General features: G+C 30.4%; 3 protein-coding genes and 1 non-coding gene across 4 annotated transcripts; 2 read left to right on the top strand and 2 right to left on the bottom strand.

Annotated features, from left to right (window-relative positions):
• Nucleotides 1-23134: 23134 nt before the first annotated feature.
• Nucleotides 23135-27221, bottom strand: LOC132948290 (uncharacterized). Its single transcript, XM_061018708.1, has 6 exons — nucleotides 26480-27221; nucleotides 25730-25829; nucleotides 24885-24984; nucleotides 24195-24320; nucleotides 23570-23728; nucleotides 23135-23200 (listed from the first exon to the last, which is right to left on the bottom strand). Exons 1-6 carry the CDS (start codon nucleotides 27219-27221, stop codon nucleotides 23135-23137), a joined length of 1293 nt encoding a protein of 430 aa, XP_060874691.1.
• A 3054-nt stretch (nucleotides 27222-30275) lies between these two features.
• LOC132948288 (uncharacterized) lies at nucleotides 30276-33527 on the top strand. Its single transcript, XM_061018706.1, has 3 exons — nucleotides 30276-31699; nucleotides 31760-33188; nucleotides 33441-33527. The coding sequence occupies exons 1-3, from the start codon at nucleotides 30276-30278 to the stop codon at nucleotides 33525-33527; spliced, it is 2940 nt and encodes a 979-aa protein (XP_060874689.1).
• Nucleotides 33524-41809, top strand: LOC132948285 (uncharacterized). Its single transcript, XM_061018700.1, has 3 exons — nucleotides 33524-34395; nucleotides 41552-41560; nucleotides 41713-41809. The coding sequence occupies exons 1-3, from the start codon at nucleotides 33524-33526 to the stop codon at nucleotides 41807-41809; spliced, it is 978 nt and encodes a 325-aa protein (XP_060874683.1).
• Nucleotides 41810-67965: 26156 nt separating this feature from the next.
• Nucleotides 67966-68039, bottom strand: Trnai-aau (transfer RNA isoleucine (anticodon AAU)). The gene has a single exon. It is a non-coding gene; the product is annotated as a tRNA-Ile (tRNA).
• Between the last annotated feature and the right edge of the window lie 2266 nt (nucleotides 68040-70305).

Genomic DNA, 70305 nt, shown 5'->3' with positions numbered 1-70305 from the left:
CCGCGTGATTTGTTCAACGTTAAACACCAATTGTTTCAAAAACTATACCTATATATATCAACGTTTTTTTATCACATCTTTTTCGACAGAGATTTCGGTTGAGTAAAACACACTGAAATCTGCACTCCGCATTATTAATTCGTCATAATTATTATATTATCTAGAATGTAAAATATATATAATTGTTAAACACACGTATTTTTAATGACCTTTGGATCGCTTAAATAACAAATCACCAGGGCATGAAAAAAAAAATTGTTGACGATTCGTTGGTACAATTCCACATACAAACGGCCTCCATTTATCGATAAAAGTATACCTGTTAGAATATATAATATGCGTAGGTATATAGTAGGTAGCCGATTGCAGGTATCACATATTATTATTTCGTGCGTATACGTCTAGTCTCAGACTCTGTTCCGATAGGTCATCGTAAATCTCACGGCTTCACAGATGATGCCGGACACGGTCTAATTCGCAGTCTGTATAGAAACGCGATCCACGACATAATAACAAATAAACGTAATTATAACAAGCTGTATAGGTATTGCTACTGTAGTGTACAGAGTACAATGTATTGTCTAAGATAGGTACCTAGTTAAATTTTATTCTACGACTTTATTTTTACAGACTAACAATGTCTGAAATATTTTCGATTTACTAAAATCTATTTAATCCACGAAGTTGATTCAGACACTTAATTCTATACATTTCTATACCTTCAAAATAAAAAAAAACTGTGGTCTACAGTGTTCAGCGGTCATGAAGAATTGAAAAAAATAATTATGAGCCATATAAGCTGCACTTTTTTCCAAAATCGTTTTGTTAACGAACCCGAAAAAAAACTATATAATATATAAATAATTTATACTGGCTGATGCATGTTCTTTAACATCTGGTAGGTATAATCTATAAACAGTGTCGAGGTAATCCGTACCTTGATTTCAAAGGCGGGGGTGAAGGGTGTCGCTTAACAACTTTACTACGCAGACGTCTTACTAAACTGTAAAGTACTTATCACTCGAAGACGGTCTGCTGCAAAGAGCATTTTTCCTGCTTGCGACTACATAGAGACTTTAACGCATTTGATACAATATTCCAATTTGGCGATGCGCCCTGCAGTATATTATTATAAATATAGAAAACTAGCTGATATCGTGCACTTCGTTTCCCGTTAAATATACCAACTCTATATGACTCAAACTTTGTTCAATTCGTTATTTAATATTCGGTGTATGGTGTTCAAAATTTATCTTATATTTTCTGTTGCCTGGAATAAAAATTCTGATTCGCGGCGGTATATTATCAGGTAGGCAATCTACCGCTGGTAGATCGCGGACCCCATGCTGTTTGTACGTAACTGTATGATTTAACTCTAAAGTATCAAAGTTATACCAAGCTTGTCGTTTTTACTTAATCCCACCTAGGTACCTAACATAATCAATTAATACAAAATCTTAACCTAACCAAACCGTACTAAAATCCGATAAATAAAAAAAACCAAATTTAACCCTTTTTAAATTAGCCTATCTTCTTCCCAGAGGTCTATTCTACACACAAACATTCCTTTATATATCCTACTAATATTATAAAATTTTTAAGTATGTTTGTTACTCTTTCACGTAAAAACTACTGAATGGATTTTAATTAAACTTTACAATAATATAGCTTAATATACATCAGAATAACACATAGGCTACAATTTAAATTAAATTTAAATTTATACTAAATAATTATAATAATTGTTTGAATTATTTATTGTTTGAATGTTATTTATTATTTGCCAGCGACTATTTCTTACTTAAAAAGGTATAGGTATACAATTTACAAATTTTTAAAAATTAAAATTAAAACTAAAAAATTCACACAATAAATCTTTATAAATTGTAGCCTATGTGTTATTTTGATGTATAAGCTATATTATTGTAAAGTTTCATTAAAACCCATTCAGTAGTATTTACGTGAAAAAGTAACAAACATACTTACAAACTTTCGCGTTTTAATATTAGTAGGACTAAGCAGCGAAAATTATAATATATGCTATATTACACGACTTGTGATCATTATTGTGTATACCCATCATATAATATTATAATGTTTATAATGCTTAAAGCTATTTTAATTAAAAATAGTTTTGGAAACTTATTTTATTTTATTTTAGTTAATTATTTTTATGTTTAATATAATTTTAAATTTTAGGTAAGCTTTTATATTATGCTTGTGTTTGCATTTTAACTTTATTATAACGAAATTATATTTGTTATTACAATAATTAATAATATATGATAGAATTACTATTTATAGAGTAACTTATTAATTACATGATTTAAATTATTATAGAATACCTTTTGTCGTGTTAATTTATTATTCGTTGTAAAGTATATTATTGTATATAAGCGGTCTAGCTAGTATTTAACAAGATATATTGATCAGATAGTACCTGGGACATATTGTGTACCTAATTTAGCGAAAATAATGTAAATTGTAAACAGTAAAAACCACATCGAGAACCGATTTCGTTCTCAGTTCTAACGCTATGTGCTAACATATAAACGTAATATATTATGTTTTTGTACCGGCCAATGAAATATAATACAACATAATATTATAGTAAATTAGTAAATATAACGCGACAATCGATTTTTAAATCCTTTATTTGTATTTATTTTTTTTTTTTAACATGCGTGACATCCACGCGGGTGGCCGCTGCACGCTGTGAATCCTATCTGTGTAATATGTTATAAGAAATTTAAAAAATAAAAATAGTAATAATTTACGATTTCTATGATTTTATATGCTTTCATACGTAATCACATCGCGCATCATAACGTTCAACACGCGCAGCGTGGTCGTGTGGATACCTCAAAACAGTTATAATGTTATACGACGAGTTCAACACTATGATTATTATTATTTACACATAATAATTCACTGATTTATCACCTAATTTTGCACACGCACCGACACACGCCCACCATTTGACTACCTGTACTATAGGTATATGATATTAAGAATCGTACCGACGTCTACAGACAGCTATTATCACACTAAACTTAAAATAATGTTAAATGCGTTTGAGAAACATAATATATGCATTGAAAAATATCCAAAAAGTATTAAAAAAATTGTATGCATTGAATTGTTTTAATAAAACTTTGTTTTGTTCTTTATTTGAACGGTAAAACATTTATTACGGGTACATACATACCGGGTCTGCAAATAACGATTAAAAATTAAAATTTCCCACTACAGCTGCAGTGAGTTGCAATTTATTTTAAGCATGTATAACCGTATATAGGGTAACGCATAGTTAGCCTAACCTAACTATATACCTACTCAGTGGTAGTGTCCGAAGTATGTAAAAATACCCTAAACCCTCGTTAAAATATTATAATAATATAATGATTAATGATCTTTAGAAAAATGTCATGAATAACACTCAAAAAACGTATAATATTCAACTAGGTTTAAGGCGACACAGATTTAATTACCAGTTATATATTAAACTTTACAAACCATTTTTATTTTAATTTGTAAATAGTAATGAGAAACAGTGAATTAATATGTGCTTGATCGTTATGAGTGTTTCGTGAGTAAGGCATGAGGATCTTCCTTTCCCGAATGGGGGTGTGACATATAGGTACTGAAGTGACGAAATAATATAACCTCGTCAGTATTGTAAGAACTAAGAAGTCAAATGTTATAAATATATAAAAAAAACACCACCTAAAAGTATAAATCGGATCAGAGTAACACAAATCGAAATACCAAAAATCCTCGTTCAAATATAATAATATATCAATAATAATAACAATAATGGTCTTTAGAAAAATAAATGAGATCGAAATTCTGATGCTGCAGGCCGAAGAACGTACTCGCTGGCTAGTAAACACATCGTCGTCTGGGTGATTTTCGAATTTATCGGCCTATGTGTTGATTCAATACTCATTAGCAATTCTCAATTCAACCACACGATACGAGTAAATCCACGTACGAAAAAAAATAGCTGTTCGCCATAACATCAACGCAACGCAATAAATGTCGTACTACTCGAAGAAATAGTTGTTGGCATTATGAACGGCAGTTATGAGAACGAAAGTGACGAAAACCTTGTACCAGTCGTTGCATCTCTTCTGTCTGCAATCGGCAGTGATACAAGTATACGACTTTGAGTGGTGACGCGCTGTCCCCAGGTCGTAGCCCGCAGAATCCACTCGGATTCCTAAGGACGCATCACTCGGAGACGCCCTATAGAAAAACAATAAAAACGCTGAAAACCTCGAGGAGTCAATTTTCTTTGCCGGTGATATATTGTCGAGCGGCGACGCTCTGTCTCCAGAGTTGGAGCCCGTAGATCCCACTCCGATCCCTGCTGCAGAGAAAGCACCGTTCGTCTACACAGCCCAGGAAGATGATATTACCAACTTTGCAGCAAGAGTCGAGGAGTCAATTTTGTTGGCCAGTTATACGCTGTCGAGTGAAGACTCCCTGTCCTCGGAGTCGGGGCCCGTCGATCCCACTCCTATATTCCAGGGGACGGACCGCTCGGCGACGTGATGTCTGAAGTGTTATTAGGTGTAGAAATTGTGCCACCCAAAGGTACACAAGTGCTAAAAAACTTTGGGGAGCTGGTTGGTTGGCTGGACCCGTCGGCAACACTCGGAAATGCGCTCCACCCCGTAGGAACAGATTTTCAACGCGTTTTCCGCGTCTTGTGTTTCTACTTTCTGTCGAAGAGAAACCGTCCACAGCTCGCAATAGTTTAGCCCCGCCGAGGCGAAGACGTCGACAGGATGACGGTGACGCAGAAGAGGGGAGGATACGAGAAAAAGCAACGACGGTGCCCGGGGGCAGTATGTCACCCACACGTTCTCCGACCACCCAGGGCGCGATGGGTTCGTGGGTGTAGTGAGCTCTGTCTCCGTTAACGCACGAGACCCTCTGGCGCGGTCACGTGGAGCGATGGACGATGCGGACGGCTGCGGCAGTGACATTGGCACGGGGTGAGAGGTAGAGATATATGTGATAGGAACACGGACGTCAGCAGCGCCGGACCCGTGGAAACTCAATAATTTCAGGGTCCGGCGGCGCGTGACTCCGTGGCGGTGGTCATTGCAGGACGCGGCTGAAGGGACAACGCCTGCAGGCCGAAATTCACCGAGAGTTAAGTACCACGGTGCGTCGCTCTGCTGTCCGCTGACTCTCGTCTTATCGACCCGCGGTAATCCCAAATCGACAGGGTGGCTTGTCCTCGGTCACCACCGATTCGGCAGCACCAAATCACGCTTCACTCGCTCCGAGTCTATTGGTCTTCGCCGTCAGAGTCGTCATCGTCAACCGTCAACGTGCACGACATCGAGCACTAGCCGCAGTTTGTCGCCGTCGACCATCGCTCCCGCAGCCGTCTTGGTCTGACCTCGGCTGCTAGGAAAGATCGTCACGCACCCGTGACACTCGTCCCCACCCCCGGGACCGGTCGTGAGAACGTAGCAGAGGTGACCAGCGCCCTAAAACTTGCATATCCACACCCATTCGCCATTTCGTATCTTTCCCTCCTGGTTTATTGTGTCTCCTGTCAATCCAATGTCGAGTATCTAAGCTTATTTATTTTTAAGTTGCACAAAAAAAAAAAACAAAATTGATTTTGTCAAAAACTAGTATTGTGGGAAATTGGCGTTTTTCGTTAATTTTTTTTCTAAACTATTTAAAAAAATATTGGAAATTTTTTAATTTTAATAAAGTGTCAATACTATAGATCCAATTTGCTATCAGTAGGTAACCACCCTCAAAGTTAAAAATCCAAGCATTTATACTAAAAAAAGTGATGACAGTCAAAAACAAACATACATAATATTTTAAAATCAGTAAAATTGAAAACAATTGGTGAGGATTAGAGATGGGAGTAGCTTTTATACAGTTGAAATTTTATTTTATTCCTGCGCATATTATCTTAATCCCATAGGTATACTATTATAGTAATTACTTACCTACTAATTATCAATATACTATCCTATAGACAATGTATAATAATAATTAATATGTAACTATATTAGATGGCGTATCCAAAAGTTTTATTTTTTTGGGTGATTGAAAATTTATTTTTGAGTTTTTGACAATTTTGATCTGAAAATGATTTATTAATGAAAATTTGTTGTGATTATTCAACAATTTTCGGGGGTGGGGGTTACAACCCTCTAAACCCTGGCTTTCGCTCCTGAATACGCCACTGGTACCTTTTGTGTAATATTACACTATATAATGCGTAACTATAATATAGAGACTTTCGTTTAAAGCCTGAACTGCAGTGTTCACATGTCTCGACGTTTTAAATAATTTTATAATTTAAGCATATTATTATTTCTTTGTTTGATATGGGTAAAAACTTGTATATTATTTAAAATTCAAGCTCACCGAGAACATGGAAATTGGCCAACATTACACAGCGATTAAACGTATGTGTGTGTGTGTGTGTGTGTGTGTGTGTGTGTGTGTGTGTGTGTGTGTGTGTGTGTGTGTGTGTGTGTGTGTGTGTGTGTGTGTGTGTGTGTGTGTGTGTGTGTGTGTGTGTGTGTGTGTGTGTGTGTGTGTGTGCTCCTACATGTAATACGTTGTCAGATCCAACATATAGAAACGGAGCAGCGTTGCGAGATCATTTTTCGTTGTGAGATCCACCACCCCAGATCTCGCAACGTTTTCATCAGAATTGTCATCTAAAAGGCAAACTATTATAATTCCAGCTCAGATTTGGCCGGATCTCTTAAAATCATGATTTTAAGATTTTGGTGTGTGTATACATACACCGCTAGTTAATTTAAGCATTTAAAACACACTCGGTGTCTGGGTATTACGCCTTATGTTGGATCCATATGACGGCAACGTCGCAAATTGTGTGTTTGAGTACTATTAGACACGACATAAAGAGATCCGTGAATTATTTCCTATTAATCATGATATTATATTTTTTTTTACCATTATAAGACTATTAAAATGTAAGATTACGCACTAACATACGAAGCTCACCTTATGAGATCCAACATTAAAATGATAATATAATCATAATAGTATATTTGAGGTATACCTGAATGAGAAATAATTTATAGCCATTATTTATTATTATTATTATTATTATTGTATAGTGGTGTAGCTATGGGGTGGGCGTTGGGGATAGATATCAATAGGGGGTTAATACGTAATAATGTGGATTAGCCAGACAAATAAAAATTAAATATAACTATAATAATTCCTAATGGCTAATAAGTAATAACGTATTATTCACCAAAAAATATTTTTAAAGTGTAAGCTATATAGTATAATATTATCATATTATAATAAAATACATAATGAGCGTTATGGGAATTGGGATTCAGTGTACAAACTAAAGGAATGAACTATATCTATATGATTATCAAGAGTACCGATATAACTTACCATAAGTACTATGATATGATGTATTTATGTTAATAAGTATGAAATAATAAAGATTGAAGTTGTAATATGAAAAGCTTAATAGTAAATTAATACTTTGTAGTGTAGATTACATCAGGATTTAAAAAAGGATATTCTTATTTTATGAATAAAACACAATATTTTAATTATACTTTTATTTCACATCGCCGCGAGCCAGTAACGGTCTTCAAAACGCGTATCTTACAAGTTACAACTATAAAAACTATAAGAACAAATTACAAAATAATATTCGTATGCGGGTCTTCCGACCGATCGGCGTACGCCAGGGGTTAAAGGGTTAAAGGGACTCGTCCCCCTACCTCTGACAACGGTTGAAAAGTGTCCCCTTAACAAATTAGGATTTTATACATTAGACATATTATACATAAAATGATATATGGAACGCTTAAAACTATATGGAGACATTAGTCCCCTCTGGAATTTTTTCCCACTTTAACCCCTGGCGTACGCACACACACACAATACAATAAATTAATAATTATTATATAACATCCGTCCGGATACGGTCGACGATCGGTCACACTCAATCGATAATGCCCATCACCAGAAAACCCGCGATTATATAAATTGATAAATATAAATAATATACATTTTAGAATATCATTCAGAGATCCGGTGTGTATTGACGTATCGTATACCTACACTGTACGACATTGTAATAAAATATTGAAGTTCAACGTTGGGAGATCCTAGTAAAATAGTAATGTGGCCTTAATAATTGTCTTCGTCTACTTGTCTGTAGGAATCAACTACAACTGCCTACTAACTTAGTACTTAAGGAGATCCGTTATCGGAATTTCGATCGCAGGCCGATATTGGTTATGACACGTGCGAGCAGGTCCTACTACTATGGATGATGATTATTTATAAACAATTACAAATAATTCAAGGACATACTTAGATTATGTGTATAACGCAGCTTATTAATGTACGTTGGATCCCATAACGTATCATTAATTGTAATTTGTAAACGATGTTCTAACTTCTAACGTACAATAACTACAAAACAATATATTGGGAGATCCACTCAACGGGCAAAAATAATTCTGCCGTTAACCGGCACTCGTCAACGACCGACCGTGGCAACCTCGAACAACCTCAAAACCCCGGTGTACTGCAATGGGCATTATTTATAGATCGTAAATCGTAATGTCATTATACAGAATTGGTATTATTTCCTTATCAGTGTTTTTTTTGGCATTTTCCGTCTATTTTATTAATTTACTAGACTCGTGCATACTGCAGATACCACATAATTATATTGGCATATTGGTATAACTTGCACTTGCACACAAGCATAATATTGTAAAGCCCGTTCCAGTGTTTCACAGTCCCGCGTATTTAATATTTTATTCTTTGTTATTGAGTCTTCGTATAGCATGTCCTAACCTGTCCTCTCGGCTCGCGCGGGAACGTGTCGTACTCGTACAACTCACTCTTCAGCGTCGTTGATCGCCACTATCCGGTTGATACTTGATTGGTTTAACACATTTATATTTACATTAAACTAAATTTTTTATGCATTTACTCGTACACTTATGATACACTCAATACACGCCTTACTTCCATATACACAAATATGGGTAAAAGAAAATTAAAAATCAACAATTCTCACGGTAAGCATTATTTATTTATTTATAATTTAAATTGTTTTACCTACTATTATTTTATTAGAAACAATTAACTAGGTACTGCAAAACAATGTTTTTTAAAAAGTATTTGTTATAATTTAGATTGGATTGTAGTCCGTTTTGTTGACGATAATATTATTCAACTATGTGCAGAAAAAAGTTTTAAAAAAAAAATTATTATTGGACAAAAGTATTACGTCAAATGGAAAGACGGATATAAATATTTGGCAGAAGTATTAAAAACAGGAAGTAAGTTTATAATGTCTATTAATTAACCTAGTAAATAATATGTTCTTGATTGCTACTTTTTATACCAATTAAGATATTTAGCGATTTCCACAGAACATTCCTTATATCCAATATGCCTAACTTGTTTGTTATGTACCTACCTAAGCTACACACATTTTAACTTATACAATTATACATATTAAGTAGTTAGGTAATAGGTACATTATAATGTATTGTTAAACTAATAAGTATGTAATAATATACTATTAACAACATACTATGTGTTTAGGATAATATATAAGATCTAAGTTAAATTTATATATTAAAATTAACTGTTTTTTAAATGCTTGTAGCAATAAAAATATAAAATTTAATTGAGAATAGTAATTACAATTAAACTTTATAAAAGCTCTACACAATAACTTGATGGATGTCAGCAAATTTTCTCTTAAACATTATTGAAGTATTGTAAAAAAAAACAACATAAAAACATAGATAACTAATGTTTTTTAACATAAGTTTATTAATATATAAATTCATTCCAATACTAAAATTAACAATGAAAGTTTGTTATGCTGTGTTACTCCTCTTTAGAAAATATGTAAAATATTCATAAATAACATTCAATATAATAAAAATTTCAATAGGTATTTCTCTTATTTTTCTCTACCTACTTTACTTAATAACTTCCATAATTACACCTAACATAATAATTAATATTACTCCATTTTCTTAAATTTTGCACTAAGTAGGTTGTAGGTATTTACTATTTAGTGTTAAGGTAGTTGCAAGAAAAGTTGTTAATGCCTATTTTTAAATAATAATGTATTTAATAATTTTTTAGCTAAACATGATATGGAAGGTTACATAAACTCAGGACACTCAACATTTCTTTTAAAAAACGATGACACCTTATTTGACAAAGAATTAAATGTTCCCTTGACAAGCAAAGATAACAGAAGTACATTACCCGAGTCAGAAAAGATCACCGATGATATACATTTACTGAACAGCGTTGAAACTGAAGGTAGGTATCTATAATTAAATTAATTTTAAAGTAGCCAAGTCATCTCTATCTACCTTCTTGGGTTAATTTGCAGTACTTATGTTTTAAATAATAAATACTTTTTTAATCCTATTGTAGCTGCACAACTACGTTTTACAAACTTGATTGATTCTAACGTAACTGAAATGCTTTTGAATGAAGATGATAACTTATTTGATAAAGAAGTAAATGTTTCCAAGACAAGCGAAGGAAATAGTAGTATATTACTCGACTCTGAGAAGGTCGTCACTGATGATATACATTTACTGAACAACGTTGAAACTGAAGGTAGGTATCTATAATTAAATTAATTTTAAAGTAGCCAAGTCATCTCTACACACTTTCTTAGGTTAATTTTCAGTAGGCACTATTGCTTTAAATAATATATATTTTTTTAATCCTATTGTAGCTGCACAACTACATTTTACAAACTTGATTGATTCTAACGTAACTGAATTGCATTTGAATGAAGATGATAACTTATTTGATAAAGAAGTAAATGTTTCCAAGACAAGCGAAGGAAATAGTAGTATATTACTCGACTCTGAGAAGGTCGTCACTGATGATATACATTTACTGAACAACGTTGAAACTGAAGGTAGGTATCTATAATTAAATTAATTTTAAAGTAGCCAAGTCATCTCTACACACTTTCTTAGGTTAATTTTCAGTAGGCACTATTGCTTTAAATAATATATATTTTTTTAATCCTATTGTAGCTGCACAACTACATTTTACAAACTTGATTGATTCTAACGTAACTGAATTGCATTTGAATGAAGATGATAACTTATTTGATAAAGAAGTAAATGTTTCCAAGACAAGCGAAGGAAATAGTAGTATATTACTCGACTCTGAGAAGATCGTCACTGATGATATACATTTACTGAACAACGTTGAAACTAAAGGTACCTAATTAAATTAATTTTAAAGTAGCCAAGTCATCTCTATCTACCTTCTTGGGTTAATTTGCAGTACTTATGTTTTAAATAATAAATACTTTTTTAATCCTATTGTAGCTGCACAACTACGTTTTACAAACTTGATTGATTCTAACGTAACTGAAATGCTTTTGAATGAAGATGATAACTTATTTGATAAAGAAGTAAATGTTTCCAAGACAAGCGAAGGAAATAGTAGTATATTACTCGACTCTGAGAAGGTCGTCACTGATGATATACATTTGCTGAACAACGTTGAAACTAAAGGTAATTAAAAATATTGTCACTGCTACTTGTGTAATTAAATTGAGTAAATATTTATTGTTTTTTTTTAATAAAATATATTTTTAATTTTATTTTAGCTATTCAACCAATTTTTAAAAACTGGATCAATTTAAATAATGGATATGATTTAGTTGCAAGTGAAACAGGTATAATTATTTTTATGTTTTAACATTTATCTATTCATTCTTGAATGTTATATTCTTTTACAGATCAACAACAGTACTCTTTTGAAGACTGGAATTTTGATAAACTAATGCAGAATGATGATCCATACAACTTTGAAAATGAGACAGGTATTTTAATTTATAAATCTTATCATCTCAACTCTTCACACTTTCACAGTTTTCTTATATTTACAAACCACTACAAAAATATTTTTGTAATTATTATACATACTACTATACCTAATATAAAAACAAATATGTTTATAGTTTTCTATAGTTTTTGATATTATAGTCACTGTTCTAAAGTGTGATCTAGCTGATAGGGATATAATATAATAATAATAATAGTAATAATATTTTTTCAAATAGTTAATATATAATATGAATAAAAAGGTGCCAATGCCCAATGTTACAAGTTAGTTATATAATAGATAAATCTAGGGAAAAAAGCCCAGGACAACATTCATTGGAAAAAAAAGCCCCGTACCAACTAAATACATTATTATTTTTTATCATGATTTACATAATTAAATATAATCATAATATAATCATTACATTTATCCACATACCTAACACTTCTTTAACATAATATCTATAACCATAAAATATATAATATTCTAAAATACTAGTTTAATATTTTGTAAATTAATAAACTGTTAAAGTGTTAAAACATAAATGTTAACAATTGTTTTTCATTAATTATTAAATTAATTATTATATTATTAGGTATGTATCTAATTTATTATTTATTATACTAGACAATACATTTACCTACTATACTTTAATCTCTTATACTTATATATATTTATTCTATTATTTTATTAAATATTATTATAATGTAAAATTATATACTATACATATATATATATATATATATATATATATGGTTATAGAAAATACCTATGTCCAAAAAAGGTTAGGTTGCCTATATATAAATATTAAATTATAAAATGTACACTATAATGAAAATGCGTTATGAATTTAGTTAGTACGGGGCTTTATTTTCCTATAGGTGGGGCTTTTTTTCCGAATACCTAATAGATATAGGTAAATTATAACAAATAAATATAAAGTAAGAATATACTATATGTACATAAAAAATTAAACATAAAATTAATAATAGCATCTTACTGTGGTACCCTATTTTTTTTTTAGCATTTATTTTGTATGTTAACAGATTATTATGCTTTTGAGATATCTCGCTGATCTAACATGTAGTAGGTCGTTTATATAAGTAAGCGTTTTGTTAGGAGCATACATTTATAGAACTAAAAACATGATGGCTTTTTTGTACTTAAACTTAAAAGAATAGTTTGTTGGTAAGACATCTAATTTTTTCATATTTTTAAGGATAAATATTATTTTTTATAATCACATTTTTATATGATCATCTTTTACTTATAATCAACCATACAAAACTTGAACAATTATTCATATTTCACTATATTTTGGAAAATAATATTTAATGACATATATTTTGTTTTTTTAGTGGATATCTTAACATCTGAAAGTAACCAAAATTCAAAAACCAAATATAATGGACTTAGACCTAAAAAGTCTTGTGTCTTGAAACAATCATCTTACTCAGAAAGTTCGGTGCACTCTGATTATGATTCAGAATCTGACTATTTACCACCAAATATAAATTTGAATTGTGATTCAAGTGATGAAATTTCTTATAAATCAGACATCAATATAGATCAGCTTAATGACATTCATTATTCCGATATATCTCAGCCATCTACTTCACATACTACATTAAATCAAAAAGACATACTCAATAATGAAGTCGTAGAATCAATTAAAATACTTAAGAAGGGATATAGATTTAATGGTTTAGTTGAGACTTCAAAAATCAAACAAATAAGTAATAAAAGGTCTTGGGATAAAACAACTAATTGTATTTATTGTGAAAAAAATGTAACCAATTTTACAAGGCATATTATAAGGAATCATTCTATGGAATTTGAAGTCGCTCGGTACCTTTCACTACCTAAAGGTTCAAATGAAAGAGTTGAACTTGCTGACAATATACGGAAAAGAGGTAATTTCTTATGTAATGTTGGAGAGGTAGAAGTTATCAAACCAGTCAGACGTCCAAATGAGTTTTCTAAAACAATTCCTGATGCCTCAAACTATTTACCTTGTAAACACTGCTATGGTATGTATAAAAAAAAATATTTGTACCGTCACGAAAAAAAATGTAAAAGTGCTAAGACTAAACAATTGGGTAGAAATAGAGCCCAATCAAATGCTCAAAATCTTCTACTTGCATTTTCAAATACAGACCAAGATTTAGTGACAAAAGTATTTCCTAGAATGGCCGTAGATAATATTTCATTTGTAGCAAAGTCTGATGAATTGATCAAAGCGTTTGGGTCAAGATACTTGAAAAGCCACAGAGAAAAGCACCTTGTTCATGTTGTCACTCAAAAAATGAGAACGCTTGCACGTTTACTAATTCAGATGCAGTTAGAATACCCTTCGATAAAAACGTTACAAGAATGTCTAGTACCAAAACATTTTGACCTGATTGTCAAATGTACTAAAACTGTTGCAGGATATGATATTTCAAAAGATGTATATGGAGCTCCTTCCGTTGTCTTAAAAATTGGAAATATGTTAAAACAATGCTGTGATATTGCAGAATTTACTTTACTAAAACATTGTAATAATTTGACACTTGATGAAGCACAATCCAGTACGCAAAAGGCAATAATAAATATGAGGTCCATTATAGAAAAACAATGGTCTTATGAAGTCTCAACCAACGCCTCTAAAGAGATATTGCAAAAAAAATGGAACAAGCCTGCTTTTCTTCCATTAACATCTGATATACAATTATTTAGAAACCATTTAATTCATGTACAAAATGAAAGTATACAAGAGCTTAAAAATAACCCTAATAATCAAAAATCTTTTAAAAATTTAGAAGAGAGCGTGTTAGCTCAACTTATTTTACTTAATAGAAGAAGATCGGGAGAAGTTCAGAGATTATTTATCAATACTTATTTAACGGCACCAACAGAAATATCTCAAGAAGAAATTGATTTATCTTTATCCGAAATGGAACGCCAGCTCACCAAACAATTAAAAAGAATCGTCATACGGGGAAAAAGAGGTCGCGGCGTGCCCATTCTTTTTACTCCAACATTACAAAAAACTATAACATTTTTACTCAAAACTAGAGAAGTAGTTGATTTTATCGATGAAAACAACCCATACTTATTCGCACTGCCACATTCATTAAACTGTATAAGAGGTTCTGACGCAATACGAAAACTAAGTGTCGACAGTGGAGCAAAAAATCCCGAAAACCTCACATCAACTAAACTACGGAAGCAAGTAGCTACAATTGCACAAATTTTAAATTTATCTGATGGTGATCTTGAACAACTATCCACATTTCTTGGCCACTCCAAGGATGTACATAAACAATTTTATAGGTTGTCAGAAAGCGCCTTCCAAGTAGCTAAAGTTAGCAAATTGTTATTGATGTTGGAGAATGGGCGAGGTCAGGAATTTCGTGGAAAAAATCTCGATGAAATTAATATAAATGTTGATGCATTAGTATCTGATGTTGAAGATTATTCATCAGAAGATGATAAACCACTTGAAAGTCAGGATGCAAAGAAAACAGTTGAAAATGTTAAAAATGTTGAAAAAGTTCAAATGAAAAAAAAAATCTCTAATAAAATTAAATCAGTGCCTCTTCCTAAGAAAAATTTGCTTCCAGATTTTAAGAAGTTTGTAAGGGTGCCTTGGACAGAGGCAGAAAAGAAAGTGACAACAGAATACTTCCAAAAACATATTTTACTTAACAAAGTACCAAAAAAAGAAGAGTGTGATAACCTTAAGAAACAATTTCCTGAAATAATGATAAACAAACCATGGAAAAAAATTAAAACATTTATACATAACATCAACAACCATAAGTAACTATTTTATCTTTTTTTTTATTTTATCTTATTTTACTATTTTCAATTTTTATTTATTTTATTTGAAAAAGTCTTTCTTTTTATGACTAAATAAATCATAAATTACTCACACTATACATTTTTATTGTTATAAAAGCTGATGTTACTTTTATTTTTTATTAAATTGAGGTTAATAATAAATTATAAAAAGTTAAAATTAATTGTTTGTTTCTAAAATACTACCATCTTACTAACTAGTTGTAAACATTGAAAGGTAATCAATATTATTGATTATAAATTATATAGTCAGTGCTTGAAATGGAAAAAAATTAGAATGGGGTGCAAAAGTTTAAAACAATCTGCATACATACTCAAATATAATTAAATAGGATATAATATTACATAAATATATACCTACATTTATTAATTAGCTGATATTATTAGTAGGGGTATGCTAAATTATTTCTAAGAAAGAAGAGGTACTTTGTGCCCTCATGTTTTGAGAATTGAATATAGGTAATATAGTAGGTATTTATAATGAAAGTGAATATTAATTTAAAACTTTATGCTTTTAAAAAATCCTTGTAGCCCTTCAAAACAAAACATCAGTAGGTACTACGATGTCTGAAGTAATTATAAATACATAATAATAAAATATAAAATAAAATATTTTTTTTTTCTGAAGCTTACAATACTTTTAATTGTTAAGATTAAACAGCATTTATAGAATGGTAAGTTATTTTTTATTTATTAATTACTTTTTAACAAAATAAATAAATATTATTATGCAAAAGTATCAACAAAATGTGTGAAAAATAATTCATTAGAAAAAGTTAAATGGCTTTAATTTCATTTTTCATAATTTAAGTTTTGAGTCATGATTTTGGTTAGTATAATACCCTTGACTACTTTCACAGGTTTTCAGAAATTTAATGAAATAAGTTTCACATAAAATTATGTTACAGTTAGTTTTTGCTTAGTATAATTATTATGCTCTCCTGTACAATTTATTTAAAAAAATAAAAAGTCTTGATAGTTTACACAGTAGGTAAACTTATTATTTGATTGTATAATTAGTGATTATTGCATGGTTTGGCAACGTTGTATGGATCTAATAAAGTGCTTATACAATCAATAAACATACTTGTGGATCTAACAAAGTGCTTTTACAACTTATGAACATACTTGTGGATCCCACATGCTGTGTTATTTCTTCCTATACACACTGGATCCCAGAAAGATTTAATAACTCCTTACATTATCATGAGTGTATTGTGTAAACTAATATTACATTAAATATAAAATAATATTTTACAGTTTAAGCATTTGGTCCAAAGCCCTAATACCTAATATTTCTTATGGATCCCATAACGTACTGCTTTACTTACGGATCTCCTAATATACGTTATGTATGTCTGTGTGTGTGTGTGTGTGTGTGTGTGTGTGTGTGTGTGTGTGTGTGTTGTGTGTGTGTGTGTTTGTTAATGATGCATTACATACATACAATGTTATAGGGTTGAAGTTCTATAACGATGAAAAACGAATATACGTATTTTTTATCGCTCAATTGACCTCAACGCAATAATTATTTCATTTCGTCGCTTCGACAGAATACACACGATTATACACAATTCGATGATTATTTTACAATACTATCCATGAGCTGTACAACGTGTTTTAATTGTTATAACTAATATAAGTACCTATAGGAATAGGTTTATATTGAAAACCAACTACCGTCCAAACATTCGCATCGCGTATACTTCGTTATTCGCTGAAAAATTACGTCACTATTATTGTAATTATATTATATTATATTATTATTAAACTCTGTATCGTCCTAAAAATTGGTAAAGGTTTAAACTATTAGTTATAAGTTTATAACTATTACTATTATCCATCTACATTGCGTTAAAATCGTATTATTCAGCGAGACGTCAATGAGTCGTAGGTACGACGTCATATATTTTTTACGAATAATATTTATATTGTTTTAAAATTATACTCCGACGTGATTACCTATAATATGTAACCGTATGAGAAGATGATTGTGTGTGACCGTATTGATTATCTTCGCATTCAGAGGAGACTGAACTAAAGATTATAGTGTAACCTGACGCTAATCTGTAACCTTAACCTTAAAACTGATTTTTTTTTTTAGTCACAATTACAAATATTTCAGAAGTACATAAACTGCCATTGGACATTTGGACATCACCGTCATTATTGTTTATAATTATGGATTTCGGCGATGAATAAATTACAGGTAATTATATTATACTATAACTCACCCGGCAATGTTTTTCTATTGCTAGATTGCATTATATATTTACAGCTTAATTACCCGGCGTTGACCGGACAACGATTGTGATTGTGATTTTACAAACAAACATTTCTATTGTAAATCTTAAAATCCCTGTTTGAGAACCTCCCCGGGTTGGACCTCTTATATTTACCTTTTTCGCGACAAAATGTATAGCTTTTTTCTCCCCCAAAGTCTAAACTATCTCTGTATCAAATTTCATCGCAATCAGATGTACGGCCTTAGGAACGCGTAAAGGACATAGGTAGCAACAATTTTTGTGTTTTAGATAGGTTAGGCTAGATATACACAATATATTGACATGCAAACGAATTTCCCCATTTTTTTGTAATATTATGTAATAAGTATTATGTTAAAATATATTTGACACAGGTATGCACATTGTGTTGACGTAGTGCCACCAATAATTTATTTTAACATATTGCATAATGATATAAATTATAAATAGTTAAGTTCCTGTACATAGAATACGTTGTATATGACCACGTCGACGGAACTCCGGTCAACGGACAACTACCGCGAACAAAACGCAGTTATTTCGGTAAGTATACCTGAACCAGATATATAATATAGCTACCTAGGTATACACCGTTAAGTTTGCACACGTAATTCCTAGTTCAGAATGATTACCCACATGGCACTATGATTATCCGTGTGCGCAGTAATAATTTATCATTAATATACGACAATATTTTCCTCTTTTAGCCGCAATTTGGTAGTCGTGCCGAACAATACGGAAACATTAAATACGTTCCATGTACGTACCTATGATTATTAATTTAGTTGATGCGAATACGTAACATAACTTATAGCCATAACGTACATCATTGACCCGACTCTTTTTGCGTTTTCGTGACGACCGTTTAATGTTGATTATCGTGTACCGTCTCCGCCTCACTTGTCCCGCTTTAAAATTATAGTAACCATCATAAAATAAGTGCTGAATCATATACACGACCGTAGATTAATTTCGTGATTTTATAGGTATTTACGCTGTACAAGAATATAAGTACACAGTTATCACATTTTTTTTCTCATATTTATTAATTATTATTATATAAATACCGATTTGAAAAATTGGAGGGAAGTAATAGTAACCATTCGGCTGTACAATAATTAATGTCGTGTGTAGATCGTCATAATATTTTAGTCAGCCACGAGTTATTGCGGTAATGTCACTCGTACCTATGTGTTGAATTTTAACTCAATGATAAATCATTGATTAGGCAGAAAATCGGTCACCCTACATTATATTACCTACTAAGTATATTTTATGATATAAGTGACCTATCCAAGAAATAAAAACTTATGAGGGACGACCTTGTATTGGATTTTTAATTCTTCGGTATAAGTATTAAAATTTTTTTAAACTTTTAACTACAAAATAATCGAATACATTTTTTATTGACATCTACAAACAAAAAAAGGAAGCCCGCTGGAGGGGGTGTCGCTCTGCTGTACAGTAGGTTACAAATGGGTCACCGTAATGGATGGTGTTCAATTTCAATTCAATGATTACAATTTGACCTCCCAAAAGTACCAACTAGATTCACTTTCCCACCAGAAAAGATACTGAAGTTGAAAATCAAAACATTATTTCAACTACTTATCGTGTAAGTAGAAAGACGCAAAAATTAAAAAATTAAGATAAAACACATCATTGTAAAATTTATTGCTCCGCTCAGAATCTAAAAAAAAAAAATTCGAAAATGTATGTTTATTATTTAACTGAAGTCTTCAAAATATTTTTTAAAAAAATTTCATATTATATAGAAAATACTAATAGAAACATTTGGAGAAAATGTCAAGTATCTAAAAAACTGGTTTTGCGCACAAATTTCCGTTTTTTCTCAATATTTTTTATTTCAAAATTTTCCGATAATTTTAAAAATTACTGGGGATTATTAATTATTTTTACCACCTAAAAGTACCATCTAGATCCAATTTTTTTTATCAGAAACCACCTAATATTTGAAGATCGAATCATTTTTTCTTCTAACCTATATCGTGTATAATATATGCAGACACACATATATATATTGACAGTAAAAAAACGCATCACTTAAAATCAACACATCGTCGCTCTGGTAAAAATCTAAGACGAACTATCAACAGAATATTATCGTTATTATTCTTGCTGTCGTTGTTTTGTGTCAAATCATTCGGTACAATTTGTATTATAATATAATATTATTAGTTGCGTCGGTGGAAAATTGCGTTTTAACTACGTCAATTCATTTATTTGGAATACCCTATACGTACTATAGACTATTTAGTAAATAGGTACCTACATGTATATTATCTTACAATTCGCCAAGACAATAATTGTATTTAAAAATGTAATTTATCATCGAGAGAATGAAAAAATTACATACAATCGAGTTTAATTTATTGTTATCTTAACCATGTGTAAATATTAATATACGCGCATGCGTTTGTCTTAATGATTAACCCTCCAACCACCACTCGTTCACTCCTTATTAGAACTACTACAAAAAAGAAGATTTATATGCAATTTTTTTTCTTATTTTTCATAAGTTCCGTGAGAAGATAGTACTGCGTTAGTATCACGTTTGCTAGTTGGCGGTTAATACAGCATGATTAAAATCCATATAACTATACCTATATATAAATATTACATGTATAATGTATATATACTATTATGTTTATTATATTATTCTATATATTTCACTCGTACCTACCTATATGTCTTATATAATCATATAATATATAGTTATTACTACATACTTACTGTACGTTGATTGTCGTTTCGGGGGAAATGCAATATAATCAGTCATAATGTTAATATCGCATAAAAAATAATGAAAACAACAACGATGACTTATAGATTCAACATTTAATTATTTCCGTGTCTTCTCATAAAATATAATATTGTAATAAACAATTTACACAATATACTTTTTATTTATCTGTCCTATACGGTATTATACATATTCAATCACCGTAATGATCATTAATGATAAATTTTATCGATACGACGATAGGCACTGCGAATTTTGTATAGACTCCACCTTGCCTTTAATATAGACTAATATTATTAGCGTTTTATTGTTTATTTCGAACAATAATGGGCCCTACTAAGCATAAGTGTAATAAGTAATAACTAATATGTTTAAGTATACCTCGTAATATTTAAAACTATGAACTATAAAAGTGTTGCAGGTACCATCCTATATCCTATTATTTTTAATAAATTATAATATGTATTTATATATATTTTTAAATAAATTATTTTTACTAATTATACTCGAAATTCCTTGTACAACGTACCTACTACCTATACTACCTGTCTACCAATATTATAATATAAATCAGTGGTTTTCAAGCCGGTCGAACTCGCGATCCATTTTAGTTATTATTATTATTATTTTTTTTTTTTGTGACCATATATGTTACAAAAAAGGCTGACTAATAAATTTTGTTTTAATAACAAACTAATTTTTAATTAATTAATCATTATTATTTAGTTGATTTTATTTGTTTTGTAAAATTTAATGAAATAAATTTTTATTCAATTTTTTTAGTAAGTAAATAAATGTATAATAATATAGGTAGGTAGGTATTTTGGAACTTGCGTCGTAATTTATCTACATCAACATTGATCGCGCTGTATGTTATCTGCATTTTGGGTGATAATATCTACATTGTACGGAGACTGACATTGCCGGTATAATTAACGTCGTATAAACATAAATAATAACTACACAGCGTCACAGCCTACACTTAACACATTTGACTTCAGTGTTGAGTGTCATACATAATTATGGATCACGAGTGCAGGGTTCAATAGTATATTTGTTTATTATTGGTTGCTATTGGTTAATCGGGCGGGCAGATCTGGTACAAGCATGCATCAAATCGAATTTTCACACACAAGTGCTCAAACAGAGATTTTGAGATTTACGATGGAAATATTTGTTTATAAATAGTTGCTATTGGTTATAGGAGAAATAGTTAATAGAATTAGTATTTATTTATTATTGGTTGCTATTGGTTATTCGGGCAGATCTGGCACAAGCATGCATCAAGTCGAATTTTCGCACATTGCCTACCAGGGTGGCTGAGCTGCACTTACTGCAGTGAGTTACACAAAAAAGGAGTTGAACAATCACAATTTTTTTAAGAGTTTTTCATTTTTTACGGGCCATGAAGTGCGCAGGATCAGTATAGCTATATTATAAATTAACGTTTGTGTGCAGATTACTGGGAAGAAGATAGGCTAATTTAAAAAGGGTTAAATTTGGTTTTTTTATTCATCGGATTTTAGTACGGTTAGGTTAGGTTAGGATCATGTATTAATTGATTATATTAATCCACCGTATCATATCAAAATAAACTTGGTATAACTTTGATACTTTAGAGTTAAATCATACACTTACGTACAAACCGCACTGGGTCCGCGATCCACCGCAGGTAGATTGCCTATACCTAATAATATACACTGCTGCGAATCAGCATTTTTATTCCAGGCAACAGAAAAGTTAAAATAAATTTTGAACACCATAAATAAATAAATAAATAAATAAATAAATTGAACAAAGTTTGAGTCATACAGAGTTGGTACATTTAACGGGCAACGAAGTGCACCGGATCAGCTAGTTTATTAATATTTATTTATTTATTCGATAACCAATAGCAACCATTTATAAACAAAAATTTCCTCCGTAAATCTCAAAATCCCAATTTGAGCACCTTTCTTGGTCAAAGTTCCCGGTCCAGTAGTTTTTGAGTTTATTCGTTTCAAACAAACAAATCTTTCCTCTTTATAATATTCGTATACATAACAGTGTGACACACGACACCTAATGTACAGCAGGGTGGTACCTACCTAATTGCCTACTTTTTATTTCACGAATGATGAATTACATATTTTATAACAAAAATATATGACAATACATGTTTTATTTTGATGATTTACAATAAGCTCTGTGTGAACTGTTACATGACCATAATTATCTATTTATGTTAACTACAATAATACGTTATAACTTAGAAGTCATTAGTAATTTAAATAATTATTAGAACTAGGTTTATAGTTATAATATATTTAAATTCGACTAGACAATAATCTAATAATTTACTAGATTTAAAATAAATATGAACAAAATCTATTTAGGTATCCTTTGTTTGTATATAATTTACTAAAACCGAAATAACTGTGTAGCAATTACCCATCGTCTGTAATAATAATAAAAAAATATTAATAAATACTTATTAAAGATTTATTAAAGACCGAAATAATTTGATAATTTTATCAAATACCTAAGTAAATTAATATTTTTTATTCATAAGGTATATCATTTTGTCAAAACCATAAAAATTTACAAATTGTATTTATTTTACAACTCTGGATTAGAAATGAAATCCAAGGTATCTCAAAGTTAGATTAGGTTGGTTAAATATTATCTTAAATATTTCATTATTTTTTAAACAATTGTAAATTAATAAGTTAGGAATTAAGATCGCAAAATACTAGTTCCATAATTAATGCATTCGGCTAATATTTTTTTAGTACTAGTTAAATTATAATATTATATTAGTACTTACTTTAAAAAACATTTCCAAGTTTACAATTTTTGTTCTAGTAAATTTTAACTGTTGGTTGTTAGCATTATTCAATTTCATTGTCAATAATACCAATTTTTTACATTTCATGTTCATTTCGGTCCAATTACTGCCGTACAATGCGTCTATTATTGAATTTTTCTTTAATAAAAAAAAGTTTTAATAATAACGTTCATTTTAAACCTGGGACTATAAATTCATCGAATCCGATACTTTTGCTAAAGCGTGTATGTTCATAGTTTCAAAAGTGTATAATTAACAGAATTTTATACTTTATGATGAAGGTATCTATATATTGTCTACATAAATATTTTATGTGTGTAAAATTGAAATGTTACTTTTGTAGACAACATACATACAGTGTTTCGTATTAATTGTATTGGTTAACTAATAATTATTTAATAGTATAATATTATAATTATATATCCGTGCATGTTAGTACCTAGGTACCTGGCACATAGTATGATTAATACATAATCATTAACATATTTTCGGTAATTTTGATCTGAAATAGGTAAGTAATACCATAACAATTCACAAAACACAAGACATAGGTACATGCAGGATCCACAATTGATAAATAAATAAATAATGCATTTCAAATTACTTGATCTTGTATATTGCCAAATAAATGACACACCATAAATATTTGAAACAATATTGAAGGAATTGAGAAAAATATTTTTTCTACTACAACTTCTGAAGTCTTAAATCTATCACCGTTGGAGAAACTCTGAAATCATTTTACTCCAAATAAGTTATTACTTCCTAACTTAGTTCACAAATACTGTGCACATATTATGAACTTCAACGAATTTAATATTATACTCATTTGGAATGGAAATTGCCAGTGGATAATTTAAATGTATAATCATAATACCAAATTTAACGATATAATATTTTATTAACGTTGACAAAAAGGATATAAAAAACTAGTTTTTTTATGAGTTTAGGTGTACGAAAACTATTAACATTATGAACATAATTATGTCATAACAAAATTTGTTGTTTTCATTGCAGGGAAGTACTGAACTATTGCTCATGTGATACTAGCGATTGTGATACTCGTTTTAAGTTGAGTACAATTCGTAATCGAAATATGCACAACTGTATAACTTGTAAAACATATTATTATAGAAGATCATTGAGCAATTATAAATTCTTAACTTTCAAAAATATCATTAGACATCAATAATCTCATTCATCTAAATAATAATTGTAGGTACACGCTTAATATTAAATCACATTGAGTTGATAGAAAAATGTTATTGTAATCTGAGTACTATGTAAATGTTACCATTATGAAAGTAAACAAAACCGCGATGACCGCTAATGACGATACGAATATGTGTGACAAAATCACTCGTCGAAATAGTGTTAAAAATTCTTCATATTTCCTGAAAAAAAAAAGAATGGCAGAGCCGGGCTAAGTCATTTGGATTAACTTAAGGTTATGACTTGACACATTCGGCACCCTAACGTTAAAATTTGGAAGCACCACTCAACCTTTTATCGCTCAAGTATCAGAAAAAGTGTATTTATCTGCATATTTAGTATATTATACTATCGTTTTATAGTCTAAATAAACTATAAAATAAATAATTTATATAATTTATATAAATATCCCTATTAAACTTTACTTGCATTCTACCTTCATATACGAATTATTTTGAGTTTTATTTTGCAAACTTATACATAATGGAACAGGAAAACCTGACAGATGAAATACATTTTGTTCCAATCAATTTTATTTTAAAATTTTTTTTATACACCTATAATTATAGGTGCATAACTTGCACACACTTGCACATTCCGTATAATATACAAAAAAAAATATTTTTATTTTTTAACACTGAAAATTTAAAAATTTAAAATTTATCGTATGATTAGCAAATTTGTAAATCCGATTAGGTATAAGAACAGTTTTAATGGTAAAAACATTTATCTAAGTTAAGTAGTTTATTTTTTAGAATTTTTTAAGTTATTTCTAAGCTTTTAGCTTAGTTCTTACCCATAATATGTTAACTTAAATATGTAATGATTATTTTCATGCATATCTAGTCAGTTAAGATTTATTTTTCAGTTAAAATATAGTACTATTTAATGATAATTTAATAAAAAAAAATAAAAATAAACTCTTACTCCATTACGCGTTGATGATCCATAGCAATTGTTTTTAATTCATTATAATATATCAAATCGTGTTCATAAGGTGGTATCTTTATATTTTCATCTGTAGAAACTACAAGGAAACAAAGCAATTGTGTAAATTTTTCGGTTTCCATTAGTTTAGTAAATATTAAAAGTATGAGCAAATTTTGAAAATTACCTTTAACGTCGTACAATGTAATTTATTTTAGTAATATTAATTTGGTCAACTAAAACACACTACAAGTATCATAAGACATATTTAAATCGTAGAAATTTAGTTGTTTAGACTTAGTTGTAAACTGAAAAAGAAAGACATTTTCAGAAGAAGTCCTAAATATAAAAATTAGAACACATTACAAAACATCATAAGATGAAAAACAATTATTGATGAAATAAAATCTATATTAAATTAATAAAAAAATTATTTTTACTGAAATGTTAAGAATTTTTTTTGAATGCTTTAATAGTGTGTAAAACCCGAACTCAAAACGAAAACATTTTTGGTTTGAAATGTATGATGTGTTCTAATTATTTTTTTTTGGATTTCGTATTAATTATTGAATCTCAAACTTTTTGTTTGAGTTCGGTTTGGTTTGGTTTTTTTAAAACTTTGTTCGACACAAACTTGAACCGAACATCTAGATTTCTAGACTTCGAACAGTTCGACCCACCTCTTGTAACTATGTATACAAGTGTGTAGTACGCTTTTGAGTATACCTTAAAAGTAGTACTTACCATCACCGATTTGGGAATCGTGGTCACGAAGTGATTTGTGTCCCACCGATTCGAACGCAGAGCAAATGATTTGCATCTGACAGCACGTACAAAAGCACAGCGTAACCAGAAGACAGTCGAATATGAGGAAAAAACATCCCGTAAAGACGACGAATAATGTCTCGACGAAGTAAAACATATAATAGTGTGCGTTGTACGTTTCGTCGGATACGATTAAATATAAATTCATGGCGTTCTGCCGGTAATACCCGATTGAACCGTCGGGGCTTTTGACTGGCGATTTATCCTCACCGAATGCCAAGGGAATTACCAAGTAACTGAACGTGGACGTTAAGTAAATTATCGAGTATATGGTCGTAAACCACGCCAAACGTTGTCGCCAACGATCCAGTATGTGTCTGTTCTGGTCGTTGATCGATGTGAAATCGTACCGCGCGATCGACAGACAATTCCATATGTCGTCCGAGTGGCGGACGACGAACCACATCTTGTAGATTATGTACAACGCGAATTCTGATTTCCAAAAATAATCCATACTTATAGATATATTGCTCGTCCAGTAGTACAGACCGCTGAGGATCATAATCAACGAGATGAGACCCAAGCCCAGCAAAACGCACACCATGGCAATGTGATAGATGTTTCGACCACGGTATTTTACAGTTCCAGGAGCCAATAACTGGAACAACCCTGTTAGTTTTGCCAACTTGATGGTGAAAACGTGGCTTTCCTCGTTCCGAACGTCCATCGTTATATTATTAACATAGGTATATACTGTTGGAAAACAAAAAATAATATATCTTATAAGTTATAATACATATTATCGTTTAGTCGTTTGTTGACAAAAATATACTATATTCGTGCGCGTCACTTAAAACGGAACCATCGTAAATATTATACACGCAAAACCCAAACTAACCTTTAAAGAAAATTGCGTTGTCACTTATCCTCGTTTCCTAAAAAAATTTTATAAATTGTTATCAAACTCAATTTTTAAATAATGTACATCGATGTGATTTGAAACACTTGCTAGTCGATCATTATTGAACGTTTTTAATCGTTCATTACAATACAAAAAGTAAAAACATTGGATCTTATAAAATTAAACCTAATATAATATACGTACCTACACAACAAGGTCGGTGCGAGCAATTTTTTCCACCAATTGCTGTTAATTTTAGTTGTCCGCTGCTACCTATTCATGTGAAATGGCAACACACTCACTTTTATAGGAGGCCCTTTGGTTAGTCTTACCTTCTTCAATATGGCGTGCCAAGGGTCAGTGATAATGTGGGACGCCGGACGATGCCTCAACTAGATACTGCAGCCAACCACTAGGCCTCCGAATTATTAATAATATGTACCTGTGCATTATTTATGCATCGTTGTCAATCAATTTAAAACCTATAATTTATTTTGTATTTTTATTTCTTATACCTCTCGGTATTAAATATTGCAGTATAATAATCATATAATAAATGTATACGATACCATTCTATATTATTCAACTGCAAGTTGTATAATCATACAGTGTGCATTTGTATCGCTGTTCAGCGTTCACAAATTATGCAGTGATACGTATTTTTAACTTTAGTGGTAGTTATAGCCTATAACTTATAGGTGGTATTTGGAAAAAAAAATTCCCGACCTAAAAATTACCGTTAGTTATTGATTTTTCGATTTTTAACTTAGGAGGTACCTTGGTATTCTATATTATTATATTTCTATTTCATATGATTTTCAAAAGTGTAGACAACATTAGTATATACAATTACATATTATAATATGATAACCTAAACAAAAACAATGTTTAGCGTATTTACCTATTGTTATTAAATAATATTAAAATTACACAAAATAAATCTAAATTTTAATATGAAATTAAATAAATAAACCTAATAAAAAATTATAAATATTTTATATGCAATGTTGCATGTGTTCCCGAGACAACAGTCGATAAGTTAGCGTTAGGAATCCCATTTTTACTAAGACTAAGTTATATTATGGTTTTGATCAAATATAAAATACTGCAGGCTTACAATTATATTCAATCATAACCAATAGTAACCTTACAATAAACAAAAATATATCATGACAGACGGTAACACTGTTGTATTTTCGCCTTTCAGATTTCCTATTTTACTGGTGGATTTTCCTAAAATTTTCTTTCAAACAAACCTTGTCCTGACAATTACGAACACAACCATAAAAGAATCAACCAATTCGGTCGCGTAGTTTCTGAGATTTGTCGTTTCAAAGTATGTAGTTTGGTAAGTAGTTTATCATAGTGAGTTCTAAATACATACAAAACACAACCATTCGACCTAAGTGGGCAGTTTTCCACCCTTGAACTTGTTGGCTTCATATACTTAATATATCATTATATTTTCATATTATTGTATAATATGCATCAACAACCGACTACGTAGTAAAATAAAACAAAATAAAATAAAAAAAAAATAAACAAAAATAAAATAACAAATAAAATTCTTGAGTTTTAAAAATTACGACTAACGTTTTAAACTTTAAATGCGTAGTTCTTCTTCGTTATGTAATAACGTAAAAATAAGATAAAATAAAAATACGAATATAAATACGACTCCTGTCGATATTTATATTAAAATAGAAGTTAAAATAGTAAAATTAAGCTATTACCTTCCTCCAGGTGTTCGGAGGGCTCTCGAGATCGTGTATTCGAGAATTAGATCAAATACACCGTACAATGTAATTTTATGTAAAAAGCACATAAAGTGTATTAACGCAATAAATATAAAATATTATATTAAATGCCTTACCTGATTCGCAGTTGTTCGTAGACAATATTGTAGGATTTTTAGGTTTTAGATAAAATAAAGTACTACTTCAAATACACAAATTGAATTAACGAACGCACTGATTATTGCTTGCATAAGAAGTCCAGTTGTCGCTCGTTGAAATCGGTTTTCTTTGGTACTTGAGAGGTTGTTACTTTGGTGGTTGGTGCTCATGCACTGGTTTAAGGGACGATACGGATATGCCGACCAGAGAGAGGTAGGCGGTTTTTATCAAACGTTTTTGTATTTCCCCGAACTAGATTTCTCTTCGGCGGCAAAGACCTTTTAGTCGGTGACAATAGTTTTATTGGGGATGACCGATTTCTACGAACGACAGTCTGGCCGTTATTTATTATTCTGTAAGATTTTAGTTTATTTATTATAATGATGTGTGAGCATATCATTACATCCACCCTGCACTTTTTTGTGTTGTGCCCTCACAACACCGCTCGTAGGCGAGAGTGAGAGCAATACATATATTTGAATATAAGAGAGAGAGAGAGAAAAAACAAATTTTAAAGTTCAAAAATTGAAAGTTGAAAGTTTATAAGTACGAATATAATTCAAATTGGATATATATCTATCTATACTATATATAAAATTGTAAGGGTTTTTCTTCGACCGCGCTAACCGAGAAAACTACTGGACCGATTTGGCTGAAATTTTTTTTGGCTGAAACCCGACACTCTGCTGAAGGTTATAGTACCACTTTTGTCAATAAAAAAGTTCATAAAAGTTCATAAAAAATTAAAAACAATTGTACCTATATTGTGCGGGACGTATTTTGACCGTTTTATTTTAGTATTTAGCATAATAATATGTAACTATGACAATATTTAAAACATAATAATTATTAATCATATTTTTTTACCGCAACTAAAATTTTTACATATTTTGATATTTAACCTGTTTTGATCCCGACCGCAACTCGGATTTTTTTTTTTTACCTGTTATAATCTCGACCGCAACTCGGTATCAACCTCATTATCATGCCGAGAGCGCAAAGAGCACGCATTAGCAGAAGAACTGCCAATGCAACTCGAATGTATAACAGTAGGCAACAAAATAACACACCAGAACGTTCTCAAACACGTGCTCAAGAGCAACGTAACGCTTTGAGTATGAAATCAGCGTTTAATTATCAATCCGAGATTGATTATTTAAATATTAAAGCGCTTCAAATTGGACGAATGACTATATTATGTCCTAAGTGCCATGCAAAAAAATGGAAAGATGAAACCCATGGACTTTGCTGCGCTGACGGTAAAGTTGTTTTACACCAATTTGAGGATCTTCCAGACCTAATTAAAAGTTTAATTGATAATTCTCACCCTCTATCAAAACATTTCTTTAATAATTCTAGACGGTATAACACTATGTTTCAAATGACATCGTTTGGAGCAAACGAAATAAGTGAAGGGAACTTCATGCCCTCTTTTAAAATTCAGGGTCAAGTGCATCATTTAATAGGTAGTTTATTACCCAAAATTGGAAATAATGCTAAATTTTTACAAATATATTTTATGTCAGAGTCGGATCAAATATATATTCGAACAAATATGATTCCAAATTTAAAAAGAGGTCTCATTGAATCATTGCAAACAGTTTTGCGTGAAAATAATCACCTCATACAGAGCTTTAGATCTAATCTGGAGTCGAGGTCGTTTGATGAGTTGCAAAACTTTAAGTTAATTATTCATGCTGACAGAGTTCCTCAAGATGAACATAGAGGTCAATATAATGCACCTACCATCGATGAAGTAGCTGTATTATTAGTTAATGAAGATAAAGGTCCCAGAGATATAGTTCTGCATGGTCGGAGTGGACACTTGAGTCGAGTTTCCGAATTGAATAGATCTTATGATGCACTGCAATATCCATTGATGTATACTAGAGGCGAAGACGGTTATCACATTAATATATTACAGGAAAATAACCAAAATCGAACCAAAACTGTATCCTGCATGCAATTTTATTCTTATAGGTTTATGGTTAGAGAAACAAGTCTAAATCATCTACATTATTACAAAACATTATTCAGCCAATTCGCCGTAGATATGATGGCAAAAATGATTTCTGAAAGACTACACTTTATTCGTAACCATCAAAAACAACTACGTGCGGATGATTATGTTCACCTCCGAGATGCTGTTAACAATGATGCAAATATTAATGCTAATAACGTGGGGCAACAAGTAATTCTTCCCTCCTCTTTTACTGGCTCCCCACGTTACATGCATGGAAAAAATCAGGATGCCATGACTTATGTTCGTAAATTTGGCCGTCCAGATTTATTTATTACTTTTACATGCAACCCGGAATGGCCGGAAATAAAAAATGAATTATTTCAAGACCAAAAGTCGTTTGATAGACACGATATAATCTCTAGAGTTTTTCATCTCAAAGTAAAAAAGTTTATGCATGTATTAAAAAATAAATATATTTTCGGAGATGTAAATTGTTATGTTTACAGTGTTGAATGGCAAAAACGAGGTTTGCCACACTGCCTCATTCTTTTGTGGTTACAAACGAAAATTCAGCCAGATGAAATTGATAAAATTATTTCTGCCGAGATACCAAACAAAGACAGAGATCCTATACTTTATGAAATAGTATGCAAGAATATGATTCATGGCCCATGCGGCGAGTTAAATATTAGATTGCCATGTATGAATAATGGAAAATGTAGTAAGAAATACCCTCACAAATTGGTCAGGGATACTCAAACTGGAGATGATGGTTATCCGACTTACCGACGGAGATCACCAGATGATGGAGGTTATACTGCAATATTAAAAGTTCGTGGTCAAACAGAAATCGTGGTTGACAACCGTTGGGTTGTACCGTATTGTCCAGTGCTATCTAGGTGCTTTAATGCGCATATTAACGTAGAATACTGTCATTCGGTTAAAGCGATAAAATACATATGTAAACATATTAATAAGGGATCAGATAGAGCTACTTTTTCTGTTAATCGTGAAAACGATGAGATTACAAATTATTTGAATGGTCGATACATATGTACTTCTGAAGCGTTTTGGATAATTTTCAATTTTGATATCCATGATAGAGATCCAACAGTTCAGCACTTGGCTGTTCATCTAGAAAATGGACAGCGTGTTTTCTTTAATGCTAATAATCTTCATCAAGTTATTGGAAATCCAAGAAAAACGACACTAACTGCATTTTTTGAACTGTGTTCACATGATGATTTTGCGAAAACACTGTTCTATCATGAAGTTCCTTCTTATTACACCTGGGATAATAGCAGAGGCTGGTTAAAGAGAAGACGGGGAAAAGATGTTCCAGGTTGGCCAGGAATAAAAATGGACACTGCCATTGGTAGAATTTATACGATTCACCCAAATCAAAGTGAGTGCTACCATTTAAGATTGTTACTAAATTATGTACAAGGTCCTACTTCATTTGAAAGCTTGAAGGCCTTTGATGGAGTCATTCACGCGACTTTTAAAGCTACATGTTTTGCTCTTGAGCTTTTAGAAAATGACGAGCAATGGAAAAATACTCTAGCGGAGGCAACTCTTTCAGAAAGTCCTTCAAAATTAAGAGAATTATTCGCAATAATCATAGTTTTCTGCCAACCGTCTGAACCTCAATCTTTGTGGGAACAGTTCAGAAATGATTTTTGTGAAGATATTCTTCATACAGAGCGCACTCGATTAAATGACTTGCAATTTACTTTTTCTGATGAAATATTTAATAGAGGTTTGATTGAAATAGAAGATAAAGTTGTTTGTCTTTCTGAAAAATATTTAACTGAATTTGGAATGAACTCACCTGTTCGAAATGAAAATGCATCTGATCCTTTTGAATTCTCAATTTTGCGTTCTAACGATAATAACCGATTACAAGAATTTGTAGAAATCAATTTATCAAAATTAGTAAATGATCAAAAATATGCTTTTAATGTTATTACAGAAAGCGTAATGAATCATCAAGGAAGAGTTTTTTTTTAGATGCTCCGGGTGGTACAGGAAAAACATTCCTAATTAATTTGTTGTTGGCTCAAATTAGATCCTCAGGTAAAGTTGCATTAGCAGTAGCTTCATCTGGTATAGCAGCAACTCTCCTTAATGGCGGCAGAACTGCTCACTCGACTTTCAAGTTACCGTTAAATGTATTATTTGATACAGAATACGTTTGTCCGATTTGTAAAAATGGCCCTCTTGGAAAAATTCTTCAAGAAACCTCATTCGTTGTGTGGGATTAGTGTACAATGAGTCACAGATCACATATCGAAGCAATTTATCGAACATTAAAAGATCTTAGGTGTAATAATAAGTTTATGGGTGGCATAACATTTGTTTTCGCTGGTGATTTCCGTCAAACCTTACCAGTAATCCCTAAAGGTACTCGAGCTGATGTCGTTAATGCTTGCTTAAAATCTTCCCCTATATGGAACTATGTTGAAAAACTTTATTTGCGAACAAACATGAGAGTTTATTTATGCGGAGGGGACGATATTTTTCCAGCACAGTTGTTGAAAATTGGAAATGGAACTTTAGAAAATGAATATGGTTACATTTCTGTCAATCACACGATTGAACGGGTGGTCAATAACGTGGAAGACTTGATTTCTACAGTTTATCCTGACATTTTTAATCTGTCCAATAAATCTTATCAGTGGTTATGTGAAAGAGCTATTATCTCTCCAAGAAATGTAACAGCAGAAGAAATTAATGATATCATTCTTCTAAAACTCGATGGACACTCACGTGAATATCTATCTATTGACACAGTTACATCAACAGATGATGCTATTCATTATCCACAAGAATTTCTCAATTCTCTTTCTCCTTCGGGATTTCCTCCTCATAAACTAAAATTAAAAATTGGTGCTCCAATTACATTATTACGTAATCTTCAACCACCAAACTTATGTAACGGTACAAGATTACAAATAAAATCGTTGCGAAATAATATTCTAGAAGCCGTAATTCTTACAGGGCCAGCGAAAGGAGAAATTGCATTTATTCCAAGAATTCCCATGATTCCCTCTGACTTGCCGTTTTCTTTCAAACGGCTTCAATTCCCGGTTAAAGTTGCTTTTGCGATTACCATAAACAAAGCACAAGGTCAAACATTCAAGTACGTTGGCATAGATCTTCGTACAGAGTGCTTTTCACATGGGCAATTATACGTGGCATTTTCTCGAACTGGAGACCCGAATCATCTTATGATTTTAATTTCAACAGGAAATATAACAAAAAACATCATATACTCAAAAGTCTTATAAAATTCTTATTTTAATTGTTTTTTTTTCTTCATCAACTTCAATCAAATTCTTTATCAACCATAAATTATTTCTTTTTTATCTGTATTTGTTTTTATCATTTATAACGCTAGAAAAATTTCAATCCGTTTTCATTAACCGTTTTTTATATTTACTTGCCGATCACATTAAACAATAATATTTGAATAAAAAATTCTACATATCATGGTCCGAAGGCAAAATAAACAACCAATCACGGGCGAAGCTGTGACGGGTCGGCTAGTTGATATATATATATATATAAATATACATGTTTATTTATACAATCTATAAAGGGTAATGGTAATAAAATTAAGGTTTACATATTATATAGGAAAAATTAAGAAGATAGAACTGAAACTGAAAGTTTGTTCTACCTTCATTCCATTGTTGCGTTTCTTTTATTGTTAATGATTTTATATATTTTATATTTTAAGTTCCCTATCTGGTGTTGTAATGATAGCTATACAATTTCTTTTTTTTAAATTTAATTTTTGTGTACAATATATTGTCATGTTGGCATATCATGAATTTTTTACATAATATTTTGTTCTTATTCTATATTTTTTTTGAGTACTAATTTTCTTTTACATAGTTTTAAGTTTTAATCAATGACATTTTTGGTATCCTTATCTAATTATACACATTTTATATTTAATTTGCTTACAATGTACTTAGTTCATAGAATATATTTTTGATAACTTAAATGTTAAATGTGGTTTTTTTTTACATTTTTTTTTTGTTTCCTAGCCTTAAAATTTATTTTCTTACTTATATTAGCTTAAATATTTTACATTATTTTCTTTTTCATTTATTTATATATTTTTTTTTTACATTTGAATTCATGCTGAGTTAAATTAGGTTAGAAAAAAAAAAATTTTACACATTCTCTGTATTTACTTGCTTTAACATTTTTTTATATCCTATTCTAACTTAACTTAGGTTAATCATACATTTTTTTTTTTATTTATATTTTTTTTTTACATTTGTTTTCATGCTGCTTTAAGATTAGGTTAGAGAAAAAATTACACAATCTTTGTATTTACTTGCTTTAACATTTTTTTTATATCTTATTCTAACTTAACTTAGGTTAATCTTCTTACATTTTTTTTTTTAATTTATATTTTTTTTTACATTTGTTTTCATGCTGACTTAAAATTAGGTTAGAGAGAAAAAATTACACAATCTTTGTATTTACTTGTTTTAACATTTTTTTATATCTTATTCTAACTTAACTTAGGTTAATCATACATTTTTTTTTTATTTATTTATATTTTTTTTTTTATATTTGTTTTCATGCTGCCTTAAAATTAGGTTAGAGAAAAAATTACACAATCTTTGTATTTACTTGCTTTAACATTTTTTTATATCTTATTCTAACTTAACTTAGGTTAATCATTTAACATTTTTTTTTTTATCATTCATTTGTTTTAACATTTACTTTTGTGCTTATGTTGACTTAAATTAGGTTAAATTTATTTTAGTACTTAGGTAAGTAATTTAAAGTAGGTTATTTGTATTTATTATTATTATTCTGTCATTTTTGTACAATAGTTATGTAATAGTTCTTATAGTAGTTTATATAAGTAGTCTTAAAAGTTCATGATTTTTTTTTTTTTTTTTAGTTATGTTAATAAAACAAAACATTTATTTGGGGTTTTTTTTTTTTTTTTTTAATCCTTTAAGAGGTTGATAATATGGTTGAGTCTCCTATAAGATTTTGTATTAATATTTTTTTTTGTTTTCATAATATATAGTTTGGATACTTGTCAGAGTAAGTATTTTTATTATTAATTGGTTTATTTTACAAGTGTTGTGTGATTTGTGAATTATAGATTAATGTTTTTGGTACTTTTAAGAATGTTGGTTTGTTTGACCTTTTTATTATTTATTTTTTTTTGTTTGTATACCAATTGGTTTGTTAGGGTATTATGTTAATTTTTTATTTCTTTTTGTATGATTTTCGATCGGAGTGATTTGTATTTTATTTATTTTAATCGTTGTGTTTTTACCATCGTTTATCGTATCTTTAAGTTTTATATTGTGTATCAATGAAGCGAGTGTCGGTACTTCTTGTATGTGAACTATATTGTTGGGAATTGTATTGGACATTTTTGTTGTAACGGTATACAATTCAAATTCCCATCATTGAGAACGTTTTCTTCTGGTTTGAATATAGGAAATATATTATTGGCTTGATTTTGATTTTTAGGTTGTATCATGTCTTTTATTTTGGTTTTGTTTTTATTATTATTAATATTATTATTATAATTATTATTATTATCATTAAAAAATGTATAAATGTTATTTATTATGTTAGCGTGTTCTTTTAATTTCCAATTTTGTGTTATGTTTTGTTCATCTTTATGGTATATATGTATTTCAATGTTAGTATTTTGAAATTCTGAGTATATTAATTGTTTTACTATAGACCAATTTAATTTGTCTATCCCTGAAGCTAAGGTGGGTATTGCAATTTTTGAAATGTTTAGTTTTGTAGCTTCAAGTTTTAGATTATGAATTGAAGATTTTACATCTTTATATTTGGGTTTGTGGTAGTGTAAATTTTTTGTTATTAAGTGAAATATAGTTTTATGGTTATTGATTATAGGTATTGTGTCCCCCACATTTATTTCTTTTAATGCAAGTTGTGGTTTAGTATCACCGTATACTTTGGATATTAAATTTGTTATCCCCTTATTCATTTTGATATCTGCAGATATACAATGAGCTATAGCAAAGTTATCTGGGCAATTAAATATGCTACCCATTAATTCTATAATATTGTTGGTATTATTTATACTATTGAGCGCGTTTATATTGTTGATTTTTAATTGGATATTTATATTATTATTTAAAATAATGTTATTGTCTTTGAAATCGATCAGGGCATTATTTTTGATCAAAAAGTCATTTCCAAGTAAGATTGCGCTGCTTAATTTTTTTACTACGTGAGCGTCAATATTGAAATAGTTATTGTCAATTTTGATTTTAATTTTGGTTATACCTACCACGCATAGTGGTTCATTATCTGGTCCTGATAGCTGTAGTGTACTCGGCATTATTGTATAATTACTGGGTAGTAGTTCTTGTCTAATACAACATATGTTTGCCCCCGTGTCAATTGTTATTGGTAAGGTAATATTATTAAATTGAGCTTCAATATAAATAGCATCGGGTGTACAGTTAATTTTATTTATATTTTGTTTCCGTATTTCTGTATTTAAAGATGAACAATTATCAGAAGAGTTTAACCTTGTATTTAATTTTTTTGACTTTTTGTTAGTTGTACTTGAACGACAAGTGATCGCGGAATGTCCAAATTTATTGCATAATTGACATATTATATTAAGTTTGTTTTTAAAGTAACATTCATATTCAGTGTGGTTATTCTTCGAGCATATCGAGCATTGTATTGTGTGTACTGAATTATTATTATTATTGTTATAATTACTGTTATTTTCGTTATATCTAAAAATTGGGTCGTATTTAGTAAAATTGTTTTGATAATTGTTATCATTGTTTATCTGAGATAGTTTTAACTGACCTATAGTTTCTTTTAAATTTTCTATTTCCTCTCGTAATTTACTATTTTCGTTGGATTTTAGTATGTAGTTTGTATTTATTTGCTGGATTTTATTTTCAATTATCTCTGTTTCAATTTCATATGGGTTTTTATCTATACTATCTGCTGTCATAAACTCTATAAGTTCATATTTGCGAACGTTTTTTTTAAGTTCATCAAGTGTTTCATTTCCTAATATTCCTATACATCTCAATATTGTGGGTTTTAAGCCTTTCATTATACTTCGTACCATTTCTCCTTGTGACATATCTTTGTCAATTCGCCTACACAATGACTCTACTTCATTAATGTAAGACACACTTTGTTCATCGGGTTTCTGTTTGCGTTTTTCAAGCATTATTCGAAGCATATGATTTTGGGCAATGGGTTCAAATTCTAGTCTAAATTTTTTTTCTAGATCGGACCAATTAATGTTTTCAACGGTATCCATAATATTGTCATAAAATATGAGAGCAGTGCCTTCTAAAAATACGGGAATATATAGACTTTTTTCAGATTCGGACCATCCGTTAATAAGTGCAGCTCTTTGATAATTTTTTAAGAAAGAATCGACGTTTTCAGAATTATTTCCCGTGAATTTTCCGGGTTCAAAGTAAGGTTTTTTATTGTCTCCCATATTTTATTACCTATTTGTATTATTTAAAAAAAAATAGTTTTATAATAAGTAATGTACAATTATTTAATTGTAATATTTTTGCAACTAATTTAATAGATTTAATTAATATATTTTTTACTAAATAAGTAAATTTTTTATTTTAATGAGTATAAAATTAATTTGTTTTGTTTTTATAATAAATGATGATACCTATGTTAAATCGTAAATTGTTAAATTAGTATGTTTTAGTATGTTTTATTAATAAATAAATCACTTTTTGTTATTATTGTTTTTCTAAGTTTTATTTTTAATATTTTTTGTATTGATAATTTATTTTTTTATTAATTCTTAAAATTAATATTAAAATATTATAATATTATATAACGAATATAATTTTGTAAAATGTATTTGATCAATTCTCAGTTTATTTATCTGAATAAACTGAACTTGTGTTGGGCGCCACTTTACCTGATTCGCAGTTGTTCGTAGACAATATTGTAGGATTTTTAGGTTTTAGATAAAATAAGGTACTACTTCAAATACACAAATTGAATTAACGAACGCACTGATTATTGCTTACATAAGAAGTCCAGTTGTCGCTCGTTGAAATCGGTTTTCTTTAGTACTTGAGAGGTTGTTACTTTGGTGGTTGGTGCTCATGCACTGGTTTAAGGGACGATACGGATATGCCGACCAGAGAGAGGTAGGCGGTTTTTATCAAACGTTTTTGTATTTCCCCGAACTAGATTTCTCTTCGGCGGCAAAGACCTTTTAGTCGGTGACAATAGTTTTATTGGGGATGACCGATTTCTACGAACGACAGTCTGGCCGTTATTTATTATTCTGTAAGATTTTAGTTTATTTATTATAATGATGTGTGAGCATATCATTACAGTTAATAATATTATACAATACTGTGCATGGCATATAATTATGAAAAGTGGCAATTGCATGGGTATATTTAATAAAACCAAAGGTTAAAGGGCTATGAAATGTGCATTGTATTGCGTGACAATAATTTTATTATACTTTAGTGTTTAAACCTATAACCGTGATCACGCATAAGTATGATTATTAAATTAGTCAATCGATAAATTATTTTGCTACCCCAGTCCATTTCATACGGTCGGCGGATGCCAGCAGTCTGCATGCAGTAGGCATGCAGTATACTACGTATTTTATGTGAAAGTTTATAAAAATACAATTTTATTTTTATATTATAAAGTACGTTCGAAGACGCGCAATGATTATCATCCACTGGAAAGTTTTTTAAATCACTTTTATAGTTTTATTTTATGTAAACCATGTTATAAATTTAGTGTTTAGCTATAATAGTTTATAATATTATTATAGACATAACTATAGTGAATATTTATTTCATAGCAGAGATAGAACAATTTGTTTTAAAGGTTTGTTTATTAGTATTCTAAATTTGAAATATTTCAATGAAATTATGAAAAATATTTTTTCTTCTTTTAAACGTGCTCGGTTATAGATGATTAGAAACAATAAATTGATTACACACTTAGAATTAAAGAAAAACATATTATTTTTGTTGATTTATTATTTCATATTTGTATATTCTATATTTTGTAGTGCTGAAAAATATTCTTGGCATTATTTTGAGAATAAAAAATTTTTTCTACATGAGTTTTTAAAATATTGTTGTATATCAACGATCCAAAAGATAATGGTTTGAGATAAAGTTGAAGTCAATTCCAACAATGAATGAAATAATAGTGTATTTTCAGTAATTATTTATTATAAAGTGTACAAACGTCGTATAATATGTGTACATATGTGGCTGAGTGATGTGAATGTGTGCTCTTGGCTCATTATGTAATACTTAGATCATATAGTTTGTTATAACTATTATAGATTTGTTAAACAACTTATAAATTATATGTAAATATGTTACATATTTTTTTTGTTTCATACAATAAACCAACTTTTAAAAATATTCACTTAGAAGTTGACGACTATAAACTTTTAGGTATAATAAGCATTTTATTTTTATTTTTCATCAAAATGAAATGTTTCAAGAAAATAAATTTCATGAAATTTTATAACCCTATATTTATAATAGTAGTATAAAAATGCCGATCCTAGGACTTTCTCCTCCGCCAACTCCTCTAACACCTCCACCACCGCTGCAGCCTTCCCCCCACTACACCTCTGTCGCTGCCACCACACACACACCTTCATTATATCCCTGCAGCAGACTCAATAGAACTTTATACTTTATCACTCACGTAATAATTATTGCAATTATAAATGAAATATCTTCGTCATCTCATGCCTGCAACAGGTTCAAACAGGCCTTAATAATATCTTAAGTGCTTACATGTCAATTAAGCATTTTGGATTACCCTTTATACTATAACCATATTTTGCAAGATGTTTTCTGACACACACATTTATAATATATAGTTATAATATTGGCTATTTCCAACTATTTCATCTGAGGTAACTTTTGCCCGGGCAACGCCGGGAGGGACAGCTAGTAATATATATATTTAAAGTGACCAATTTTTTACGTATGATTTTATTATCCAGCATTACCATACTTATAATCCCTACCATATACGAATTTGACATACCAGCGGATCAATCTTTAATTGTACCGTAAGTTTAATATTATTTTTTTTATTATTATTACATTAATTTATCGTATTCGTTGTTATTGATGAGCAACCTTGTGGATTTAGACGGAGTATTTCGACTAATAGATGAACTAATTATAAATCCAATGTAAAGAACTTTAATATTATATACATATATTTCTTTTTAATTTATAATATTTTGTGTTTAGACGTGAAGAGTAAGTGTCGCCACCCCTCATAAATATGGTGGACCTGTATGCATCAGAAGAAATGCAGGATACCGGAGATGAAGAATCAACAGATGACAAACTATTTTTAACACGAGTTTAATATTATTATTATTATTTTCTGACATTTAAAATATTTATAGTCGTGAAGATTACAACAACGATGACGATGACGATGAAGAACAAATGTCTGAAGTCTATTCACCAGATATCATCGATTTATTTGATAGGGGCGGATGAGTAGGAGGGGTAGTGGTGTAATAGTGGTGGTGGAGGTGAAGTGGTGGTGAAGAGGCGGTGATGGTGTTGTAGTGGTCGGTCGGTAGAGGAGGTGTAGTGATGGAACAGTGAAGGAGGAGGAGTAGGCGGCTGAGCTGCGGCTGCATGATTTTGAATTGTCTATTTTATACTACTGTAATCAATATTCACTATTCAGCTTACTCATTATTTATGTGCATGTAAATTTTTCAAAAAAGGATATTTCAGTGAAATTGATAAATCCTCACGCTGTTTTATGCTTGTACCGCGGTTGTAGTTCTACACTTCAGGCGAATTTGGGTCACACGCAACAAAATTACGCATTTAAATCGAATTGTACTGGACGAAACTCGTAGATTATCGTGATGACGTTGTATACTTTTATTTATTTATATCTTATATCTATAAAGTATATTATGTCAGACGGTCAGGGAGCTCCTCGTGTGCATTTTTTGTCCCCGTTCATCTCCATGCATCCTTATTGACATGCACCCCGCGGTTTTTATTCACAGATGACGTTAAAACGATATTAATTGTTATATAGTGATCGGTTTTGAACCACACAATATACTACAGTTTATTGTAAGTCATCGAATTTAGTTTTATTTAGTTACCTAAACAGTTTCACGTCTCAGATTTATAAATTCTTTTATGCATCTTATATTCTTATGGCATATTATATATATATATGTGGTCAGCTTGTATGAATATAATTCATTTATAATATTTACCTACGCCATAAATCATAAAAGTTTATCCATTATAATGCACAGTTCTTTCCAAATATAATTGTGCTATGCGATCCAGACGGTTTATTTAACTACACACGTCCTCTCGACTAGTCGTTATTAATCGACGAGTTTAACGTGACCCGTGACCCTCACGCGTCAGCATATTATGCCGAATTTTCACATTCGAAGAGTAAGTACACAAAACATAATATGCATATTATAACATAATATTATATGTTATATTTAGAGTGAGAAAGAAAGAGAGGGAAAGAGAGTTTGAGAGATCCATTCAATCGATATCTTTCGGTCCCGGAAACGGATACACCGGCCGGCCGGATGACGGACGTTTGAGGCCGAATCGATTGATCGTTTGCCAAAATGTAAAAGTGAATCAGAGACAGGAATAAAAGATTAATAACGTTGATAGGTTTAACATTACACAGTATGAGATTGTAACATCTGATGATTCGTGTATAATCGTATCGAGATTGTATTATATTATATGATAATAACAATGATTATATAGGTACGATAATATGGACATCGTGTACGACCTCGTCGGTTGTCTGCAGTATAATGTCTGCACCACGCCGAGATAACGCAAATTATTACTAGATATCCGTATTTATGTATTGTGTTCCGTGATGGGGTGAAAATTACTTGGTGGATTTGGCAATGACCTGTTGTCGGCGCGTTTTCAATCGATCTTCAGACGGTCAAGTGGATACTTCCGAGTGATATGGGCAAAAAACCACATCGCAGAAAGGTAAGCACAGTTGTCACGAGTATGAAGAAGGGAGTACGGAGGAGGATCAATGCGGAAACTCCAGGAAGATAATGATATTAATAACACAGCGTGTCCTTAAGATATTTAACGTCGTTATTAATATTATTACTGGCCGTGACATGGCCGCCGGCCGAGGTGTATTGCGAGTATATCCTTTTGCAAGTGTACTGAGTGGTTTTTTTAAAGTTAACGCTCATTTTCTCAAATAGTTTTTTATAGTCATGATTTTTAGTCATTACAAAATAACATTTTTTAAATTAATTATAATTTTAACTATTTTTAATCGTTATCACGGGTTTCAAAAAAAAATTCTTGATAATTTTATGAATAATTAAACATCGAATTTCGAACAAGTAAAAAAAAAGTAAATAAATATAAAATAAAATAAAATAGTTAACTTATCAAACGTATTCAAAGTTTAGTTGAGAAGAGTGCAAAGGATATCCTATAATACGTAAGTCCGCATCATGTATACTCCGTTCGTGGCTGGTCTAAACTTCAAACTATGAAACGGGTTTAAATGCTTTAAGAAACAAGAAAAATGTCTTAAAATTAAACGACCTAATGCACTAGTAATATAAGTGGCATTAAAAAAAAATGCAATTTACGTTCAAACTGACGCTCTACTTATTAACCCAAACCTAATAAACTTTTCATCAAAATCCAATTTGTATGTATTAAAATTCCCAGACAAATTCTGCAATAATGAAACATATTTCATACATTTTTATTTAAATATATAAATAAATAATTTTTTTATTAATACCTTAACACCTATATAATTTGGAAAATACATATTTTTTGTCTGATATTAGCATATTATGATTATTTAAAGGATTAAATGGTAAACAAATCTGAGTATTTTAAAATATGATCCTAAGTAACATTCCAAAACATTAGAATTTTAATAAATTTATTATTAAGGATAAAAATGGTGGTGAACATGTTTGGTGAATCACAGTGTATAATATAATTACATCGCGCAGTACACATACATTATTTCATCAAAGAAAATCTAAGTATATTTATTTAATCGAAATAGAAAATCGCCACTCCGTTGAACTCAGAAGTATGATTAATATTAAACTTTCGATAATTTTCAATCTCGTTGCCTGTATCCTGTATCAAAATTTTTTTCGGACACCTTCCGAAAATTTTTCCAAAATACGCCACTGCCCACTACTATATATACATTATGGTTTCTCTATTTTAAAACGTCAACGGTTATTGGTCATATTACATTATTGTAATATGGCGGTGAGTACTCCTCCGTGGAATGAAAACAGCTTCATTGTCCGAGATACCTCTCATAAATTACATTACGCGCGCGCGGCCTGTTAGGTTTTTTTTTTTTTTTAGTTTTACAAGGACATGGTATGTGGATAATATTTCTAAAATTGATAAATTAACATAACGAATATCACCTCAAATAATATCATATTATTATAATATTATGCGGGGACAATCATTAATATTATAATAAAATATATATAGGTAGTACTTTATTACCGCATTTACATAAACACACTGTCTCGGCCACGCTGCACCTGCAACCATATCGCACGTGTGAATTTATAGCTCCCGTGACTTTAATAATATTATAGGTACCAACGTGTTATTATATTATCTAAACATTACACGTCATTATTGTGTCCGCTATAATATATATGTGGTATTAAGACATATTATAATTTATCCTTAGATTATGAAATATGTATTCTCGATAAAAAAAAAAAAAAAATGAAAACAAACATACGTGTTGACGACGAAACGCGCTTGCCTCATCAGCAGTATATTATTATATTTCATAATAATATATATTATATGGAAAAGAGTTTAAAACAACAAATTAATAATAGATACGTTCGTCACAATTGTTAAAATATATTATTATCTTTATCACACTAAATACAAACTGTGACTAAGGATTTTTAATTTTTTTTCATCTGCCTTTGAAACAATAACCTAGGCGCCTTCTATTAAATTTTCAAGCTTTTTTACTCAACAGATAAAATTTTATTGATATTTATAGAAAAAAAAAAACTAAAAAAAATGGAAATTGACAATGTCCGTAAACAGCTCAAAATAAGTCAAAATATTTGGAAAATGTTATGGTGTATAAGAAATGCAATTATAAACATTCAGTCAACATTTAATGTCCCTACGGTCATTTGTTTTAGAGTTACACAAAAGACCAAAATCGATTTTCTCGAAAATAGATTTTGCGTAAAAATTCCCGTTTTTCCTTAATTTTTCTTTTATTGTTTTTTACGTCATTTTTGAAAACTACTGAGAAATTTTTACTTTTGACCCCCCCAAAGTACCAACTAGATTCACTTACCTATCAAAAGAGTTACTGTTGAAGAAAATCCAAGCACTTTTACTGTCCTAAAAGGTGATGACAAACACAAAAATAAAAAAAAAATAAAAAAAACACACATCATTGTAAAATCAATACACTCATCGCTTCGCTCAGAATCTAAAATAATTAACTAAAATATATTAAAAATATTAGTTTTTTAATTTTTTATATTTCTCATTTATTAGCGCGAGATTGATTTTGGCAATAAAAATAAAAAAATATACAAAAAATAGTTTTCATTTTAATAATGACAATTTTACAAGCTACAACGGATACTCGTCACTCGTCAGTTTGAATGTACCTACGGTAGTATTATACGCACATGCAGTAGTCATTTTGAAAAATACGAATTATGGTTGTAGGAGACCAAGGGGAAGGACGAAACTGATTCTATAGCAATACCGGTGCAAACGAAAACACCTACATAAATTATAATAATTAATAGACATCGACTTTAATATTTGCGACGTTGGTTTTAATCACCATTATTATGATTATTATTATTAATGTTATTATAATATTATACGCAACGCAACAATTATTACTCGTATGGTCGCATCGTTTTACTGCATGCGTGTACGCGTGTTTTATGCGATGGTTGTTTATGATTTATACAAAAAGAGTTGTTGCCTGTTGGAGAATATAATAATATAGGTATATACTATGTACACATATTAAGACATATTATATTATTTTGCATGTATAAACACTTGAAGAATATTTTGAAACAATATTGCGTTAAATATTATAAGTATACCGACACGGTAACATTATTCATACGCTTTTTTTTTTCTAGAAAATTATCATTATTCATTAATGCAATATTATTGTTATTATTGTGATATATATACAATATTCATATGCCTAATCATATTTATAAATATACACTAATTATTGTACTGATGATGTGCGTACACTCATACTTATAATATAAGTACAATATAACGATATTGAACTTGCGTCGTCGCGTCCTTGGCCAACGCGCTCGAGTGCGTGACTAATGGACTTGATTCACGTTGTTCTGACGAACCAATATCGACTCTCTATAATAATATAATATCATAATATTGTAAGATTTAAGTGAAAACACTGGCGGATGTTATAGGTGTTTGACGATATTGGTAGTTGGTACTATATAGTAATATGTGTGTGTGTGTGTGTGTGTGTGTGTGTGTGTGTGTGTGTGTGTGTGTGTGTGTGTGTGTGTGTGTGTGTGTGTGTGTGTGTGTGTGTGTGTGTGTGTGTGTGTGTGTATACAAGTGTATTATATATTATTAGTGTTGTATAATATACTTTTTTTTTCGTGTGATACAATCACAAATAGGTTAATGCGAACATATGGTTTTATGTCATACATACAATTTAAATTAATTTTAAAAAGACTTATAAAATAATCTTTAATCTTCAGATAAGATAAATAAACGAGTAGGTAAAATAAATATAACAATATTATTGTAACATAGTTATCATTATAGGGCAGAGGACTTGTAGCATTTGTATATAATATATTTGTTTTGCACAGTCACAACACACAAAAATAGCAGAGTACGAAACAAATACGTTTCAGGCTTTCTCAAAGCTAGTTTTGAAATTTAATTTTGCTTATAAAGTTATAAATGCATATTTTGAGTTTTTGTTTGTTTTTAGGGCATATCTATTCCATTCTATACTTTAGGTGGTATATTTTAAATTAACTAATAATTTAATTCATTTTTACTCCACTGACGTTTTTATTTTAATAGTAAATGTTGTATTATATAACCAAGACATAAATATTTTAAATTTTTGTCCAATAATATGGTTTTTAAAACTGTCCCAGGGTATGTACGTTTTTTTCTAGAAACGCTTAAAGATAGATAGGTAGATAGATTAATTTTCCATGTAGGTAAAAATGCATATTTTGGGTATTCAAATGCATATTTGGCGACTTTTTATGGTTACAAGTCCTCTGTCCTTGTTCTCAATTTATTTGGTGCCTATATTGGCTGTTTAGATTTTCCTTGAGCAGAATATTGCAAGTTGGATTGCATTTGGTGTTGTTGCAAATAAATCTTCTTTTGGACAGGAGAATGTAGTGGATAGACACGATTCAGTAGCCAGTGTTCCATATTATTTTTTTCGATGCCGCAGTCGCATCTTTTAGAGTTGTCTTGGAGATGCTCCATTTTATTAAGTAGTCCTTAGATATATCAATTCAAACTCTGAGCCTGTTTACTGATAAGGAATATCTAGAGCGGTCAGTTCAGTTCATGTCCTGGTAGTAGGGATCACATTGTTTCAATCTAAAGCAGCCGTGTCGAACACCCGGCCCTTGGCACGTTTTTTTGTGGCCCGTGGTCCGTGGATAGCAATATTAATGAAGAATTAATAAATTGAAAAAAACAATTATTAAAAAAAATTAAACAATTTTCCTTTTGTATCACAACTATGTTAGTGAGATGTATTCATTGTGATACTTTGCTGTCTTATTTTCTGATAAACTGTAATTATTGAATAAGTAGGCAATGAATAAAATTAAAAATGTGTGTAACGTTTTTTTTTGATAAATGTTTATGTGCGACCCGTAGTAAACTATTTAATATATTTGGCCCAGTTAATACTTTGAGTTTGACATACCTGATGTTGTAAAGCATATAGATTTTCCATTTTTCTCTTGGTACCTCTCCTGGGAAATTTTCCTGGGGTCTTGTCATTTTAAGAAAACTCTTCACGGATCTGAGTTGGAAATTAAGTAGGTATATATTTGTCCGTGCAGTGCACATGAGTGTCGTATGTCTATTTCGGATTAACACCTTTCCAGTCTTCCCAGCGGATGTTCGGTAGAATAATGACCGCGAGTTGGTTGTTGTTTGAAATTGGGGTATGTCCTTGAGACAGCTGTCTATTACTTGTCGGCAAGATTCGTTCTTGCGGTGTATACCTGTTTTGTGAGGAAAGGCCTGCTCCACATGGGGCTGGTGAACTCTCCAATGAAAAAGCAAGTGACAAAGCATATATTTGTTAAATCTGGGAATTTTCTCCCGTGCTATATCGAGCCTTAGGCTTTGAAGGCCATAGGAATCTCGTATTGACTAAAAAGAAACCATTTAAGTAAAAACAGTAGGTAGGTAAAAAAAAATATGGACATTAAGCATTGATTTTTTATTTTTCACCTTTAAGTGTACGTAAGGTTGAACGAATATTTTAGAATCGTTAACCTCGTATTTAACGGGTTTCAGCTAGTTTTTTAATGAAGAGCCAACTCCGCTTGATCTGGTAACACCCGCAGTGTCTATTCGGCTACTGCTCCACTCCGGCCATCGTTATGAATTTGTGATATAATATAAGACTTTTAATATGATATTATATACATTTATATACTTAACGATACAACTTGCAGAACACAATTCGAATTGTGATACATTATTATTTATTATAATTTGTATATTATAATACACGCGATGTCGATGATTGCAGTTTCGTACAATCCACCGCGGTCCTAAAGACCTAAGCCTGTAAAGTGGGTATAACACCACAGCCGCGTGCGTCACATATTATTACATTAAAATATAATATAGACGGCGTGCATAGTTATTATTTTCACTATGACCAGAGTGACGTCATTAATTGGCATAAACCTATGTATATTGAATGTGAGCACATTACGGGAACTTTCACTCCGCAGTAGTCTATGTTACCTATAGACTTAATATTTACAAACACACAAACATAGGCGATGGGTACGTATAACACGATGGTGGACATCGCAGTGTAATTCGACGTTCGACGATGATTAATGTGTCGTCAACCGATAATAATACGAAATAAAAATTAAAACAAAGTACGTATAAAAATATTGTACTTCGGAATCGCCTTCGACGTGATAATTCGGCAAGGGGACAATATTAATGCAAGGAAACTCGTCGTACGTCGTCGTGCGGAGGGTACCTCCTACCGATTATTTTATTATTATGTTATTGTTTGCGGACCATGATAATTATAATAATATTGATAACAATTATCATTTCACATTTTTACGAATTTACGATGAGATTGTGTGGTTGGTTATTAATAACACTATTAAGACGATATCCGTCGATACGATCTGCACCGTCATCGCCACTACGACTCAACACACTCGGCAGAGATTTTCGCTTATCGATTTTATGTTCGCGGACGACTTGTGCGTGTCGCACAGCAGGAAATGGAAATCCGAAGAAATTTACATTTGCGATTTGCCGCGTGCGCATTGAAATTTGCAATAATAGACTCGCGTATATGACATAATCACCGCGAGCTCGCACTTCCGTCCACTGCGCACCATAATAATATATTAATATATCGTATACTATTGTATCGCGTAACGGTTTTTTTTTTCGCACACAAGCACATGTATCACTATCGATGTATCACTTCCGGAAAACGTGCGGAAATCCACAAATATAATTATAATAGATTTGTTTCCGCGCAGAAATATTACTGCTGCGAGCGCGGAACAGCTGCAACTGGTCGGTTTCCGATGTTGACAGTACTTTTAAGTATTGTTTAGCCAAACATTTTAATCTTTTAGTTGCAGCCTACTTGCAGAAATGACCAAATTCGCTTTGGTAAAAATCACGTGGTGTCGTTCTGGTTTTTATAGGTTAGCTTCTATAACAATATTATGTTGGCCAAATGGTATAAATAATGTTCATAATAATTTTTCAATTCTTGGTGTACCTAACATTGAAATGGCTCATAATGTATTGTGTATATTGACTAGTGACTACGCTTGTAATATCTGTAATGCACCACTGCACGTCTGCACCAGTCGAAGTATTATTCTTAATTCTTATTATTCTAATGACAGGTGAAATTACACAATATTATGTCTATTAATTATTAAGAATGCATAAGACAATAGCTAACCAGTCGACAACATGCATTGTGTACCTACTCGTATATTGTTATAGATGAATCGTAGGAGGTTGATGTAAATCATTGTTTTTTTTTTTATTTGAAAAGTTATACGATCAGAATAACTTATCAGAATTTATTAAATTGCCAAAATCAATTATATATTTGTTGGTCATTATCATTGGTTTTTTTTTGTCGTTACACTTCCCCACTGTTATCTACCTGAGTGGATAACTACCTACGCACAGTCTGTGCTATTACCTAAATTATTCTACCTGTCGATAACTTACCAACGATATCTTTCAACACGTCCGGTTGATGTCTGTCGAACCATATAACAGTGCAAAATTATGCATAAACCATATGTGATATATTATTTTTCACGAACGATTCACTGTGGAATACCGAGGAATATTTATTTTTTATCATTATTTCAAGCATACAAGTGTAAAAATGTTGTTTTTCGAGAAGAAAAAATTCGGAACATTTCGGTTTTTGGCAACTCGACTAAGTTCTATGATAAAATATTTAATATTTATCCTAATGGTGACGTACTCACATTGTCACATTCGTAATATATTATTTATAATATAACACACAAATGCATAAACATATAATATTATATATAACGAACGCCACTCTACCGGAAAAAAGACCACGAGCGTAGGAAATAATATATATTATAAAATATATAACACACATCTACTTTACATATTTTCCTATAATCATTTATATATTGTAATTTTACGAATTACAATACAGTTTCAGGCATCAGCTGTATCACTGTTATGTAGTACACGCAGGCATGCGTTATCGCTCGGGCTTAAGGCATCGACGTGAAACCGAATAACGTTCCATATCTTATCTTGATGTGTAAGAACTAAGTGAAAACTAAAAGCAACAACATTTAAATACATATACTGTTATAGTATTATACCTACTACAAGTGTGGAAAGTGAAAAAAAAAAATTCAACAGTAACGTTTTGGTTGCATAATATATACCTATTATAAGCATTAAGCACACATCAATAGCGCGTGAATAATAAATGTAATAACTTAGGTACTAATATCATAGTCAACAATAAACGTAGTATAATTAATATAATATCAAAAATACAATATGCAATAAACTTATTTTACTTACCTACTGCATCGATTTTTAGAAAATAATATAATAATTATTGTATTCAAAAAATAAATCAATATATTTTACATTTATATTGATTCTTGTATGATAATACGCACGTGGAACCATTTTTAGTTTTTTGAAATATTTGCAGAAATTTTTGGATATTGGTACCTATATGTTATCCTATACATAATATAAATTATAATATTGTATACCACCAGCCACCATACTTTCACCGTCGCTTAACCTACCTATAACAAGTAATAACCAATAATATATACCGTGGACGGTGGTGTGACAAAGATCAAAAAATTGTCCGCAACCCGATTTGGTTTACCGTCCCAAACGGCCTAATATATTGCTTGTACTAAATCGAGGATGACGACTAGTTCGCATTTTGCCGATTTTATCCAAAAACTTAGTACATTTGATTTAAACATAATATTATATATTATTATGACGTTTATATTTGTCTCAAACATTCAAACGCCATGGAAGAAAGGCACCAAAAGTTGGTAAACACTAGACGCCGACGACGTAAGATACGAACATCGCAAAATAGGACACACGTTTTAAATCATACTCAATTTTATAATAATTATATACGTATAACTGTTTGATGTAAGATGATGATGTCTAGCTGTTTCGCAATACAAAATTAATAAGGTATTATGAAGAGCTAATAATATAGAGCATAATATTTATGGTGCTGTTATCGGGTCAAGTGCAACCGTAAATAAAAATTCTGAGCTGAGTGCAATCAATTCGTTGTAGTCAATTTCATCAAAAAACCTACAATATAATATAATCAGTTGCACGGTATACTGTTACTTACCACTTAATAGTGTCAAAATCAATTTGTATACGTCTTATTACGGTCATTTTTAGTTAGTTGTCAATTGAGAAACAGAAAAAGTTTACAACAGTTACGTGAATAATGTTATTATTATATTATTATTGTTGTTGTTGTTTTGAATTTACATTTTACAACCCGAACAAAATGTCTCAAATTCGAATCGATATAAAAAAAGATTTTACGTTTTTTTTTTCAAAGAGTTCTGATATCCATAAAAACATCAGTTACATAATGACGTTTAATAAGTCAACAAAACGAACATATTCTATGAGAACGTATTAGGTACGTATACATTTCTAAACAAATTAGATACTACAGGCCATTGCACTTAAAATGTTAAACTTAAATACGAACGTATTCACAGCCCAAATATATTAAATGGCAATTATACATACTATTTTATTTCTGTGGAAGTTATTTTAATTTATAATACTATTCGAGGAGTGTTATTAGTAATGAACGGGAAAAGATTTTTTGAAACGCACATTAATATTGTTAAATGAGCCATTTATGTTTGTTGCACCTATTATTCGACTAGAGTAATTATTATTTAAATTAAACGGTCGAAAATGAAGCCACGGTGCGTGATAACTGATTATGTAACTTTTAAATTGTTTTCCATATGGTTGGTGGGTGGTTGGATGTTGGGTGATTATTTATTATACTATGGCAAATTAGTGTAATACAATTAATAACAAAACAACACTAAATACAAGTTTTGAAATAAAAAATTTTTAGAAGAAATAGTAGCATTTATGTTGAAGCGTCAAAATAACCTCCTTCTTTTTAAAAATATAAGTAACATAATCGTCGTTCTAAAAACTGTTTTCAATCCCTTTGACAGTTAAAACTAACATTTTTGAAAATTTTTTTTTCGTTTAATTGTTATTTGACAGTGCCGTAAACTATCTAGCTAAGTTTAGAAGTTCGCACGGAAATTCTTCCACCCCAAAATTCACTAAAAGTAAAATTTGTATTAAACAGCCATCAACAAGTATGCCGCCAATACCTAAGTTGAAAAAAGTAACATTTTCCAAATTGTTTTTCTTGCAACGAATATATTGCCATTTAAAAAAATAGTGTAGCGCAGCTTGATGCGTTAAAATAAACTCCTTCTTATTAAAAATCTAACTAATATAAATTTTGTTCTAAAAACTGTTTTCAATCCCTTTGACACTTAAAACTTACATTTTTAAATTTTTTTTTGGCAAAATTGTTATTTGACAGTGCCTTACTTAGTTTCGAAGTTTGCTTGGAAATCCTTCTACCCCAAAATTCACTAAAAATAAAAATTGTATTAAAAAACCATCAACAGGTATGCCACCAACACCCAAGTCATAAAAAAAGTAACAATTTCCAAATGTTTTCCTTTCAACGAATAGATCGCCATTTAAATAAATAGTATAGCGTAGCCTGAGGCGTCAAAATTGACAATATTCTAGCTATTATTAAAGAATTTGTTTGGTTAATGAGCAGACTATTGGTCTTTCTGATGTTTATTAATTTTTCAGTTGATTGTATAAAAACATTTTATCACTATCCCTCGGGTGGAATATAGTGATTTAAATGATTAGCATGAATCCATATGGTTCAATCAATGAAAAAAGCTCTCTGAGTCACCGAACCCAGACCCACGAAACGTCAAAAGTAGCTTAGAATTTATCTATAATTCAAAATAAATTAACAAAATTTAAAAATGTATTTACATCTAACATATAACCTTTTATTGTATATAATGTACAAGAAATGTATAGTAGTATGCAGTATACAATAATGTAAAATAATGTCAGTCCAATGGCCACAGTTGCCGCGGACTTTGTTTCAAAAAAAAATGATAATACTTTACCTGGTTACCTGTAAAGGCGTATGCACTATGCCTTATATCCATATTATATTATAGGCATGCATCATACCTAATTATATTGTTTAATTAACATTTACAATCTACAGTACATCATTATTACGGCGATAAGATTGTGTTATTGCCTTATCGGCGGTAAAATTATTAGTCACCGTGAATGGTATTGACCTAGGGCTTGTCCCGTAATCACGCACAGGTGGCAGGCGCAGGCCGTAAACAAAACATAAACAATGGTTTACGATTATTTTTATTATTAAGATTTTGTCATATTTTTTCGAGAGAAAAAGAAACACGGTAGACCGTATTACAGCGTTTACCATAATGTAGGTACGTCACGGGATTACAATCTCCCGTCGTAACTACAATAATATTATTTTTAACGATTCAAACTTAATATATTACGCAAAAACGCAGCGTATATAATATTATAATAACATAGGTACCTACATAAATAAAATAAATAGTCGTGTGTACGTCTTATATTATACGCGTTTTCTCGTTACGCGTTGGCTCGTAGCTTTTTTTTTGTCAGTTAAGATTTTATTACTCGTTATAATCAAAATCGTTTTAATCGTTAATTTTTACACTCACAATATTATATTATATCTGATTACCTATATTGGCACCTATATTACCGCACACACATATGATGTAGGTATGTATATATATATAATATATCAATATATAGTAATACATAATATTACACTTATAATTATTTATTTTACTATTACTTAAACATGTTAAATATATTATATCGTTATTTCGTTTTCATAATTAAAGTAGGTGCGATTCTTTATGTAACGCGTAGATTAGATGTGAACAAAAAAAACTTGACGAAAATTATGTAGGAAACGTTTATACAACACACGTAAATACCTAAAACAAATTATAATATAATATTATATATTTCGAGTATTAAACCACTTTTAATGTAACTACCAACTTCTTTAAAATATACAAAGCGTTATTACACGCATACTTGCAGACGTCACGACCATAATATTATTATTATATTATTATAAGCATTATGTTGTACAGCGCGTAATCGCGGAAATTATTGTTTCGTATATTATTATATAGCCCACAGACACCCACTCGCGTATTGCGTATAAATACGATATTGTGATCTTTTATTCGCGAATTCGCGATAAAAATTTTTATTTTTATTTATTTTTATTTTTATTGATCACGAAGCCCGGCCATTAGCTGTTTGTTTCTTGTCTGTAGGGGAGGAAACTGTAGGTTTTGTAAACACGTGTGTTTTTGGTTTTTAGCAGATTTTTTACTGGGCACCTGTATAGGTATCTGCCATACCCTGGTGGGGGATGGTGGCACTTCTCTCCGGACACCGTGACTTGTCCGAAGAAAAATGCCACCCGCGGAATAATATTTTATGCTCCGTTGTTATATAGACGTTTTTCAAAATATAATATAATTTTGCCATGAATGCATCATATAGGTCGGTAATTGAGTACCTAATACAATAACAACTTAATGATGTGTTAGGTGTTAACCATCTATATTATTAATTGCTTACATTTTTAGGTACTAGTTGAAAGTTACAACTGTATTTTTATAATGAATTATGCATTTTCAACTGAAAGGATATTATAATAAGGTAAAGGCAAAGGTAAGCCAGTGTCGGTCTGGCCCTCCCAACTACACATTAGCCAATTGAGAAATACATAAAAAAAACATTTAAGTTTACTAGCGATTCTCATAAATCCCTTAATGTAATATTGTTTAATATGGCAATATATCCACCATGAACTGCTATGCACAAGTCAGTTGAGACCCACGGGCCATGGTGGCATGATCTTTGTAACGAAATTATCGAGCTATATAATTAAAAAATCTGAGAGTTATTCCCAGCGACACATTAATTTCGTTACAAAAATCATGGTCCCCATAAAATTGACTTGCGTACTTCAACAGTGTTGATGAACTAAACAATATTATAAAAAAAAAAATGCACATGCCTACTCGCTTCGTTCATTGGATTTGTATTTTGTATAAATTATAATTATCAACGGCGTGTCGGTGTATAGCCATATCGTTTATATTAGTTATTATAAATAATAATAGTTCTAAACAAAAAACAAATATACATAATCAATATTAATCCATAATATATTTTTCTTAATTAATCTAAGACATGTACACTTTTTAGCTTTTATAATACGAAAATAATAAACAATTGAATGACTCTAAGTGGACAGGAACAATAATTGTGAGTTGTGTGACGACAGCTCTCGAGCAGATGAATGACAGACTCGTTTGAAACAGCTTTTGGCCCACGATCACTGCAGGAAACCGGACAATTCGGACACATCTATGAGCAAAAACGCTGGTGGAAAATCAGGAAACGTCCATTACGGCTTCGCAGACATATTGCACGAAAGACAACAAGATGACATGCGGTGAACTGTCGGCCCAGGACATAAGGTCCTGCGTCGTAATCCTGCGACCCGGCCTGCAGATTCTCATCGTCGGGCCGTGACGACGCATGCGCACTACAATGTACGGCTGCAGGAAGTATCCGCATCGGCTCCCGTTTGTCCGTTTCGGCTCCTTCCTTTCATTTGAAGGTGGCCGTATCAGCTCCGACCCGATGCCAGTGGTATGGACGTATCGGCTCCCGATCAACAACATTTTCCTGCGTTCACATAGAGCATCACTTGCTTTTCGTTTCAACGAATTACTTATTTTTTGGCGTGCTAAAGTAGTATCTGCTTCATGGCTATGATCAAGATCACTCTATCCACTATCACTTCATTCAAGACTTTTATAAAAGCGGTACACCCACGTTTCGTACACTTCCACCGCTCAATATCTCCTGACAAATTTTTATAATTTTATATAATTGACAATAATATGCTTAGACGCAGTACACTTCGCAATAAAACGAGAACTAACATTAAATAATATTTTGTAATTTCATATAACTATATTATATTATATGCGATTAATTAGCTATCAAAAAATTCGTTATCGAAACCGGACGCAATACGGCATTCGACGGACGGCAAGAAATAACGACCCTCATTAACGTCCAGCGGGAGCCGATACGGTATCATCCCGGCTGCAGACTGTGGTTCAGCCGGCAGTTTACTGTAGACGGAACAAGAGGATGTGGCCGCGCTCGACAGCGATAACTACGACATGCAGGAGCAGCATCTACAGGACCAGGATCAGCGAGAGGACGAGTTTGAAAATCAAGTTAAAAAAAAACTTATTCTTGCATTCTTCTAAAATATTCAAATAAATTTTGATAACGAATAGCAAAACACTGCATTATACTCATTTCTTCGTGGTCCACCCTTCCACGACTAAATGCATATAGCTTATGTCAAATCAATATCCAAATGGTACATATTCATTAAATTTCTGAAATTTAGTTTAATATCAGGGTAGTGCAGCATACGCATACATGTAGATATTATTTTTTCCAAAAAAGCACAAATATGACTCCAACTCTCCGAATCCCGTATATGTATACAGTCCCATACATTTGTAGTTTACAAAAGGCGTATCAAAATCACTTGGACTCGATGTACCGGTTAGTAAAATGAACCTATATAGTAATAATTACTATTATTTGGGATTCAATTTAACGCGATGGCGGAGTCATTTGTCAAAATCAAAAAAACTGACATGCTCTCTATACGTGGCAAACCAGTAGTATTAATTATTATTACCGTCAGCTGTTGCTATATTGCCGACGACCGCTTTGTTGCGTTTGTAATTTATGACAGAGAAGATGTCTCATAGTGTTGTACCTCACTCGTATCCCAACGTTCGAAAACCACTAAATCCTGTGACCGTCGCGGCCGGTAACTGGTTTCGAACAGTTTTTACGCTATAATGTAACACAATTTTTTTTGTTCACTCGTCCGATAAATAATATTATTATGTTATATTATGAAAATACGTTTTTTTTAATTTTGTGAGAAGTTTTCCTATCGTTTCGTTATCGGATTAAGAGACGAACACGTTTTGACACGATCGTTGTCTCCAATGTCGTCGTTATATTTTATGCGCTTCTCTTGTGTCTTATTATCAATATTGTATCCCATTCGTGTGCCTCTACCTGCATTATAGGCTGCGTGATACTTTTTACACGACAAAACAAGAATGGCCGCACCTGTGAAGTAGACAGTTCAAGTGTTTGTTTTCTTCTGAAATCGGCGTAAAAACACAAAACTATAATCCACCACGTTATATTTATTTTAATATATTATAGCATATAATTTACGATATCAGCTATACATATTGGTACAGAACATATTTTTAAAGTAGTAATTATTAATTAATAATATGATCATACACGTTCATACCTATTGGCTATTACCTATATTACCTGAGAGTGCTGAGTGGGACAGGCACGGTGGTATTCTAGCTGTTGTCTACAATTTATAATACACCCATTAAACCAATGTCACACGTACTGACGGGAAAAATGATTTCGATACAGTGGGCGACTGCAGGGTGTACTGAATATTAAGTATAATAAATTAACTTAAAATCAAACCTATAATCTATTGCATATCCACCACTGTCCCGACAAGACAATATTTAAGGGGGGGGGGGGGGGGGGGGGTTGAAGGATTTTACAAACGTCTTAGATGGTTTTCAAGCTTGGCTTATATATTCCTAGACACTTTTCACAAATCGATAGTAAATACACTTTTATCATATTATCTTAATATTAAAAACAACATGTTGCGTCCATATTTTTAAACGCTGAAACAAAATGTAAAAAACAAATCAATTTTTAGGTACATACATATATATTCATTGTTTGTTTGCTTATCCTCTATATAATCAAAATTAAAGGACCGCTATGAATAAAAATCATATCATTGGATTCCTATTGAGACTCAAAGGGTGTTTAATATGTATAACTCATTTTTACAACCCCTATAGATTGCTACAGGGTGGATCGCTGGGTAACGAAAATCCAATATTTTTTTTGTTTATTTAATTGGTTGCCATATTGGTTACAGATTATATTATTATTATAATTAATAGAAATATGATACCTATATATACTTTTGTTAAATTAAAAATTTAAAAAAAACCATCTTACCTAACCAAATACTTAAAACACAATAATAATTACAATGAATACTTTTATAGTTTTATGATTAGCTTTCAAACGCGTTCAACGCGTTCAACCGCCGGCTTAATTCAACAATTAATACAAGAACAAAAACAAGAATACCATTTTTAACAGTATAGGATACATATCTGATCTTAGGTATTCGTTAAATCTGTATCCAGCTTTTTTTTTCACATCAAAAATATGTCCAGAATTTATTAAAAAATGGAAAATCATTGTAATATTGTGTCTGTATTGTAGACTAACAAATATATTATATATTTAAACTCTGGTGAAACTGTAAGCGATAAAGACAATAGACATAGACCTGGGAATTTAACCCTGGGAAGGTTAGTAATACAGCTATAGTAAGACATACAAATTTATTCTGATCATAAAAACGTCGATCGATCGGAGAAAATGCAAAATCTAACTATGAATTAATTATTGTATTATACCCGGTGACAAATTTGAAACAAAACAACGACAGTCAACATAATATTAATATTATTATTAGACAACGATACACACCAGTCAACACGACAGTTAATACCGTGTGTCGTGTGTGAGACGTTATGTAATAATCAAATCAAAAATGATCAAACACATTCAAATGTGTATACCTACTGACCAGTGAGAGAAACCAACTTTCTCACAGCAGTAGTAATTAGGGGTGTAGACGAACTTAATCTGCCCCACAGACGAGAAATTTATTTTTTAAATAATTATTAATTATTACTGATCGTAATCTACATGACGTCTTCATATTAATTTCCATTTGATTTTTAGATTTTGCCTTAACTTTCTTTAATAAACATATAGATACATTAAAGTTTGAACGACCCTGATAACTTCTTGATTTCCGGAAGAGGTTCTCACAAAATATTAATTTATGGTCTCTGCAGTATATATATAGTACATGAGATGTTCGGAAGGTATATCCGCAACCATTAGGATGACAAACTGTAGTTTTACTATTGTACATAAATATTATAAAATATATACGTCTTGAACCCTATTGATTGGCACACGTACCTAAAAACACACAGAATAAATGGCAGTGCACATTATTATGTAATAACGTAATTCGTAATATGTGCAGTAACTATAGTAAGTACATTTGGCTATGTTATTAGTATGTATTATTATCATTAATTAATTTACGGTTTAATGTCAGACATGTTTATTAAAACAAGAAACCAAAACATACCTCATTATAATATTCATATTGTGTGCTATATACATAAGAAAACAAGTTTAATATATTTTTTCAATAATGTTTATGTCATCTATACTAATATTATAAAGATGAAAGATTTGATTGTTTGTATTTAATAGGCTCCAAAACTACTGAACCGATTTAAATGAAATTTGGTACATAGAAGTTTGGACACTGAAAAAAAAACATAGGCTACTTTTTAAAAAAGGGCTGTAAGAGGCTGTACTGGTTCGAATTGAAAAATTATTTTTTTGTTGGATAGTCCATTCATCGAGGAAAGCTATGGGCATTTAACATCACGCTACGATCAATTAATAGAAGTGCTCAAACAGGGATTTTGAGATTTACGATGGAAATATTTGTTTATAAATGGTTGTTATTGGTTATAGGAAAAATAATTAATAGAAATAGTATTTATTTATTATTGGTTGCTATTGGTTAATCGGGCAGATCAGGAACAAGCATGCATCAAATCAAATTTTCACACATTGCCTAACAGGGTGGCTGAGTTGCACTTACTGCAGTGAGTTACACCAAAAAAGAGTTGAACAATCACATTTTGTTTAAGAGTTGTCGTTTTTTACGGGCTACAAAGTGCGCAGGATCAGCTATAGCCTATATTATATATAAATTAATGTGTGTGTGCAGATCTCTGGGAAGCAGATAGGCTAATTTAAAAAGGGTTAAATTTGGTTTTTTTATTCATCGGATTTTAGTACGGTTAGGTTAGGATCATATATTAATTGATTTTATTAATCCACCGTATTATATCGAAATAAACTTGGTATAACTTTGATACTTTAGAGTTAAATCATACACTTACGTACAAACCGCACTTGGTCCGCGATATACCGCAGGTAGATTGACTACCTGATAATACACTGCAGTGAATCAGAATTTTTATTCCAGGCAACAGAAAAGTTAAGATAAATTTTGAACACCGTACACCAAATATCAAATAACGATTTGTACAAAGTTTGAGCCATATAGAGTTGGTACATTTAACGGGCAACGAAGTGCACAGGATCAGCTAGTAAAATATAAATAACAATTATGTTACGGTTTATGTCGAATAAAATATAATTTTGCGTTGTTTTTTTTTATGTTTGTGGCGAACACGCAATTCAATAAACGTGTGTGTACCTTAAGGGGCCTCGTTACAGCTATTATTTAAGGGGCAACATTTAGGCAATATCTAAATTCGTTTTAGCCACACGGGATCTATGTGTTAGTTGTAAACGATTATTAGTGTGAGTGAAATTCAATTTGGTTACCACACTCTTACACGCATGTACATGTCAATAAATCGATAACAGTATAAAATTCACCAAACGAATTTTACGACAGCTTACTTGTTGTTTTGAGACAAAATTAAAGTTGGTCAACGTTGCTGATTATGAATCTGGAAAACGATTTGAATTCAGCAGAAAAATTTCCGTAAATCGTACAAAACACTTTCCGTTTTTAGTGTACATTTAAATTTAAATTATGATGTTAATAATTCATATTTTTAAGTTTTCAATTGCAGTTCATAGTAGTACAAAATTTAACTTTTACAAAGTGTTCCATACGATCTATAGACAATTTTCTTACGGGTTAAAATTTTTTTTCAGAATCAAAATAAGACACCGCAAAATAACTTTAATTTGTTCAAAACTTAAGGTCTTTTGAACTAAAATTGACGGCCCTTTAAGCATGATGCAAATGCAGTAACGAGCAAATATGTGGGCAATAGATCAGTGGTTTTTGCAACGATCTCAAGCCGAATACCTATAGGTATAGGTGATATATAATTATTAAACATTGAATTTGATTTCATAACTCAATAATTGATTTATATAATATTATCACTAGGGCTGGGATTTTAATGCCCTAAAAAATCCCAAAAAATGTCCTAAAAAAAATGCTTTTATGACCTAAAAACTCTAAATAATGCCCTAAAAAAACCCAAAAAAGCCCTAAAAAAAATGCATGATCTAAACATTTTTTTTAAAATAATTTTTGTATAAATTACAATAAAAAGTTTAAAAAAATGCATTACAAAAATCTATTACAAGTGTAAGCTGTCAATGCATAGTTTTAGTATAAATCTAAAAAAAAAGTTGTACACAAAGCTAGATAAACTCAATCTCATAGACGTGGACTTCGTTTAATCTGAAAAAAAAAATATTTTCATAAATTATTTAATAGGTTTAGATCGTATATTTATTTACCTGTACATTCTGAACTGTTACACTGAGCCACGAGAGCTTGTTTCAGATTTTCAAATAAAAATGATCTTCTGTTGTCTGCCAGTAAGTTCTTGTAGATAGAAAAACTCCTTTCAACATCTACTGAAGTGATTGGCGAATATTTGATGAATGCTAAATCATTCGCTGTAAGATCATCCGGAATTTCATTTTTGCGCCTTGACCGTTCAAAATATCAGATATATCGGAAAACCTTGTCCGATAATATAATACGAATTACGAGTACCTACTTATAATCTGTTATATTTATTTAAAAACCATGTTGGTGTAAAAATCTTAAAATAAAATTTCAAATTCATACTTGGTTTCCAAAACTCAAAAAATGCTCCAAAAACTCTAAAATGCCCTAAAAAATTAAGAAAATGACCTAAAAACTTTCTTATTCTCATTCAAATGTACATAAAACAAATTTGTGACAAGACGAGCATTGCACAGTAAGCTTAGGAAAACAATGCAAAGTGCATCGAAATCCCAGCCCTAACTATCACATTATCTGTTGATCTAATACATAAATTTAAAATTAGGCATGATTATTTTCATAATTGATTAACACAATATAATGTGATGAAGCGATCTTTACGCAAATCGTAAAGTGATACATTATATAGATAAAATAATTTTCAATTTCAATTTCATGTAATATAATATATCGGAGTATTCCGAATGATGTATAATTTATTAATATATCAATGGAAACATTTTAAATATAACGTTTGTAACTGTAAATCTGTCGTTCTATTCGATCTCTAAGTAAAATAATTTAAATACCGTTTTTTTCAATACACAAAAATACTAAATGTACATGTTTTGATAACCAGTTAATTGTATTATACATAATATACTACTTGGAATATATTCAAATTCCGTTTCCTACTTGAAAAACGTTATCACTTGAAAAAAAATTATTGTTCACAAGAAAAACAATGTAAAGCCAATCGCCTCATTGTTTAAATTAGGTACGCTCAAACTAAAATAATACAATATAAAAAGTAGAACGTATTATTTTCATTTTACTCCGGACCACAATAACATGATATTATTTTAAAGATTTACTTATTTCAAACATTCCAAAAACCGTTGACAATATCGTTTTTATTAAAAATGGAATGGATTATTACTGTGCAATATATTTTTTATTAGGTACTTGCTACTCTATGTTTATCTAGATAAAACATTCACGTTTAACTGTTGTTCGTGGGACTTTATCTACACTAAAAAAGTTTCGGTATTGCTTCTTTCGCCTCCATCGAGTGGAAAACGACTGATGGAGACAACTTCCGGTTCCGAGCGTTCCAGCCAATATACGATTGTGTAATACTGACAATACCATTCCTGCATGTAATCGTTGAAATCATTTTTTCGATTAAAACGGAAAATACAATCAACAGACCGGTACATTTCTCGCAGTTGGTGGCCGAAATAATTGTTGTTGTTTGAATCCTAACTGAAATCATAATAACCATATATAGAATTATTCGTTTCAACATATTATAATTAAACGAAATGTTAAGAAAACAACTAACCGTCACATGCATTAAAATTCGCATGGTTCGATATGTACAATTACCGCGTAGATTAAAACAAAAAAAATAATTAATAAAGTGAAATGAGGCGATACATATACTACTATAAAGTAAGATAGGTAAGTATGAACGTCTGATAGGCTCCAGAGGACCGATTCGCACTGCTTTGCATAAATATTTCGTTTAATACGGTAAAATATGATATAACATAGGTTTTAGGTAGTTGGAAAATAGAGTTACCTTTTATCTATACCTGCTTCGAATAACATATATTTTTTACATTTTATTAAGTACCTCTACCCGGTTTAATGGGTCACAAATAAAATATTATATAATTTTCATTAGTTACATGAACTTAGTCCCCCAAAACTTGTTTTAAACATGACCACCAAGGGAGGCATTTACAAATTCGGGGATTGAATTTACATTATTATTTACAATTATTTGCAATAATTATAAAAACAACTTGAGGGGTGGGGGGCGGGGGCTTGATATTTTTGGCAAAAATGAGTTTTCTCAATGTTTAGTAAGTTACTATACTAATATAAAAATAAATTACTAAATACTAAATAGTAATAAATATATATCTATTACATTGAAACCTATATAATACTGAATGACGAGGTAGACTCGCAAAACTATACAGTGGAGCGACTTCCACGGTTTTTTCCTGTAATTATTTATTCAATTTTTAAGTATATATTCATGGACTACCTGTAATTTTAAGTAAATTCTTCGACTTTTATGTCGTTATAAGTTAATAGTAGGGTTGGCAGTATTTTCGGTACTCTGCAGAAATCTCGATTAATCAAAAATCTGTGTACTGGTATTATATAGTGGTACCTATACTCAAACTGGTATACTGAATATTATACTGATATTCAAAATTAACGACTAGGTGATTGAATATCAAAGTACTGAATAATTGAAACCAATTAATTAATCAGCCGATATTGAGTAACTCATATTTTATTACTAGAATGGTGTTTTTTCACTATGATGTTGTACCTATTTATAGGAAATTCCCCGATCCCCCTACTACGCACTTCTTTGTGAAATCTGTTTACTATTTTTATATAATATGGTGTTCATTTTAAATGTTTAAATGTACATCCTTACCGGTAATCAGAAGACCTTCTACATTGTATAAGTGTTTTTTTTTTTGTTTCCATCAAACACAACACTCAACGCATTCGTGCACACATTCCTGCATCACGAATACACGGGTGAAATATTTTTATCCGTGTCTTTTGAGTCCATCATACCTCACCACCGATATTAGGACAAAATACTCAATGATAAAATATTTTGTAATAAAATATCAAAGTCAGAATAATATTCAACAGATAATATTATATCCAGATTCAAAAATAATCAAAATAAAAAATAATTTTAAACGACCTGTTTAAATAGAGAATATTAATAATAATTATTAATCACACCACCTATTTTTAAAACACATTCAATTTTTTAATGATTGGCTGATTGGAAAGTGCCAATTGTAAATTATAATATAATATATTACTACACCGCGTGAATCTTTTTTTCTCTCACTACCTCCGTAGTTACATCAAAACATTAAATAGATACTTACAAGTTATAACTAATTGATTCGAATTAATTAAAATTAAGTAAAAAAAAAAAACATTTTCAACAACATTAATAGTTTTCTAATTATTATGATCGTGTTCTTCCATAAAAAAAAAAGGAATCGCTCAGTATCGTTAAAAATATGTTGTGTAAAATGTTCCATTAAATAATATTTAAATACAATTTTTAAAGATGCAAGAGAAAGAAAAATTTCAAATACTTTACCTTGGCAAAACAAACATGCAATTTTTTTAAAAGCAATAGTGACTATAATAAATATTAATACATTAGGTAGTTACATTTTTTCTATAACATTATAATATATTTTATGTACATTTTTTATTTATATTTTTTTATTATTTTCATAATTTTTCCACAACATAATATTATCATCAATCATATTATTATCAGATTATAATATCAATATAAAAATAAAAAACGTAGCTAACCTGGGTACCTGAGTAAAAAAAATATCTAAGATGAACGTTTAGATACCTTGTAACTATTTAGATAAGATAAAAGATGAACAAATAATTATCTAGATATTCATTTAGATGAATCCGAACACTGCCTGTAAGGCATGTTTTTGAGCAAAAAAACAGGTCACGTGCAGGCCCCTTAATGTATTAATACTTTTTGATTGATTTTATAATATAATATTATATTCAATGTATTCTTTAACCTCTAAATCATACCTATATTATTTTTTAAGTTTTAATTTATTACTATAATAAAATAAGTTATAACTATGTGTATTATTTGAGTTTACTAACATATCAATAATGTACTCAAAATGTATGTACCTGGAGATCATTCATAAAATGTGAAAATCTATTTTAAAATAATATCAATAGAAAATTCTGATTCGTTTTGATATTGATATCATGTACGTGGGGATTAGATATCACCACTATTTTTTGGGAGTTCAATGTATAGGTCGCTTTTTTAATGTGTAAGATGTGTGTGCATTTGGTGTGCATGTGTAACTATAATAATATAGTAACTACCAACTATAGTACCTGAGTGAAAATGTATATGTGTCGTGTAGAATAGATAGATGATCTTCCTTATTATTTTTAAAAGTACAAAAAAGTTTACATTTTAAAATCAAATTTAAGTGGAAATTAAAAACCGTAATTTGGAATAATGAATTTAAATATTATTTCGGATTTCTTACCACATTTCTGGCTACAAAGAGATGACGGACAAAACATGTATTTTTTTTGTTAAAAAAAGGTACCTATCGCTTATCGATCCCATTCGGTTATGTATTTATTTACGAAATGAATAGTACCTATTTATTATAATATATATTATTATAGTACGTACTTCTGGACTTGTCGTGTAAATCATTATTGTGATGTATTATCTATTGAAAAAATGATTTATTATTACCATGACGAGGTTATAATATTGATATATAAAATTCAGTTAATATGTCAATTATATTACTTAGAAGAATATTAAACAATATTATATTATGAAAATAAACAATGTTGACTAAAAGTTAGTAACTTATTATAAATATTTATAATATACTCTAGCTGTATCTGGTGGACAAGTTCACTGAGCAACAGGTTGTACTCGGGGCTGACATAGATAGCGTTGACGGTAACATACAACACTGTAATACGGTGTATAATATTACATTAAATTATTTACGTACCATAAACGAATGACGAATAATATGCAATGGAAATTAATAATCATAATATTTTACAACATAATATTATGATGATTGAGAATTTAATATTAAAAAATTTAATTTATTCAATCAAGTTAAAATGTTGACTTATAATATTTAAACTTTTAAACAACCGTAAAACATTGGATGAGGATTTACTAAAAAAATGTTGGCCCATGGGGGGATCGAACCCACGACCTTCGCGTTATTAGCACGACGCTCTAACCAACTGAGCTAATGGGCCAGATTAGAAGAACCTCTCATTTTAAATGCTTTTACGAACATGATTTCTAGAACAAGCATTTCTTAAACTGTGTTCCGAGATTACTTCAGGGTTCCGTTAAACTCTCATTAACATTAAAATTTAGAAATCCTGTTTGTTATTTAAAATATTTTTTAAATTAAATATAATACAGTATAATATAAATATACATAATATACAATATGTATATACATTCTTATTATATGAAATTATTATTATTTTTATTTTAACATTTTTTTTTGGATTAAAATATTAAATGATTATTTAGGTTTAATTTTTGATAAGAATTTAAGATGGAATCTGAATGTGAATAATTTAGTAATGCGTTTACGTACTATAAGTTATAATTTTTATAAATTGCGAATGATAGTACCAATACAAGTTGTTCGAACAGTATATCTTGCATAATATCAATCATTTTTGCAATATGGTCTCCTTATTTGAGGAGACCTATTTGCTAATGCTCAAAAACCTTTATTAATCCAACAAAGACAAATTGTTCGAATATGTCTGCAGAAATATACTCTTGAAGGATCAACAAGTTAAAACTTTAAATTATTTAATGTATTACCTGTGGATTTACTATTTAAAAAAACTGCTATTTTATGGGTAGGTAAAAATATAGATAATTGGAGAAATAAAAATAATAAAAAAGCAAAAAGGGAACATTTACAATGTTAAAGTGATATATTTAAAAAAATCTTTTGGTCAAAAATTCGTGGACTACCTGGGTCCTATCTATTTTAATTTAATGCCTGTTATTATTGAAAAGAATATAATTAACAAACAGAAAAATGTTAAAATAACTATTAATAACTGGTTAATATCTTACTTATAGGATAGTCTGATAGTCATATAATATTCTTACAAGTAGTTATTGTGTGTTCTGTTATGTATGATTCTAGTTTTTATTTGTATTCATATTATTTAATTTATTATTTGTAAGTAAAATATTGTCGCTCTCTAACTTCAACACAAGCTTCGCTTTTAGAAGGTTGATAAATCTCTTTGTTTATTATGTAATTTTTATATTTTATGTAATAAATAGATTTATTTTATTTAATAATGTGTATCAACAGTGTCGAATAAAAGCTTACGTTTTAATTACAAAAATAAAAATACGGTAAGTAATAAGTATTAAAGTATACACATTATTATTTTATGAAATTATTATTATTTTTATTGCAAAAAATTCTTACATAAAATTACGCTAAAAATGACCATTGGAACAAAGTATATGGGTTTTAATTTTCGAGCTGTAATAACTTATTGTTGAAAGCTAAATACAAAATTTAAAAGCTAAAAATAAATTAGGGGTTCTATGATAAAAATGAACATAAAAAAGGGTAACATTTTCAAAATATTTTCACCTTTTTTGAGTTATTTATTGCCATGAGAAATTTTTAAATTTTAAAAATTTTTAATATTATTGTCGATAAGATTTTTTTACTTAAAAAGCTTGAAAATTTATTCCGAAGGCACTCATAAGTGGCTTTAATAGGAGTTCAAAAATGATTACTTTTATATGCATTTAAAGTTCAAATGTTGACAAAATTCATCCAAAACCCAATAATTTGTAAATTATTTTTCAGCTAGAACTTCATAAAAGTTTTTCTTTTCATAACTAATATTTGGATAACACACGGTCTCCGCTAAGAATCGTTTTTCGTATGCATTGATTTATCATTGAAATCAATTCTAACACACCCATTACAATGGCATACTCATCAGTCGACAACCACTGTACAGCATTATAGTGGTACCCTGTCGGATCGCGGACAATGTGCGACAGCATATCAAGTAAGCATTGAGCGAAAATTCGATCGTATGCATGCATGCCCGATTAACCAATGGCAACCGATATACAAATAAAATACTTGTTTGTACTAATTATTATTTCTCCTATAACCATTTACAAACAAAAATTTCCATCTTAAATCTCAAAATCCCTGTTTGAGTATCTCCTGGGTTGGACCTAGACTGTCCAATTGTGAATCATCCAGGGAACTATTTTAACGCATACAAAAAAGTTCATCATTTAGGAATGCACAAAGGACATACAGACAAACATTCATTTTTATATATACATATAGATATTATTGTTATTATTTTTGACCACCAAATTAATTTTTCCAATACAAATTATACATTAAAACTTTCACCGTGACTCAGCCGATCTATTAGTCAAAACCGTATTAAAATCTATTGATTACTTTTAGAGATATACGCGTACATACAAAAAAGAGGC

This window comes from Metopolophium dirhodum, chromosome 7, assembly GCF_019925205.1.
Source record: "Metopolophium dirhodum isolate CAU chromosome 7, ASM1992520v1, whole genome shotgun sequence".
Classification (NCBI taxonomy): domain Eukaryota; kingdom Metazoa; phylum Arthropoda; class Insecta; order Hemiptera; family Aphididae; genus Metopolophium; species Metopolophium dirhodum.
This window is presented reverse-complemented; position numbering and strand designations above follow the sequence as displayed.

Excerpts from the sequence above, each read along its gene's own strand:
- LOC132948288 (XM_061018706.1), top strand. The coding sequence starts at position 30,276 with ATGCCGAGAGCGCAAAGAGCACGCATTAGCAGAAGAACTGCCAATGCA. Across the intron at positions 31,700-31,759 it reads TTTCATCTCAAAGTAAAAAA|TGTTGAATGGCAAAAACGAG; the intron begins GTTTATGCATGT and ends TTATGTTTACAG. Across the intron at positions 33,189-33,440 it reads AAATCAATTTATCAAAATTA|AATACGTTTGTCCGATTTGT; the intron begins GTAAATGATCAA and ends TATTTGATACAG.
- LOC132948285 (XM_061018700.1), top strand. The coding sequence starts at position 33,524 with ATGAGTCACAGATCACATATCGAAGCAATTTATCGAACATTAAAAGAT.
- LOC132948290 (XM_061018708.1), bottom strand. The coding sequence starts at position 27,221 with ATGGACGTTCGGAACGAGGAAAGCCACGTTTTCACCATCAAGTTGGCA. Across the intron at positions 25,830-26,479 it reads TGACCACGATTCCCAAATCG|TTTCTACAGATGAAAATATA; the intron begins GTGATGGTAAGT and ends GTTTCCTTGTAG. Across the intron at positions 23,201-23,569 it reads ACTTGGAAATGTTTTTTAAA|ACGATGGGTAATTGCTACAC; the intron begins GTAAGTACTAAT and ends TTATTATTACAG.